This window comes from Hippocampus bargibanti, linkage group LG12, assembly GCF_051943395.1.
Source record: "Hippocampus bargibanti isolate YZ-2025 linkage group LG12, ASM5194339v1, whole genome shotgun sequence".
NCBI classification, from domain to species: Eukaryota; Metazoa; Chordata; class Actinopteri; order Syngnathiformes; family Syngnathidae; genus Hippocampus; species Hippocampus bargibanti.
The window spans coordinates 21,252,321-21,313,268 of NC_142745.1; the positions used below are offsets into that span (position 1 = coordinate 21,252,321).

The 60,948-nt window shown below is 44.7% G+C and overlaps 4 protein-coding genes across 6 annotated transcripts in view; all 4 read left to right on the top strand.

Annotated features, from left to right (window-relative positions):
- uqcrc1 (ubiquinol-cytochrome c reductase core protein 1) overlaps positions 1-10,971 on the top strand; it is a 13,847-nt gene extending 2,876 nt beyond the window's left edge. The window contains exons 4-13 of the mRNA XM_089010112.1: positions 471-600; positions 3,691-3,889; positions 3,999-4,078; positions 4,980-5,095; positions 5,375-5,518; positions 7,693-7,853; positions 7,936-8,021; positions 8,099-8,187; positions 10,394-10,469; positions 10,580-10,971. Of these exons, the coding sequence (XP_088866238.1) occupies positions 471-600; positions 3,691-3,889; positions 3,999-4,078; positions 4,980-5,095; positions 5,375-5,518; positions 7,693-7,853; positions 7,936-8,021; positions 8,099-8,187; positions 10,394-10,469; positions 10,580-10,644 (1,146 nt within the window). The 3' untranslated portion in view covers positions 10,645-10,971. The remainder of the gene's footprint in view (positions 1-470; positions 601-3,690; positions 3,890-3,998; positions 4,079-4,979; positions 5,096-5,374; positions 5,519-7,692; positions 7,854-7,935; positions 8,022-8,098; positions 8,188-10,393; positions 10,470-10,579) is intronic.
- A 15,876-nt stretch (positions 10,972-26,847) lies between these two features.
- cidec (cell death inducing DFFA like effector c) lies at positions 26,848-31,984 on the top strand. 2 transcript variants are annotated; one of them, XM_089010310.1, is made up of 6 exons: positions 26,848-26,916; positions 29,483-29,565; positions 29,643-29,796; positions 30,587-30,736; positions 31,428-31,618; positions 31,705-31,984. In XM_089010310.1, the coding sequence occupies exons 2-6, from the start codon at positions 29,510-29,512 to the stop codon at positions 31,880-31,882; spliced, it is 729 nt and encodes a 242-aa protein (XP_088866436.1). In that variant the 5' UTR covers positions 26,848-26,916; positions 29,483-29,509; the 3' UTR covers positions 31,883-31,984. The 2 variants fall into 2 exon arrangements, with proteins under 2 accessions (XP_088866436.1, XP_088866434.1); XM_089010308.1 differs by lacking the exon at positions 26,848-26,916 and adding an exon at positions 28,359-28,749.
- A 2,593-nt stretch (positions 31,985-34,577) lies between these two features.
- LOC148890868 (protein transport protein Sec61 subunit alpha-like 1) lies at positions 34,578-46,131 on the top strand. The gene is made up of 12 exons (XM_089009960.1): positions 34,578-35,041; positions 35,765-35,832; positions 35,915-35,980; positions 39,500-39,578; positions 39,684-39,815; positions 39,905-40,014; positions 41,330-41,483; positions 41,548-41,708; positions 42,638-42,835; positions 45,469-45,660; positions 45,751-45,827; positions 45,890-46,131. Exons 1-12 carry the CDS (start codon positions 35,035-35,037, stop codon positions 46,074-46,076), a joined length of 1,431 nt encoding a protein of 476 aa, XP_088866086.1. The 5' UTR covers positions 34,578-35,034; the 3' UTR covers positions 46,077-46,131.
- Positions 46,132-52,315: 6,184 nt separating this feature from the next.
- LOC148890869 (mitochondrial intermembrane space import and assembly protein 40-B-like) lies at positions 52,316-54,814 on the top strand. Of its 2 annotated transcripts, XM_089010087.1 has the most exons (4): positions 52,316-52,860; positions 53,121-53,219; positions 53,997-54,174; positions 54,251-54,814. In XM_089010087.1, exons 1-4 carry the CDS (start codon positions 52,839-52,841, stop codon positions 54,306-54,308), a joined length of 357 nt encoding a protein of 118 aa, XP_088866213.1. In that variant the 5' UTR covers positions 52,316-52,838; the 3' UTR covers positions 54,309-54,814. The 2 variants fall into 2 exon arrangements, with proteins under 2 accessions (XP_088866213.1, XP_088866212.1); XM_089010086.1 differs by having other exon boundaries at positions 52,326-52,860; positions 53,997-54,814.
- The last annotated feature ends 6,134 nt before the right edge of the window (positions 54,815-60,948 follow it).

The following is a 60,948-nucleotide window of genomic DNA, read 5'->3' on the forward strand; positions in this document are numbered from 1 at the left end:
GGCGTGGGAAGCCGTGCGTATTTGGGTCAGCAGAAAGCGTGTGCGCTGACACAGTAATAAAGATCGATAATACGAAATATAAAATGATTAAAATGACACTAAGTTATAAGATTTATTATTGAACTGCCAACATTTTGGTATATAATTGTATTCAATAGAAAACGTTGCTTAAAAACAACAAATTGACATCGTATACTATCCTGTCGTATAAGAGATGCCACCGTGTCAACATTTGTTATGATCACGTGACGCCATTTTGAATGCTTTTCGATTTACGACCATTCGACTTACGACTGTTTTGTCGGAACGGAACCCCGTCGTAACTCGGATGTTACCTGTACTTATTTTCTTCACTGTAGATACACCTTGGGGTTACGCTGCCATTGCAGAAACGGAACACCGTCACCCTGCAGCGAGTGAAAAATTGACTGTGTCTAGAAGAGCAGACCCCTTTTGTCCTTAATTTCTAGGGAACCAAGAAGCACCCCCAGTCGGCCTTGGAGCAACGGGTGGACTCTCTGGGTGCTCACTTGAGTGCTTACACATCCCGGGAACACACCGCCTACTACATGAAGACCTTGGCCAAAGACCTACCTCAAGGTATCACAACTTTCTAGCTTTCTTGCATGCGTACAACGCAAGCCGTTATACCTCTCACAGTTGCTCCTTGAAGTTTTACTGTCAGTTTGGATTGTTCCCCCCAGCACGGAATCTAAAGCCTTTCTTCAATATGTAGCCATTGTCTTTGAGGAACACGTCACATAACTTTTCTGGTGTGAAATGTAAATTTCTCCACTGCGAGACTAATAAAGGTACATCCAATCCAAACCCTGCAGATATCTAACCAGATTCGAGTCGTCCTCAAAGGCATGGCAGGCAAATGGCTTTTGTCATTAATGTCTCTGGTGCGGCAGGCGGCAACTTTGCTCACCGGCTTTATAATAATAGTAATTGGATTGGATATTGGATTGGATATGCCTTTATTAGTCTCACAGTGGTCACACATAATAATAATAATTATAATAATAATAATAATAATAATAATAATAATAATAATAATAATAATAATAATAATGATTAATAATACAGTGATACCTTGGCTTACAAACTCAATTGGTTCCCAGACAGCGTGTCTAAGGCGAAAAGTGTGTAGCCCAAAAATTAATTTCCCATAGGAAACCATTGAAATGAGAATAATCCGTTCCCAGGTCCTGTTAAAACATAATTTTCTACTTTCTAATTTTCTAAGACTTAAAACTACACAAAATATACCTTATTTTATGTATAATGAATGTTCTATGGTCTTATAATTATAAGAAATACTGTACTATATAAAAATGTTATTTACCTTTTATGGTCGTTGATGGCTTGATGGAATAAGGAGTTTTGGTTTCATCAGCATTAAACACTTGATGAGGAACGTAACCTTCTTCTTTCACCATCTTGAGGAATGATCCCTTGTCGGTGCTTTCTCTATGTTAATGGTATCAAGTTCATCATCAATTGTGTTCTGTTTATCTGGCTTGATAGCTTTTTGCATCAATTGTACAGATGGCTTGTGCGGGTTGTTTGTGGAGCCTGATTGATGGGATATTTTAACCTTCCAGTCTACACTCTGCCTTTGAACTATCAAAATTGAAACTCACTGTTGTCTGCCTGTCTCTTTAATGTTTAAAACATCCCCCCCCCCTGCACTGCAATACACTTAATTTCCAAGCGCCTTTCAGAACACCCCAGGACACTTTACAATCAAAAAACAATACACAAAACAATAGAACCATCAATAAAATGACAAATAATAAAATATCTAATTGAACTACAATATGAATGCAATGCAAAGGGAGGATGAGGATCTGAGGGACAGAGAGAGAACGGAGATTTGAAGCAGATCAGACAGATGGGGATGGGCAAGGTTATGGATGGCTTTGAATGTAAACAGAAGTACAGTAAAGTCTCGTTATATCGATATCCAAGGGAGTCCGAAAAAATATCGATATAACCGGGACTATCGATATATCCGACCCTGTTTGCATGTAATTTTCTCCATGCGTGCATAGAAATAGTATCGATATAACCGGGACTATCGATATATCCGATATCGATATAACGAGACTTTACTGTATTTTGAATTCAATCCGATTCTCAGCAGATTTACAGAGAAGGCATTTGCTTCACAGCCTGGCGATGAATAATTTTTGTAATTTTTAATTTTTGTATAATTTTGAAGCGCGAACTGCTGCAAGTAGTCGGACGGTGATTATTTTTTTCCTTGAAATAGCAGTCTGCTTTCTTCACGCTTCCCATCTCAGTCTCCGCAATTCAAAATATTGCGATAGGCCGGACTCCCGTGTTTTGCTATAGTCTAATTGCGCGCGCTTTGCGTCACAAAGTAAAAAATTGATCAAAGTCAAAGTCAGCTTTATTGTCAAATATACTAATATGTATGACATACAGCACAGATGAAATTACTGTCCTCTCTGACACAGCGTGCAAGGCACTTATAATGACTTAAAGGGCAACCGCCACCTCCGGGGAAGTTGCGTCCATAATTTGTAAAATCACTTCAAATGACTTCTACTGAGCGCATTTTACAAAGATTCCACCGCATACAGCTGTATTTTACGTTTTAAGACTCGCGCTGAATATTCAGGACGTCTTATTTTTGAGTTGATGACGATGCCCTAAGTGACATCACGGAGGGAACGCTCGTGACCGAGAAAGCAAAACACAATGCATTTTTGGTACTTTTTTTCGTCTGAAAACACCGTACTGATCGCAAAATTAGAAGGAAAACTACATAAATAACGCGATGGTGAATTGTTGTGTGTCGCACCAAGACTACCAATTGCGATAACACCATAAAGAAGGTGTTAAGTTGACACAAATTTCCAGCAGATAAATCAGCCCATTTCCAAAGTAGCTTGTGCGCCATCTTGTGAATTTTCTTATACGCTACATTGGAGTCCAGACGGCTTGAATTGATACGGAAGGACTTCTTTCATAGATTGCAAACATTTATGATTTCCTTTTCGGAACTATTTGAATCATATTCATAACTGGATGAGTAACATATTAGCATATTCTCCAAATCTGAACTCTCTGAAGCCTTTGTTTTGATTCTTGAGCAGGGGAGTTTGTGACGGTGTATCCTCACGTGACGTCACGAACAAGGTGGCTTTCAGAATCTCGCCATTTCCGTAGCTCATTTTGTTGCAGTTTTGGGATACTTTAAGTCATTTTTTTGGTGTTTTGCATGTAACTAAAATTATCAGCTTGTGTGTTGTGGGTATTTTAGATGCCGTAATACGTCTTTCTGATATCGATTAGAAAACAAAAAATGGTGTCGGTTGTCTTTTAACAAACATAATAAACACAAAAACGCCAATTTGCCGGGAGAGAGGGGAGCCGCTGCGTGTTCACGCGGCGCCATCTTGGGAAAAAAAAAAAAACAAATATGACAACACAAAGACACAGAGAGTCATTCATTCTTCAGGACTGTACCCTCTGTGTGTTGACATGAAGCAGTTCTAGACGAAAGAGGACAGGATCAAAGCATCCTTTTCAGCAGTGGATCAGGGACGTCATGGTGGAATGTGCACGTCTACTACAAGCTAAATGTTGAAAGCAAAACGATCAAAGTGATCGCTCTGAGAAGGAATCAGGCTCACCTTTGTGCTTGTGCGTCCGCAGCTGTCGACCTGCTGTCGGAGGTGGTGCAGAACTGCGCGCTGAGCGAGGCGGAGATTGAGCAGCAGCGAGCTCTCGTCCTACGTGAACTGGAGGAAGTCGAAAGCAACCTCCAAGAAGTTTGCCTGGACCTGCTACACGCCACCGCTTTCCAGGGTACTGCGCTGGGCCACAGCGTACTCGGACCCTCCGACACCGCCAGGTAAAAGCCAAATGGGGACGGCAGCTTGTTTGATTTTTTTGTTTTTTTTGCTGCAGCCATCGCCAAATCGCACAAAGTGTCTCAAAAGTGTCGTTTGAAATTGTCTCAGAAACATCAACCGCCGAGACCTGGTGGAATACATCAACAGCCATTACAAGGCTCCCCGCATGGTTCTGGCCGCAGCTGGAGGTGGGCCCTCTTCCCAACACCGTTAGGCTATCTATTTGCTATCTATTAGCTATCTGGCTCACTATTTAGCTGGATATTTATTAGCTATATGGCTTTCTATCTAGTTAGCTAACTATCTAGCTGGCTATCTATTAGCTATCTGTAAGCTAGCTAGCTAGCTTTCTATCTATTTGAGTTACTTCCGGGTTGAGTGAACGCTGGCGCATGTGGGTGCCACTGCTCACCCGCACAAAAACTGATCCTGTGACTGTAAAGTGACCTTGAGAGTTTTGAAAGGCGCTTAGAAATGAAATGGATTATTATTGAATAGACAGACCATCAAATGTTTCTGGCAGATCAAGGAAATGTATTATTATTAATTAAACAATTAATTAATATAATAATTTTCCTGGGATTTTCCTAATTTTCAACATTTTGGTAAATAATTTTTCAGGGATTTTTCTAATTTTCAATATTTTGGCAAAAAAAATTTCAGGTATTTTTCTAATTTTCTAAATTTTGGATGTGAATTATTTCACTCCTGTAAACTGTGTCATTGGGTAAGACAAATAAAGGTTTTCTTGTGATGATCATGTTACTTCCGGGTTGAGTGAACGCTGGTGCGTGTGGCTGCCGCTGCTCACCTGCAGAAAAAATATCCTGTCTGTAAAGTGTCCTTGTGGGTTTTGAAAGGCGCTTATAAATGAAATGTATTATTATTATTATTATTATTATTATTATTATTATTAATACTACTATTATTACTACTATTACTACTTGTATTACCATTATTATTATTATTATTACTACTTATTATTATTATTATTATTATTATTATTATTATTATTATTATTATTATTATTATTATTATTAAAAAATCCGGACAGACAGACACCTTTCACGTGATGTGCTCAATATGCAGGTGTGAGCCACCAGGAGCTGCTGTCTTTGGCCCACTCCCACTTAAGCGGCTTGTCCTTCGAGTACGAGGGAGACGCTGTTCCCGTCTTGTCGCCCTGCAGGTTTACCGGAAGTGAGGTGAGCTGCCGCAATCGTTTGGCCCGGATACGCCAGGCCTTTCGGACCTCGGCTTAGTTTTGCAGAGGTCAGTCAGAAAGCTGGCAAAAATGGACACGAAAGGGGCCTGTCGAGGATTTGAAGGTCCCCCAACTGGCGACCCGTTGAGGGTCTGGGCTGCCTTCCCCTCCCGAGGCAGCAGGGAGGGGAAGGCACACTGTTCAGGATGAGCGCTGTCGTAAATGGACGCCGAACTCAACAAAATCCGCTTGACGCGGCCCCTGCAATGCTTCTCCTTAGATCCGCATGCGTGACGATGCCATGCCCCTGGCGCACGTTGCCATCGCCGTGGAGGGGGCTGCTGCCACCAGCCCGGACACGGTGCCTCTCATGGTGGCCAACGCCATCATCGGAAGCTATGACCTCACCTGCGGCGGCGGCAAGGTCAGACGCCGGTGTACTGCCCCCCCCCCCCCCTCTGAAACGTGGTTGATGAAGCCCCTCCTCCCCCGCGTGTGCTGAGTGGCCGTGATGGAAGGGTAAAGCATGGCCTGTTCTAAAAGCCCGCCGTGCTGAAATTGGATTGGATTGGACGTACCTTTATTCGTCTTGCAGTGGAGATATTTACATTTCGCAGTTGAGCCATAATCACTTTGCATTTGTTTCGGTGTGTTCCAAAGTCGTGGTCAGAATCAGAATCAGAAAACCTATATTCGTCACTTAATGGGGAAATTTGCAGTCGAGGATATTTCGGACTTTTCCTTGATCTGCCAGAAACATTTGATGGTCTGTCTATTCAATAATAATCCATTTCATTTCTAAGCGCCTTTCAAAACTCTCAAGGTCACTTTACAGTTACAGGATCCGTTTTTCTGTGGGTGAGCAGCGGCAGCCATACGCGCCAGCTTTCAATCAACGTGGAAGTAACTCAAATAGATAGAAAGCTAGATAGATAGCCAACATATAGCTAATAACTAGCTACCTAGATAGCTATCCACCCATAATATATATATATATATATATATATACACACACACACACACACACACAGTAAAGTCTCGTTATATCGCTATCGGATATATCGATAGTCCTGGTTATATCGATACTATTTCTATGCACGCACGGAGAAAATTACATGCAAACAGGGTCGGATATATCGATAGTCCCGGTTATATCGATATTTTTTCGGACTCCCTTGAATATCGATATAACGAGACTTTACTGTATATAAATAAAAATACATAATTAGAAAAATAAATGAATAAAAACTAAACAGATGAACAACCAGGCAATGAATACCAAATAAATAAATTAAATAAATCAATCAATCCAATGTATTGGCTATCTATTAGCTAGCTAGCTTTCTATCTATTTACTTCTGGGTTGAGTGAATGCTGGCGCATGTGGCTGCCGCTGCTCACCCACAAAAAAATTCCTGTGACTGAAAAGTGACCTTGAGAGTTTTGAAAGGCGCTTATAAGTGAAATGTATTATGGTTATTACAGTGATACCTTAGCTTACGAACTTAATTGGTTCCCAGACAGAGTGTGTCAGGCAAAAAATGTGTATCCCAAAAATTACTTTCCAATAGGAAACCATTAAGATTAGAATAATACGTTCCCAGTTCCCCATAAAACATAATTTTCTACTTTCTAATTTTCTAAGCCTTAAAACTACACAAAATATACCTTTTTTATGTATAATAAATGTACTATGGTATTATAATTAAAGAAATAAACTGTACTGTATAATAGTCGTGTTATTTACCTTTGTGATTGTCGTTGATGGCTTGATGGAATGGAGTGGCCGGTTTCATCAGCATTAAACACTTGATGAGGAACGTAGCCTTCTTCTTTCACCATCTTGAGGAATGATCCCTTCAAGGTGCTTGCTTTGCGATAATGTTATCTTGTTCCTCATCAATTGTGTTCTGTTTAGCTGGGTTGGTCGCTTTTTGCATCAATTGTACAGATGGCTTGTGCCATTTTAACCTTCTAGTCTACACTCTGCTTTTGAAGTATCGAAGTTGAAACAAGTCCAAATTTCACTGTTTTCTATCCATTTTCTCACAATTTCACTTTTTTTTTCACTTTGTTTTTTTCTTACAAGCTCTGTCGTCTCCCTTTCGTGTGTGTGTGTGTGTGTGTGTGTGTGTGTTTTCTCTGTCGTCTGCCTGTCTCTTAAATGTTTATTCCCCCCCCCCACTGCTGCGTTCTTGCCCAATCACGTGGCTTTAACCGAAGTTGCCATTTTGTTTTTTTGGAGAATGGCCTCACTCTCTCTGTCACAACCCCACCCCGTCAACGCTGCGGTCTTGACCATTCACGTGGCTTTAACCGAAGACTGGGGGCGGGGAATAGAGGTCAAAAACAGTCGGCTGCCATTTTGTTGTTAGAAGAACAGGCTCGTTCACGAAAGACACATCACTCATTGAGGCAGCTCCGTGTGTATCCCGAAAAATAGTTCGTATGTCAAGGTAACATTTTCATAATTGTAACGTTCGTAAACCGAAAAGTTCGTAAGCCAAGGAGTTCGTAAACCGAGGTATCACTGTATTATTATTGTTTCTATTGGGGCAAGGAAACCCCTGACCGCGTCCGCTCCTCCTTCACCCCCAGAACATGAGCAGCCGCCTGGCCCGCCTGGCGGTGGAGGAGTCCCTGTGTCACAGCTTCCAGCCCTTCCACTCATCCTACAGCGACACGGGCCTGCTGGGCATTTACTTTGTGACCGACCGGCACCACATTGACGACATGATGCACTGGTGCCAGAACGCCTGGTGAGAAGTGTGACCGGTAGCCCGGTTAGCCTCCACGGCGCGCTTCCTTTTGACCCACGGGAACGTGTTTTGCCAAACCCAGGATGAACCTGTGCACCACTGTCACCGAGAGCGACGTCGCCAGAGGCAAGAATGCTCTGAAGGCCATCATGGTGGGACAGCTGGACGGTAGGGAATCGGCACGCCGCCGCCTCACCCCAACGAACCTGTCGCAATCACGTTGCCTGCGTTTGGTTTTGCGCTAGGAACGACGCCCATTTGTGACGACATCGGCAGGCACGTTCTCAACTACGGCCGGCGCATCCCGCTGGCCGAGTGGGACGCTCGCATCGACGTGAGTCTCTGACGCCTTTGCCGGCAAACGCCTGCCCGCTTGTAATAAAAGGAATACATTACATTTTAAGCGCCTTTCAAAGCTCTCAAGGACACTTTACAGTCACAGACAAGCATAGGTACTATAATAAATAAAATACAATCACAAATAGAATGCAATAAATAAAATACAATTATAAATAGAAACAAGAGAGCGAGCTACACAGAAAATGCAATTTTAAATAGGTGGGGTTTGAGATGGGACTTAAGGTGGGAAGAGAAGTTTGGCGGCAGAGCAGCTGAAGGCTCTGTCCCCCATCGTGCTGAGACGGGCGGGGGAGGGGGGGCACACAGAGGTGGAGGGAGGATGAATATTTGAGGGAACGAGAGGGAATAGAAATTTGAAGGTCAGACAGGTATGGGGGGGGCAAGGTTATGGATAGGTTTAAAGGGCAACCGACGTCTCCGGACAAGTTGTGTCCATTATTTGTAAAATGGCTTCAAATGACTTCTACTGGGCGTATTTTAATAAGATCCCACCGCATATAGCTATATTTTACGTTTTAAGACTCGCGCTGAACATTCAGGAAGTCTTGTTTTTGACTTGGTGACGAGTCCTCACGTTACGTCATGAAAGGACTCCCCCCTGACCGACAAAAACACACATTGTAGCAGTCCTTCATCACGTCAATGTATTTTTCTGTACTGTTTATCTGAAAACCTTGATGTTACATCCAAAAGCCGCCAGCAGAGGGAGTCCAAGCTCCATGGAAAGAATTTATCAGCCTGTGGAAACGGGCTGATTCATTCCTCACAGCTCGGTGGCCATTTTCTTGCCTCTTTTTGGGTGAGACATTCCCCCCCGCCCATTTGCCTCAAAATGACACGGAATAAATTCTTTAATCGATTGCAAACATGTATGCTTTCCTCTTCAGAACTATTTGAATCATATTCATAACTGGATGTGTAACAAGAAAGCATATTATCCGAATCTGAAGCCATTGTTTTTATTCTCCAGCAATGCAAGACGTCTTGGCGTGATGTCACGAACTGGGGGCGGGACTTTCTGAAAATGCTCAGTTTTTTGCAGATTTTTGACACTTTAAGTCATTTTTATTGGTGTTTTGCATTTGAATAAAAATATCATACTGCGTGTTTTGGGTATTTTAGATGCTATAAAACGTTTTTCTGATGTCAGTTAAGAAACAAAAAAGTGACGTCGGTTGCCATTGAAAGGACAACCGACACCAATTTTTTGTTTCCTAACTGACATCAGAAAAACGTTTTATAGCATCTAATAGACCCAAGACACGCAGTATGATATTTTTAGTCACATGCAAAACACCAATAAAAATGACTTAAAGTGTCCCAAAACTGCCCCAAAATGAGTTTGGAACTGGGCAGATTCAGAAAGTCCTGCCCCCTTTTTCATGATGCCATTATTGGTAACACACTGCCTTGCTCCAGAATCAAAACAATGGTTTCAGAGAGTTCAGATTCGGAGAAGATGCTTTCTTGTTACTCATCCAGTTCTGAATATGATTCAAATAGTTCTGAAGAGGAAAGCATAAATGTTTGCAATCGATTAAAGAAGTCCTTATCAATTCGAGCCATCTGGACTCTAATGTAGCGCCCAGAAAATCCACAATATGGCGCACAAGCTCTGTTGGAAATGGGCTGATTTGTCCTCTGGGAATTTGTGTAAACTTCCACCTTCTTTTTGCGTGTTATTGCAATTGGCAACACACAACGATTCACCACACATTATTTATGTAGTTTTCCTTCTAATTTCGCGATCAACACTGTGTTTTCATACGAAAAAAAGTACCCAATATGCATTGTGTGTGTCGCTTTCTCGGTCACGGGCGTTCCCTCCGTGACGTCACATAGAGCATCGTCATCAACTCGAAAAGAAGACTTCCTGTATATTCAGCGCGGGTCTTAAAACGTAAAATATAGCTATATGCGGCGGAATCTTTGTAAAAAAAATTCTCAGTAGAAGTCATTTGAAGTGATTTTACAAATTATGGACGCAACTTGAGGTGTTGGTTGTCCTTTAAATGTGTGAAGAAGAATTTTAAAGTTGATTCTATATTTGACCGGGAGCCAGCCAGCCACTGGGCAGATTCAGAAAGTCCTGCCCCCTTTTTCATGATGCCATTATTGGTAACACACTGCCTTGCTCCAGAATCAAAACAATGGAGGACCATCATATTCCGTCTTTTCAGGCGGTGACCCCCAAGGTGGTGCGCGACGTCTGCTCCAAGTACATCTACGACAAGTGTCCCGCTGTGGCGGCTGTGGGTGAGTCCGCCTTCCTTCCTACCTTCCTTCCTCCTTCCCTCCCTCTCCTCCCTTCCCTTTTTCTCAAGAGATGAAGGTGTGTTAACATTTTGCCCACGCGGCCCCTTCAGGCCCGATCGAGCAGCTGCCCGACTACAACCGAATGCGCAGCGGCATGTACTGGCTGAGGTTTTGAAGACAACCCCTCAACCCCACCCCCGTCCTCGATCTCGCCGGATGCTCGTCCGCCCACACCTCAGCGATCACCCGCCTCCATCATGCCTATTGGGGCAGCAGCTAACTAGTTAGAGCAGCGCTGACGACTTGTTAGCCTTGTTTCATCTGTGTGCGACCTCAGCCAATGTGAGGGTGGACGGACTTGAAGTCATCCACTGAAATCGGGACTGGCTGCACCCAAAATCCACCACGGCTGGAGGAAGACTCTTAATTATCCATTGTCTTGTATTGTACATAACGGAAGCCCTCACTCTAATGAAAATAAATGTGTCCAACAAGGAGCCTTTAGCTTTGGTCGTCATATCTGGTGTGATCAGCTTCCGCCCAACAAGAACGAGCGGAATGGGAAAGCGTTTCGTTTCCATGCAAAGAGTGAATCTGATGCCAAACCTCCGCGTCTAACTAAACTTGCGCTTTGAATCATGACCTCATTGTCTTCATGCTACAGTGATACCTCGGTTTACGAACCCCTTGGCTTACGAACTTTTCGGTTTACGAAGGTTAAATTTATGAAAATTTTACCTTGGCATACGAACTATTTTTCGAGATACATGCCACAATGAGTAATGTTCGCGAACGAGCCCGTTCTAACAAGAAAATGGCAGCCGGCTTGTTTTGGTCCTCTATTCCCCGCCCCCAGTTGTCGGTTAAAGCCACGTGATTGGTCAAGAACGCAGCAGTGAGGGGGTGGGGATTACAGACAGAGAGAGAAGGATAGAGTGAAGCCATTCTCCAAAAAAGAAAATGCAGCCGACATTTTTTGTTCTCTATTCCCCGCCCCCAGTCTTTGGTTAAAGCCACGTGATTGGTCAAGAATGTAGCAGTGAGGGGAGGTGGTTTAAACATTAAAGAGACAGGCAGACGACATTTGGACTCGTTTCAACTTTGATAGTTCAAAGGCAGAGTGTAGACTGCAAGGTTAAAATTCCCATCAATCAGGCTCCACAAATGCACAAGCCATCTGTACAATTGATGCAAAAAGCGATCAACCCAGCTAAACAGAACACAATTGATGAGGAACAAGATAAAATTATCGCAAAGAAAGCACCTTCAAGGGATCATTCCTCAAGATGGTGAAAGAAGAAGGCTACGTTCCTCATCAAGTGTTTAATGCGGATGAAACCGGCCACTCCATTCCATCAAGCCATCAATGACCATCACAAAGGTAAATAACATGACTTTATTATACTCTATAGTTTATTTAATTATAATACCATAGCACATTTATTATACATAAAATAAGCTATATTTTGTGTGGTTTTAAGGCTTACAAAATTATAAAGTAGAAATGTATGTGTTATGGGGACCTAGGAACAGGTTATTCTCATTTTAATGGTTTCCTATGGGAAATTAATTTTTGGGATACACACTTTTCGCCTTACACACTGGGAACCAATTAATTCCGTAAGCCAAGGTATCACTGCATATCGGTGACGGCCGTGGGACTCGTGTGTTGGGAGGGTGCAACATCTGCGTGACGCGGGTTTGTTTATCTGCATCCACGATGACTCCTCTTGCCGCAAGACCCCCAAGGGCTCAGCTGCCGTCTTCGTCTTTGCATTTGCTCACTCCAAATCATTAGCGAGATGAGTAGCGCTTGGGTGATGAGATGCTCCGGAGGTACTATGGTAGATGAGGTAGTTCTTGGCCTGATGTCCTCTGCGCTGCCATATCCTTTTTCCTTCTCGCTGCTTCGCCATTGCGGGATGTGACACAAAAGGGGACACGGTGAAACGCGACCAAAGGAGATCAATAACAAAGCCCGTCGCTCGGTCCTAGATGCAGGGATAAGAATTTCTGACTTTTTTCAGACCAAATGACCAGATAAAACTAAATATTTATACCTAATATATATATCTAAATATTATCATTCTCGCTTTTTCGCTGTTCATTAACTGTTTCGGCTTGTGTTGACGGAAAGCGCCATTTTGATTGGATGATCTTGACTGAGGTCCCAGTGAAGTCAAAACAGGTAAATGCCCCTTTTGAATAAGCGGGCGAGTTTAAAAAATCAGATTGATTCACTTTTGTGGAGAGAACAGGTTCTAATTTGATGAATTTATTTTGCAATGAAACAATACCATCCATGAAACAGTCGAATGTCAGTGGCACTATGACAAGCCTCATGCTAACGTTAGCATCAATATACTACTGTGAGAGGCAGCAGAATGCAAACGTGCAAGCTGATGAGCAGTGTGCAGGCCAGCGAGCAGCCAGCGAGCAGTAACCTTGCGTGTGTACCCGACAAGTTGACTTTTATTCCAAGTTTGGCTGGATTTTTAACAATCATGAGGAACAGAAAACCATTCATGTGAACGGTGAGTATTATCACAAAGTTATTTTAAATAATACATTCATTTTGTTGAAATTATATATACAGTGAGACCTCAACTTACGAACGCCTTATAATACGAACTTTTCATCATACGAACGTCAAATTTATGAATATTAAGCCTCATAATAAGAACTATTTTCATTTTACGCACTTCGGTGGAAGTGTGTATACATAAATACATAATCTTCTGTGGAAGAACACGAAAGCACACGACCTTCGGCTCTGGCGGAGTGATCTTCGGCAACCGAACAGCGCTCCGGCCGACGCTACTTTGCACACCCCCTCTCATTGAATGCACACGTCCATTGCCTCCTTGCAGCTTTTTGCTTATACTTTTACGATTATGGCACCGAAAAAAAACCACCACAGGCTCGTGTTCAGCCCAAGAAGAAACACAATAAAATCACTGTCGCTGAGAAGAAGGAGATAATTGAAAAACACTAACGACGTGTGCGTTTGTGTGATTTAGCGACAGAGCGCGGCTATGCTAAGTCCACCATCGCTACCATCCTTTGCAACAAAGAAGCTATCAAAGGTGCGTCTGTTGCAAAAGGTGTTTCCATGCTCTTAAAGCGACGGTCTCGGGTAATCGAAGAAATTGAAAAACGTCAGCTATCCGGCGACAGCGCAAGTAAAGCTATTTTAAGCGAGAAAGCACGGCTAATTCACGCCGATATCGCCATGCACCAACCTGGAAGTTCGGCGCTTATTCAGGATTTTAAAGCCCGTAACGGATGGTTCGAGAACATCTGAGGGCGAGGAGGAGAAGGCAATGTTGGCAAAGTGGAATGATGTGCAGGCTTTTACCGAACAGTTCCATCCAGAAAAGACTGGCTATGACAATCATCAACATGATGGACGATAATGTGATGCCTCAGCTTCGTAAGACCTTACAAGTCAGAAAGCAACAGGTGTCAATTAAGAGGTTTTTAATCAGCAAAAAGGATGAGGAGTCTCCAAAGAAGCAAAGAGAAGCCACACCAGAGGTTAAGTTACGAACAGTCCTTATGGAAGGTGACTCTCCTTCCATAAGCCATCAAAGACCATCAAAAAGGTGAATAAAACTTTATTTTACAGCAAAGTTTATTTCTTTAATTACAGTCCTCATGTAATGTGCCTCTCTTTCCAAACAGCAAGTCCCTTTGACCTTCGACCTCCAACGCCATTCCATCAAGTCATCAATGACCATCACAAATGTAAATAAAGTGACTTTATGATACAATGCAGTGTATTTCTTTAATTACAATACCATAGCACATTTATTATGCATAGGATAAGGTAGGTTAAGTGTAGTTTTAAGGCTTATTTAGTTGAAAGGTATATTTTATGGAAACCCGGGAACGGATTATTCCCATTTTAATGGTTTCCTATGGGATTTTTTTTTCGAGATACACACTTTTCACCTTACACACTCTGTCTGGGAACTAATTAAGTTCGTAAGTTGAGGTCTCACTGTATATATATATATATATATATATATATATATCAGTGACGTGCGGTGAGGTTCATGGCTGGTAAGGCACTGACGTCATCATAGTCAGATTTACAAACATATGAACTCTATAGAGTAGTTTATTCACCATTTGATTGGCAACAGTTAACGTATTTTGTTTAAAATTTCATGTCAGCATTCTTTATATATACAAACTGTAGCATAGAAAAAAATAATTAAAAAAACGTTTTTATCGTGTTACCTTTACTTGTAAATGAAGTCCATGTGCCGCTCCTTCTGAAGAAAGGCATCGATAACTTCTTTGTAGAAGCCTTCCTTATCTTTCTTCAGTTTTAAAAGTCTCTCTGTCTCAACGGAGATCACTGCCAGTGAAGAAAGTCGTCCTTGAAAAGTCCTGTTCCGACGGTATGTTTTCAGTGCTGAGAATGACAATCTCGTCTACTTCAACAGCAACAAATGGGGCTGCACCGATCTCCTTTTTAATGTCATTTCTAATGACATCACCAACTGCTTCAATTAAAACGTTCTGTATTCTGTTTCACAGGCCACAAAATACAGTGGATGTCCCAAAATGACTCGCAAGCCTGTCATCTTTCTCAGCGAAAGCATGTAGTAGTTCAACATAGTTGCCACGATTAGCAGAGCCTTTACTTTCATCATTTCCACGAAATGCCCGCTGTTGTTTGGCAAGGAAGCAGGTGGCATTGATGAGATCTTTTAAAATCTCCCGGTTCTCCTTTACCTTAGCATTGTGGATGCTGATGTTGAGTCTTCACTCATTTTTGATGAGGCTCCGTTGTAAATTTGTCAGGTCGCAATATCCCATTTGAGTCCAGACATTGTCACAAGTTGAGAACAGAAGGCAGGAAAAGCAGAGAAGGCGGTTTCTTGCTGGACATCCACACAGCCAGCCTTTTCATGTGTACCAGTCCGCCTGAAAAGAACGAGTATTGTATGCCGTTGTCTGAAGCAAACCTTTTAGCTCCTGTGATGGTCTTCCTTTAATTATTACCTCCTGCTTCGATTGAAAGTCCAGTTTAGAAAATTCTTTCAATTTAGAGATGTAATCCTCCATTCTGAAAGTGAGGCCAAGCAACACGGAAAAATGACTGCAGGGTTGCACTTGCTAACTGTTCACTGTAGCTTGCTGTCCCTAATTCTATTATTCTGCAGACGTGGAGTCGGAAGTATCTCTGGAATCACAAGCGCCCCCTGTCATGAGGCCGGAGAACTGTTTTCCTCACCTACGCACAGCGTTTTGATAAAAATAAAAGAAACACTGTAGTACAGTGTTTATAATGTACAGCAGGGGTGTCAAAGTCATTTTTTGCCGCGAGCCACATTGTAGTTATGGTTTCCTCTCGAGGGCCGTCATGAATTTGGGGAACCTAAGGTCTTGCTGTGAAGATGCCGGGTTCACGGGCGGCTGGGAAATCTGGATCTTTCCATTTGGAGAGTTGATTGGGCTGAGGAGGAGGGAAAAAATCCTCCTGGCTGGCTCGCCAATAAAGAGTTTGATGTTTCTCTTTATTTGTAAGTAGGTTCGTTGTCAGATCTCCCAGGCAGGTGACGCGCAGAGCTTGATCGTGGCGGGGAGTTGAGCAAGTTGTGCCGCGATGTCCGTCCGACGCCCGGCGTGAGCCGGGCGTGAGTCTGAGATGATTCTGCCCCGTGCGTGGTTCGCCCAATCTCTCTGTCCCGCGACAGCTCCTTTTATACAATTTGCAAGCGTGTGCTATGCGTCAGGGTGATACGCACATCAAGGAGATCAAGGAATTGAAAGACATGAAAGTGTTGAAAAGCGCACTTCAAAATCATACACGCGTGTGACGCAACAAACCCATTAGAATGTTTAAATCCTTTCAAATATTACATATAGAGCACACAGCAAATTAATGAATAACTCGTTTTCAAATCTGAAGTCAAGAATAATGACTTTTATTGTGGTTGACATCCAAAAATATGAAATTTTGGCTCAGATTTTAGCAATCATCATGGAATTTAACAAGTTTTATTTGCTTTCGCGGGCCGAAAAAAATGAGGTGGCGGCCGGATTTGGCCCGCGGGCCTTGACTTTGACACCTGTGATGTACAGTGACTCTACATTATATACACCAGCTAAACTGTAGAAATTTAGTTCATATACTAAACGTGTTTGAACGCTTTAATAGCGATGTGCAGAAGGACAGCAATGCGGTCTCACTGCAGAGCAAGCCAGCACAGTAAGCATAGTGATTGCGCAATCCATGCTGAGGTTCAGCTGGTGCCTCACCGCTCGTCTCTACTTAGTATTTGAATGGTAAATGTGAAAATTCAGCGATTTAAAAAAAAAATCCTAAAACGGTGACGTTAAATGGACAAGAACTTTAAAGGACAAATCACGAAATACATATAACGGTTTAATTTATTTTTTCATTTGATATTTCCATGACAGCTTTACTGCACGTCACTGATATATATATATATATATATATATATATATATATATATATATATATATATATATATATATATATATATATATATATATATATATATATATATATATATATATATATATATTTAAAAAAAAATCCTCGTCTCACCCACCATGGGTGGTGTCTGTCCACCATTTCAGCTCGGGTCCTCTACCAGAGGCCAGGAAGCTTGAGGGTTCTGCGCAGTATCCGTGCTGTTCCCAGCACTGCGCTTTTCTGGACCGAGATATCTGATGTTGTTCCCAGGATCTGTTGCAACCACTCGTCGAGTTTGGGGGTCACTGCCCCGAGTGCTCCGACCACCACAGGCACGACTGTCACCTTTACCTTCCAGGCTCTCTCCAGCTCCTCTCTGAGCCCTTGGTATTTCTCGATTTTCTCATGTTCCTTCTTTCTGATGTTTCCATCACTCGGGACCGCTACATCCACGACAACGGCTTTCCTTTCCCCTTTATCTATGACCACGATATCTGGTTGGTTGGCCATTACCATCTTGTCGGTCTGTATCTGGAAGTCCCACAGCATCTTTGCTCGGTCATTCTCCACCACCTTGGGAGGTGTTTCCCATTTTGACCTTGGGGTTTCCAGTCCATACTTCGCACAGATGTTTCGGTAGACTATGCCAGCCACCTGGTTATGGCGCTCCATGTAGGCTTTCCCTGCCAGCATCTTACACCCTGCAGTTATGTGTTGGATTGTCTCAGGTGCCTCTTTGCACAACCTACACCGTGGGTCTTGTCTGGTGTGGTATATCCCTGCCTCTATGGCTCTGGTGTTCAGGGCCTGCTCTTGTGAAGCCAAGATGAGTGCCTCTGTGCTGACCTTTAGGCCAGCCCTCTCTAGCCACTGATAGGACTTCTTGAGATGAGCCACTCTGCTATGGTTTCGGTGGTACATCCCGTGTAGGGGCTTTTCCTCCCATGATTGTCCCTCATCCTCTGTTCGCCATTGTCTGAGACATTCTCTGAGTACATCATCCGTTGGAGCCTTCTCTTTGATATATTCATGGAGCTTGGATGTTTCATCCTGGACAGTGGCTCTCACGCTCACTAGTCCCCGACCTCCTTCCTTACGGCTTGTGTACAGTGTCAGGGTGCTGGACTTGGGATGGAACCCTCCGTGCATGGTGAGGAGTTTTCGGGTCTTAACATCCGTGGTCTGAATCTCTTCCTTTGGCCACCTTATTATTCCTGCAGGGTATCTGATCACTGGCAGGGCATAGCTGTTTATTGCCCGGGTCTTGTTCTTGCCATTGAGCTGGCTTCTGAGGACTTGCCTCACTCGCTGGAGGTATTTGGTCGTAGCCGCTTTCCTTGTTGCTAGTTCGAGGTTGCCATTGGCCTGTGGTATACCGAGGTACTTGTAGCTGTTTTCAATGTCTGCTATTGTTCCTTCAGGGAGTGAGACCCCTTCAGTGTGGACTACCGTGCCCCTCTTAGTCACCATCCGACTACATTTCTCCGGCCCGAATGACATTCCGATGTCACTGCTGTAGATCCTGGTTGTGTGGATCAGGGAGTCTATGTCCCTTTCGCTTTTAGCATACAGCTTTATGTCATCCATGTAGAGGAGGTGACTGATCATAGCTCCATTTCTGAGGCACCTTGATATATGCCACATTTGATGGACACTTGCGTTAGTGGTTTGCCATTGGCTTCAAGTGTGGTTTTCCACATCCTCATCGAGTTTGCAACGAAGGGTCCTGTTGACCTCATACAACTCCAAGCATTCAGTGATCCATGTGTGTGGCATCGAGTCATATGCTTTCTTGTAATCAATCCAGGCTGTGCACAGGTTGGTATGTCGGGACCTGCAGTCTTGAGCGACTGTTCTGTCAACCAGCAGCTGATGTTTGGCACTTCTAGTATCTCTACTAATGCCTTTCTGTGCTTTGCTCATGTATTGATCCATGTGTCCACTTATCTTAGCCGCAATGATGCCTGACATGAGCTTCCATGTTGTGGAGAGACAGGTTATTGGCCGATAGTTGGAAGGAACTGCACCCTTTGAGGAATCCTTCATGATCAGTATTGTTCGCCCTTCGGTTAGCCATCCTGGGTGAGTCCCATCCATCAGCCATTGGTTCATTTGTGCTGCGAGGTGCTCGTGGAGAGCTGTGAGTTTCTTTAGCCAGTAGGTGTGGACCATATCCGGGCCTGGTGCCGTCCAGTTTTTCATACCTGAGACTCTTCCTTGTATATCTGCCGCTGTGATGGTAACTGGGTTCTGTTCAGGGAGGTTGCTGTATTCCTCTTTCAGAGTCACCAGCCATTGAGCACTGCTGTTATGTGCGACCTCCTTTTCCCATATGCCTTTCCAGTATCTTTCAGTTTCCAGCCTTGGAGGGTCTGCTCTGCTGTTAGAACCCTGCCACTGAGCGTACACTTTCGCAGGTTGTGTTGCGAACAGCCTGTTTATTCTTCTGGCCTCATTCTCTTTCGTGTACCTCTTTAGGCGACTGGACAAGGCCTGGAGCCTTTGTTTGGCAGCTTTGAGTGCTTCAGGTATGGTAATCTGCATGTACCTCTTGGGGATTGGCCTTTTATTCACACCTCTCTGGATCTCCGTCAATTGACTCACATCTTTCCGAGCCGCCTTGATCATGGCCTCCAACCGTCTTTTCCATGGTGGGTAATGAATCTCGTGGCTCTCATGGTTGCTCTTGTAGCCGAGCATCTCGAGGATCATTGATGCTGAGGTGTATATCAGCTCATTGGTTTCCGTGATCGTTCCGGTCGGGGTCGTTCTCAGTGCTGCATTCACAGTTTCCATGAGACTTTCAGGTGGTACTTCACATAGCCGTTGTAATCGGTTTCTTAGTTGCCCAGTTTTCATTCTTGCCATGATCTTATCTCTCAGGTCAGTTGCTGCCTCGCTCAGCATTTCATTCATTGGGGCTGGCTTCCCAATCTCATCATTCATTGGGGCTTGCCTCCCAATCTCTGGTTGAACCTCTTCCTCTGATGTGGCTGTCTTTGCCTCGGAATTTGTGTTGTACCTCATCAATCTGAAGTTGTGATAGCAATTGCCGTTTGTGGATATTGGAACACTGAGCTACTAGTTGTTTCGTGGTCAACTGTGACTGTGGGTTTCGAAGTAACCATTCAGCCCCCATTCTCTGCATGTAACCCCTCTGACTAGGGTTGCTTGAGTAGTAACATTCCAACAGAGCCATGTTATCGCATCTCGTCCATCTCCGCTTTGTTCCAGTAGCCCATTTTTCATCAAGGTGCTCTGGTTCCCCAGCACCCGCAGACCTTGTTTGGCCGGGCGACGTCTGAGCCGGCATGTCATTCCATTTATTGTCTCTCATCATTGTATGAGGTAGGCATTAGCGTGAAGGGTCTTGCCCCATGATGTTTTTGTACTCATTTTTCTCTGCCCCAAGTGGGATTCGAACCCTCGTCTCCCATATGCCAAACCGATGCCTTATCAACTGAGCTATCCATATATATATATATATATATATATATATATATATATATATATATATATATATATATATATATATATATATATATATACACACACACACACACACACACACACAGTGATACCCTTTCCAGGCCCACATAAAACAATGTTCTACTTTCTCATTTTCTAAACCTTAAAATGACAAAATACAAAATATACCTTATTTTATGTATAATAAATGTGCTATGATGCTATAATTAAAGAAATAAACTATACTGTATAATAAAGTTGTTTTATTTACCTCTGTGATGGTCGTTGATTGCTTGATGGAATGGAGTGGCCGGTTTCATCAGCATTAAACACTTGAGGAATGTAGCCTTCTTTCACCATCTTGAGGAATGATCCCTTGTACGTGCTTTCTCTGCGATAATTTTACCTAGTTCCTCATCAATTGTGTTCTGTTTAGCTAGGTTGATAGCTTTTTGCGACAAGTGTACAGATGGCTTGTGCAGGTTATTTGTGAAGCCTGATTGATGGGATATTTTAACCTTGCAGTCTACACTCTGCCTTTCAACTATCAAAGTGTAAACGAGTCCAAATGTCACTGTTTGCTGGCCTCCCCCCATGAGTTGTCTGTCGCTCTCATTGCATATTGGACCAAGACACGAGAAATGTGAAGGTGAATCTGCACGGACCCCCCCAAGGGTCATTGAAGGCCTCGCACTCAAAAGATGGTCCTCGCTCGTTTCTGCGGCTGGTCTTTTTTATCGTCATCCCGTTCCCGATATAGCTCTTCTGCGTGACAAATCTTGCTCGCGTAAGTGCGGCGATTGACTTAAAACCACATGCGCACGGCAACCGAGTTTTCGTACAGTCGCACTTTGCTTTGGTTCCCAGTCAGAGTGTGTAAGGCGAAAAAGAAAAATGTATTTCCCCCAAATTAATTTCCCCTAGGAAACCATTAAAATGAAAATCTTTTCCAGGCCCATATAAAACATGTCATTCCAGCACCCTGACATGTTGGGTGAATCAGTGTGATTGTGTTATTTTTAAATGGGAGAAAGCGATCGTGATGACGGTGGAGGAAATAAGATTTCAAGAAGGAGGAGGGGGGGGGGGGGGGGTCATCCAACAGAGAGCAAACAGCGGTGCCACTTGAACGTCCCGCTGCGTGACACGCCGGTCGCTCTTATCATTCTCGAGGTGACAGAGGACCGTTTAAAAAAATATATATACATCCATTTTGTTTCTTTATTTTGGTTGGGACGCGGCTCGGTTAATCAACTAGCCAGATTGTTTCCAGCGCTGGAAATTGAGGTGCTTTCTTCAGTTCCTCCAAGCGATCATGAAGACGGCGGCGCGACTATGCCTGTGCCTTTGCCTGTGCTTGCGCCCTGCCCAACCCCTAGCTGGCGGTTTCCCGGCGGCGAGGAGCGGTGCCACTCTTGCCGTCTCGGAGGAGGAGGAAACCAGGAGAAGTGCGCCCGCCGTGGACCTGGGGAAGCCCAATCGGTGGCCGCCCACCATGGTCCGCCCGCTTGTGCGGCAGGTGCCCAAGAGAGCCCGTCCGGCATCCCGCTTCGCCCTGTCTCTTGATGTGCCCACCAGTGTCCTCAGCGTACTCATCGACCTGGCCAAGAACCAGGACCTGAAGACCAAAGCTGCGGCCAACGCGCAACTGATGGCGCGCATCGGTAAGAGGAACGAGAATTCTGGCAGCGGGCGGGTGGCGAGACAAGGCGTCAGATGGAGAGTAAACATCTAACGGTGCTGCGTCACAGACAGTGTGAGTAGCTCGAGCAGAACTTGAGCGGCTCTAATTTCCTCCTCTGATCGCAGTGAATACGCATGACATTTCTACACGCCTGTCATCAAATCCATCCTGTCTTCTTCCATCACTTTTTGGTTCGGGGTCGCCACAGAAATGGACAAAATTCGACTTCAATGGACAGTTAGGACGGCGGAACAAATAATTGCCACCGCCCTACCCACTCTCGAATCCAAACAAGGGCGCGGAAAATCCTACTGGACCCTCCGCACCCTGCCCACCATCTTTTCCACCTACTCCCCTCAGGCAGGCGCTACTGATCCGTGAGCACCAAATCCAGCAGACATTTAAAGGACAACCGACGTTGTACCAAAACTACTATTTGATACTAGTTGTCACGAAAAAGGGGGCGGGACCTTCTGAAACACGTCATCTCCGAGTTCATTTTGAAGTAGTTTTGGGACACTTTAACTCATTTTTCTTGGTGTTTTGCATTTGACTAAAAATATAAGCCTGTGTGTTTTGGGTATTTTAGATGCTATAAATTGTTTTTTCTGATGTCAGTTCGGAAACTAAAAAAATGGTGTTGGTTGTCCTTTAAACAGCTTCTTCCCCCAAGGCATTAACTCTTTAAACAGGAACCAAAATAGAATTGTATCGTGCCTCTTCGCAATTTTTTGATGATTATACTAGTGCAGCGTGTTCTACCGGAAACAAATTCCTTGTGTGTTCTACATACTTGGCAATAAAGATGATTCTGATTCTGATTCTGATGACTTGTCGATGAGGAACAAGCCACGTTGCCGGATTGTCCGGATCTTCCATCTCTCTGCGAATCCTTGTATTTTTGCATGTCGTAAAATCAAAAAAATTCCTGTGGAATTAAAGGTTCCATTTACTTTGCTCGAGTCGTCTTCATTCCGTCTGCGCCGACGAGCCGTCAAATACAAATCACGAGCGCACACGTGGGAGATTGACCCCAGGAAAGAAAAAGAGCCTAGCTTGCGCATCATAACCTTGGTTTGCTTCACTTCCAGCATTTTGACACTTGTGGGCTACTCATAATAATAATAATAATAATAATAATAATAATAATAATAATAATAATAATAATAATAATAATAATAATCCATTTCATTTCTAAGCACATTTCAAAACTCTCAAGGTCACTTTACAGTCACAGGATAAGTTTTTCTGTGGGTGAGCAGCGGCAGCCACACGCGCCAGTGTTCGCTCAACCCGGAAGTAACTCAAATAGATCGAAAGCTAGCTAGCTAGCCAATCGATAGCCAACAGATACCCAGCTAGCCAGCCAGCTAGCTAATAGATAGCTACATAGATAGCTAGCTAGCCAGATGCCTCAGCTTACAACTTAATTGGTTCCGAGAAAGTGTGTGTAAGGCGAAAAGTTCGTCTTCCAAACATTTATTTCCCACAAGAAACCATTAAAATGAGAATAATCAGTTCCCAGGTCCCCATAATATTAAAGGACAACTGACACCCCCAGACAAGTTGCGTCCATAATTTGTAAAATCACTTCAAATGACTTCTACTGAGCACATTTTACACAGATTCCACCGTGTATAGCTATATTTTACGTTTTAAGACTCGCGCTGAATATTTAGGAAGTCTTCTTTTCGAGTTGGATTGGATTGGATGTACAGTGGGGCCTCGGTTTACGAACACCTTGCCTTACGAAATTTTTGGTTTATGAATGTTATATTTCTGAAAATTAAACCTTGAATTAAGCACTACTTTTCGCAATACACACCCCCCTCCACGGCTGGTGGAGTAATCTTTGGCGGAAGAACACCAAAGCCTACCTTTCCACACCCCCTTTCTATGAGTGTACACGTCGATCGTCTTCAACGATACTTTTGTGTTATGGGACCACCACAGGCTCGTGTTCAGCCGAAGAAGACACAAAACAAAATTACAGTCGAGGAGAAGAACGAGATCATTGAGAAACACGAACGATGTGTGCGTTTGTGGCGTCACAGGTGCGCACCGCGGCTTTCATGTGAACCTCAGCCTGACACATTTCCCACACTGTGTGTCACTTCCCTGAGAGTAACTTTCTACTACCATTCTACAAATAAAGAGCCCGGTACCGATATGCTAAGTCCACCATTGCTACACAAAGGCGTTATTGACTCAATGCTTTTACGAGACTAATGACACGGAACTTATCACGTGTGAGTTGACAGCTGGGGCGGGGTCGCCACTCCTGACCTCCGCCAGCTACTGTCAATCCCCTGATCACTGATACTGGGACATTTCAACGAGTCGTTGTCACCTCACCAATGACATGATTACGCCTCGCCAGTGTCTTGGACTTGCCAGCACAAGAGTTTGCTTCGCCTGAGGTGATTGTTGAGTTTGTTGCTTTCCGGGATCGCGAGTTTTTTTTACCCCCGCGTGCCATTTTTTTTAATTTTATTTTTTTGCTTAGCTTGATAGGCTGGACAGATCGCCCCCGCCCACCTTCTTTTGTCGCGTCATTCCGGGTACATGGAATCATCGGACTCGCGCCTTTTGTTGTAATAAAATCTCTGCCAGCACCTACGTCTTTGCCGCCTGCTTGGGGTCCAACCCCTTTTATTAACGTTCCGACGAGTCAGCTGTCCCTGTCACGCTCGGAACGTGACAGTATTATTGTGTTCAGCTGATAGAAAAGCCTTGGCATTATGTTACCCGTCGATCCTTGAAAGCAGCATGGAAGAATTTGTGATGTGCAGGCTTTTATCGAACAGTTCCATCCAGAAAGGACTGTGTCTATGAGAATCATCATTCATGATGAATGATAATGTGATGCCTCAGTTTCGTAAGACCTTACAAGTCAGAAAGCAACAGGTGTCAATTAAGAGCAATCAACGACCATCACAAATGTAAATAAAGTGACTTTATTATATAGTGCAGTGTGTTTCTTTATTTACAATACAATAGCACATTTATCATAAATAGAATAAGGTATGTTGTGCGTAGTTTTCAGGCTTATTTAGTTAAATTATATTTTATGGAGACCTGGGAACGGATTATTCTCATTTTAATGGTTTCCTATGAGAAATTAATTTTTGGGATACGCACTTTTCACCTTACACACTCTGTCTGGGAACCAATTAAGTTCGTAAACCAAGGCCCCACCGTACCTTTATTTGTCTCGCAGTGGATACATTTACATTTCACTGCAGCAGTTCTGAAAGAAAGAGGAAAGTTGATGACGATGCCCTAAATTACGTCACGGAGGGAATGCCCCTGACCGAGAACGTGACACACAATGCATTTTGGGTACTTTTTTTTCTCTGAAAACACCGTGTAGATGGTGTAATACAGAAAGAAGGTGTAAGTTTAAACAAATTCCCAGCGGACAAATCAGCCCATTTCCAACGGAGCTTGTGCGCCATCTTGTGCGCTACATTGGAGTCCCGACGGCTAAAATTGATATGGAAGGACTTCTTTAATCAATTGCAAACATTTATGCTTTCCTCTTCAGTACTACAGTAAAGTCTCGTTATATGGATATTCTCGGGAGTCGGAAAAAATATCGATATTACCGGACTATCGATATATCTGATCCTGCCGCATGTAAATTTTCTCCTTGCGTTCATAGAAATAGTATCATAATAAGCAGTACTATCGATATAACCGATATCGATATAACGAGACTTTACTGTATTTGAATCATATTCATAATTGGATGAGTAACAAGAAAGCATCTTTTCCGAATCTGAACTCTCTGAAGCCATTGTTTCGATTCTGGAGCAAGGCAGTGTGTGACCAATTGTGACATCCCGAACAAGGTGGCGGGACTTTCTGAATGCCCAGTTCCAAGCTCATTTTGTGGCAGTTTTGGGACAGTTGTAAGTCATTTTTATTGGTGTTTTGCATTTGACTAAAAATATCAGGCTGCGTGTTTTGGGTATTTTAGATGCTATAAAACGTTTTTCTGATGTCAGTTAGGAGAAAAAAAATGGTGTCGGTTGTCCTTTAAGTCTTGGCGCATTACCCACTCCCCTCGAGGACATGATCATGTTGGGCTCCTCCGCTGAGCATGAAATGTGATTTGCCAGAAGGAAATTAACTGTTCATCTGAGTCATCTGGAGGTTGAGCTGCCTTCTTACATTTATTTATTTATTTAAATGACCTCCCTTACTGCAAACAAAAATACACAAAAAAAAAAACGCACCCTGCACTCATTCATCACCCGAAATCATGTGTGTCAAACTCATTTTTCGTTTTGGTTTTACTTGGGGCGGCTGTTATGACTTAATTTTGTGAAACCTAAAAGTTCAATCACAGACACAACAATGATGCACAACGAGATTTGAAGTGATGATAAATCACTTGATATCATGATAAATTAAATGTGACAATTAGACATTTTAGGAAGTATCGTGTTGGATAACATGCTTGATTTGCTTTTGGGGGCCGCATGAAGTAATGAGGAGGACCATTTTACGACTTCCGCTTAATACCGGAAGTTAGAGGACACCCCAAATTCTGCAATAATAATATTAATAATAATAATAATAATAATAATAATAATAATAATAATAATAATAAATTAATTAATACATTTCATTTATAAGCGCCTTTTAAAACTCTCAAGGACACTTTACAGTCACATTATTATTTTTGTCTACGGGTGAGCAGCGTTACCCACACGCGCCAGCGTTTACTCAACCCGGAAATAAAATAAAGTAATCACCTAGAAACGCGTGCCAGGTGTGTTAAAGGGAGACTTACGTGCCCGTCGGCGACTGGGCGAGCAAACAACCTTCACGTAAGTCGGACTTTTTTTTTTCCTTTCTCAATGCACACATTAACTGTATGTTCGAGGTATCTCTTAACCCACGTTTTTCAAATCGTACATACTTAATGTTAGGTTAGAATACTACAAGCTAATATTAGCGTTCACAGCATTTAATCTTTTAACAATTTTGCACGGAATTAAATTTACCTTATTGCGTTTTAGCCTAACAATTGGCGCCTTCATTGTGAGAGGGATGACCAAAAAGTCGGCAAGTTACTCACAGATAATTTATTCCTAACACTTTGATCTCATACAGATCGTTACATAAAGTTGAAGACTGTCATTTTATCACTCACACTGTTCAGTGCCAACTCTTGTGCTTTTTATTCTTTTGCTTTTATTTCAAGAGCCTACCCAAATGGTAAAATGAGGAGGGGGCGGGGGCTGGGGCAGAAACGTCACCAAGAAATAAAATATCAACATATTTTTAATATATGTATCGTACCAAAGTTAATGTGAACTTTGTCTTTAAAATTGGCTTCTCAGTTGCTGTTTTTGAGATGATACTGAATATGTTCCTTTTTTCTGGCGGGAAGAGGCCAGGATGGTTACCACAGCGAAAACAATTTCACACTTTTCTTTTTAGCACTGGAGACACAAAAGTGTCTCTAATTCAACCAGGTATTCACTTTTTTATGTATTATTAATAATAATACATGTCATTTATAAGCGCCTTTCAAAACTCTCTAGGTCACTTTACAGTCACAGAATAAGCTTTTCTGTGGGTGAGCAGCGGCAGCCACACGCGTTTTTATTCAAATGAATAAAAAGCTAGCTAATGGCTCACAGACAGCTAGCTAGCAAACAGATAGCTAATAGCTAGATTATCAGCCAGTTAGCTAATAGATAGCTATCTTGCTAGCTGGATATATAGCTAATAGATCGCCAGCTAGCTGGATCGATAGCCAATAGTTTTGCGTGGCATTTGTCGCTCTGCCCCCTAGCGGCCAGCGCCCGTACTGTCCGCTCCGCCTGGCTGCTTCCAACAAGCCCCCCCTTATCCTTTGGGGGGGGGCTGAGCAACTGGAGAAACGAGATGTCCGACTGGATATTAATTACCACGGTGCTTGGTTCCATTGGTTTTCTCTTTGTAAAAGAGGCTTGTCTTGACTCTTGTGAAATGTGCTTTCAAAATGCCACCTTGAATGCACCATATTTTTTTTTTATTTTTTTATTTTTTTATTTTTTTTTTGGGGGGGGGGGGGTTAACCAATATTTGCGGTTTTGTGTCAGGAATGTTAGCACAGAAGTTCTCAAACCAACCCCAGTACATAATTTTTATGAACTTGTATCCACTCTGGCTTGGTGCGAGGCCAGGACATTCAAGGGGGGTGTTTTTTTTTTTTTTTTTTTCTCAGTTTTACGCAATGACACTGATGCCGTTTAACTTAACTGTGCAAGGTTCATTTGCCAGCTGTCGCCACCGTGATTCACAGTCGCCTGTCTGGAGGAGGGAGCGTGTGCGTTTTTTGCAGAGGCTTAACTTGGCATATGAAGATTCCGGCGACCATTACAAGGATTATTTTGTAGAGGAGTAATTGGGAAGAGCCGCTGCAGCTTTTTTTCGCCCCTAAGAGTTACCTTGATACTTTTTACATGTTTCCATTTTGAATGAGCAGTGTGCATTTCTTTTCTTTTTTTTCAACACGAGACAACTTTGAAGCATTGTGTGAGCTCTCAGTCGTACAGGAGTGGTCCATCGATGAGAAAGTTTCTTCAGCCGTCATCTGTACTTCTGTGAAGGTGTCGGACGTTTCGATTCTTATCCAAGAAGCTTTGTCAGCGAACTAAAATCTTTTGCTGGTAATTTTGCCTTATATATGTCCCTACTGTCCTGACGTGGCGGTGCCAGACTCTGCTGTGATTGGTCCCTGCTCTCAGATTGGGGGGAGCAGAGGATGACTCCCTGCGGCTACACTGATTACTTCTATTGTCCTGCCAGAGTATGGGTCTACGACTGACCTGATTGCCGCGTTTGATCTGGTATCACCTCATCAGCATAACTAAGCCTATGTTGCCGAAGAAGTCGCTTGCTTGTAGGAACGATCCAAATTGAACATCACCCCACCATGGCGATTTAGTGAAGGGTTTTGCAGTTTTATGAAAATAGCTTCTTTTACTCCCCTTTCAAACCATCTATTTTCTTTCGCTAAGATTTTAACCTCATTGTTGTCAAATGAGTGTTAGCTAGCTTTTAGGTGCATATGTACTGCAGATTGAGGCCCACTAGTATTATCCCTGCGGCGTTGATAGTCTTTTTTGAGAATTTGTTTAGTCTCCCCAATGTTTCCCTCTTTACAATTTCCATTTTTACAATGTATTGAATAAACTACATTACAGTAAAGTCTCGTTATATCGATATTCTCGGGAGTTGAAAAAAATATCGATATAACCGGACTATCGATATATCCGATCCTGCGGCATGTAAGTTTTCTTCTTGCGTTCATAGAAATAGTATCGTAATAAGCAGTACTATCGATATAACGAGACTTTACTGTACTTTGTTTTTCATTTGAAGCATTGTGTTCATTCCCAGCTTTGTCCTGTGGGTTGTGGAGTTCCAATGATGGATTATGCGCGCAAGTCTCTTGACTTTCTGAGCCTGTCGTCCTTCTCCAAGTAAGATGAGAAAGAAATGAGGAAAAAGCACCTGGCGTCACCACCTTCTCCTCCCATCCTGTGTACTCCTCCATCAGGCGTGTGACTGCTAGCATGTCAGCCAGCGCATTTGTGACCCAGCAGCTTCTGTCAAGGCGAACGTCTCGGCCAAAACCGTTCCGCGTGACGAATGCTGACCGCAGTTTAAAGAAGGGGGTCATGGCGGATGCGTTGGAAGACCTGATCAACAAGGTGCGTGCAGAGGGATCCGAGGAAAAAAGGCCCACCGCTCTGGGAATCCCTTGATCCCATTAGTTATCCATTTGCTATCTATCGCCTATCTCGCCTGCTAGCAATCACCCCCCACCCCACCACTTCTGATGGGGTCTACTTTAATAGCACTGTTCATAAGACTGGGGAATATTTAGCTGCCAACGGCAAACTTTTGTGTCCCTCCTGGTGCCATAGACAGACGGCACACGACCGCATCTTAGTCACAGGATAAATTTTTCTGCGGGTGAGCAGCGGCAGCCACACGCGCCAGCGTTCACTAAACCCGGAAGTAACTCAAATATCTAGAAAGCCGGCCAATCGATGGCCGGCAGATACCTAGCTGGATGGCCGGCCAGCTATATACTTGATAGATGGCTAGCTGATGGATAGCAAATAGCGAGCAAATGATGATAATAATAATAATAATACATTTCATTTATGGCGCCTGAGTAGGCTGACTATCTGACTGGCTAGCTATCTACCGAGCTATCCACTGTCTGGCTAGGTATCTGTTCGCTATCGATTGGCTCGCTATCTAACTAGCATTCTGTCCATTTGAGTTACTTTCGGGTTGAGTGAACGCTGGCGCGTGTGGGTGCCGCTGCTCACCAGCAGAAAAAAACGTATCCTGTGACTGTAAAGTGACCTTGAGAGTTTTGAAAGCCGCTTAGAAATGAAATGGATTATTATTATTATTATTATTATTATTGATTCATTGGCGCTTCAGCCGCGGTTCCCGAGTGAATGGGTCAGTTTGTTCGCCATACAGGTAAGCGACTCATTAAACGTGGTGTGCGCCAGCGGCCTGGTCCTGGAGGAAGATGGCACAGGTGTGGACACGGAGGAGTTCTTCACGACGCTGCCTGAAAACACTGTCCTCATGGTGCTGGAGAAAGGACAGAAGTGGACCCCGCCCCAGGTATGTGTGGCCGCCTGCCCTGGAAAGTGGCCATTGTTTGAAATGACGCCTGCCCGGAGGCCCGGGGCCTACAACTTTTACGTCGGGCGCACAACTTTCAAAACGTCTCGGCCTGGGTGGCCGACAACTTCTTCAAGGAAAAAAAAAAATGTTTTTTTTTTTTCAAATCAAACGTTTGTTTTATTCAATAAAGCAAAAGCTACAAGCTATGTGGACTCCTCTTTCTAAGCGCCTCGTCAATTTGCATACTCGGCACGGCAGCCAATCGGAAGCCTGTTTCGTGCTTCGGACTATACCGTGACTGTAAAGTGTACTTGAGAGTTTTGAAAGGTGCTTAAAAAGAGGAGTCCATGTGACTTGTAGCAGACAACGCAACGCAATGCAAACATTGCATTGTGCACCATGACGACAAACGACAACTGGAGCAAAATCTTCAGCAAGGAATAGTTACCATGAATTGAGCAAGGGAGCATTTGTGGTAGGTACTTCCTTAATTTTAAAAAATCCTTAATACTTTGCAACAATGTTTTTTTTTTGCGATTAGTCGTCTTATTGTGTTTCAAGTTGAAAAATGGGGCAGGCAACTTTTCAGAGTTGTCTGCCCTGGTGTCCGCTAACTTTTTGTCGTGAGTTTCAGACACTGTCTTGACCTACTCTTTTTTTTTTTTTTTTTTTTTTTCTTTTTCTCAAGAGCGGCTCCTCCGGAGGTGAACTCAGCCATCTCAGGCCGCAGCGCCGGATGGATGTGGCCAAGCTGACCTTTGACCTGTACAAGAACCACCCCAGTGATTTCATTGGCCACTTGAATATCAAGGCGACGCTGTACGGCATTTACTCGCTGTCATACGAAGTGCGCTGCTCTGAGGCCAAAAAGATGTTGAAGTGAGTGCCTGAGGTCCTGCTGCACGGCGCGTTTGTCACATGGGTGTGTCCTCCTCATGCCAGGCGTGTTTGTGTGGTGCTTCCAGGGAGGCTCTGCGATGGACCGTTTTCTCCATGCAGGCCACAGGCCATATCCTGCTGAGCTCCTCCTGGTACGTGGAGCAGCTCCTGGAGGAAGAGAGCCCTGAGGAGGGCCTGCCGCTGCATCGGGAGAGCCCAATGCGTCGACTGCAGAGCTTTCTGTTGCGTCGGGCAACCTACTGATGACGCAATCAAACCACATGCTCTTCCTGCATGTCAACTGTAATGTGCTGGAGATAAACAAATAAAGCCAAGTACTTTTAGTCCCCCCTGCCCACTTTTCGTCACGTCTCAAGATTCTGAATGGCAAAGTGTAGCTTCTCGTGTTTTGGTTGGATCGCTGGAGTGCTATACTTTTAAGTGTGTATATATATATATATATATATATATATATATATATATATACACTTTCACAAGTTATTAAACTGGTTGAGGGACGACTATGATTCTTTCCTTTAGAAGACTCTAAAAATTGACAATTCAACATGTTGGAATTAACAGTGTCTAAAATAACGTCTGCCCGGATGCCCTGCGCGCATGTAATTTTCTCCTTGCGGTCATAGAAATAGTATCGTAATAAGCGGTACTATCGATATAACCGATATCGATATAACGAGACTTTACTATATATATATATATCTCATCTCATTTTCCGTACCGCTTATTCCTCATTAGGGTCACGGGGTTGCTGGAGCCTATCTCAGCTCTCCTCGGGCACGAGGCGGGGGACACCCTGAATTGGTTGCCAGCCAATCGCAGGGCACACAAAGACATACAACAGTCACTCTCACACTCACACCTAGGGACAATTTGGAGTGGTCAATCTGCCTGCCATGCATGTTTTTGGAGTGTAGGAGGAAACCGGAGGACCCGGAGAAAACCCACGCGGGTCCGGGGAGAACATGCAAACTCCACACAGGGAGGCCGGACCGGGACGCGAACCTCTGCACTGTGCAGCCGGTGTGCTAACCACTCGACTACCGGGCCGCCCTATATATATATATATATATATATATATATGTGACGGGCGTCACAACAGTGACTGTCTTCATCTCCACGATGCTGCCGTATTAATGAAGACGAGACGCGTGGATGTGTCTTTTTATTTCTTTTATTTCTGCAACACAGTATGGCAGAAGGGATGGGTGAAGTCGCATGGGTTTCGTCTTGTGATTAACCTGAATCTCCTCGAGATTGTTCTCAAATGCAAAACATTGTAGATAACAAAACAGAATTAACAACATGTGATCGTATAGTGGTTATTTACAGAAAAAAAGAATACAACACAATTTCGCTGTTATTTACAAGATGTCCCTGAACGCATCATAGGCGGAGACTCGGCAGAACACGCGGTGCGCTTGTAATGGCTGGCGCACAGTTCAACCCGCCACGGACACTCACGGGCAAATGAAACACGACACAAGAAACTAAATATTGTTCAATAAAAACGAAATGAAACAATTATTACCTGCAACACAGTATGGCAGAAGGGATGGGTGAAGTCGCATGGGTTTCGTCTTGTGATTAACTGCGCAATAGAAAAGCACATGTGCTCCAAAGTTCGACTCGACAAAACGTGAAGTAAATAATGACACAAAAAGTAATCTGGACTCGAAATGAATAAGGGAACTAATTAGATAACACTAGACAGTACAAAAGGGGAAACAAAATAAGATATTGTCATGAAAATGCGCGTTAATCAAGACCAACAGTAAATTGCTACTCATTCTGAATCTCCTCGAGATTGTTCTGGAAACTATGGGCGGGACATAGTGCCACACTGTGCGCCATTGCGTCACTTCCTTCATAATTTAATAATCTAAGCGCACAACTCCGTTACATATATATATGGCCTAAACTACCAGTAAGACTTTAGTTTGCTGACGAAGTTTCTTGGATAAGCGAAACGTCCGACACCTTCAAAGAAGCACAGATGACGGCTGAAGAAACCATTTCATCGACGTAATGCACACTGTTGACAATCGCAGTCGCGGCTCACTGAACTTTCATTTTGCTAGTGGAAGCTCGGTTGACCGCAGTAGAGATTATCCATCCATCCATCCATTTCCCGTACATTACGATCTCGGGGGCGCTGGAGCCTATCGCAGCCGTTTTCGGGCACTTGGTAAAAGAGATTAGTGACAGTTAAAAGAATGGCTGCGTGGTAGTGATGTGTCGTTCGCGAACGAGCCGGTTCTTAGAGCCGAACCTCTCAAGTGGATGAAGAGAGCGGTACCTAACAAGGAGCCCGAAATGGGAGCCGACTTTTTTGTCCTCTATTCCCCACCCCCAGTCTTCGGTTAAAGCCGCACGTGATTGGTCGATATCGGTGGTAGAGGAGGGAGGGGATAATTACAGACACATGCAGCAGTCACGAGAAGGGGGAGAGGGGAAGTTATTGTAGACAGGTGGACAAATGTTATCACATTATGCTGTTATTGTTATTCAATTATTATATTTTTTACTAGTTGGTATGATAGCATTATGATGAAAATCAAATTAGTGACAGCTGATCATCAGACCAGAGTAACCACAGGGAAAGTGACGATTAGTGGATGCTCTCTGTGCACATATAAATCAAGCCACATAAATAAAAATATTTGAGATAGTGTATTTTTTCCATGAATAATTCGTTTTTCACATTATTTTACATGATTTTTGGTAGTTAATTTAAGCAAAACAAACAAACAAACAAACAAACAAACTAACTAACTAACTGATGAGCCATTTGAGAGCCATAAGAGCCGGATCTTTTTTGTGAGCCAAACCAAAAGAACCGGCTCTCTGAAAAGAGCCGGAATTCCCATCACTACTGCGTGGGCCACCTGCTTTATGAGCTACGGGGGTGCTTCCGACCTTGCTAGTATAAAGCGGGTCGGAAATGGAGACGCTGAAAACGCCTGACATTCCCACGGTGACTTGAGCGATATTTTCCCCAACGCGGAAGTAGATAGCAAGAGCGTTTATCAGGAAGTGTCTTCTTCGCGTACCAGCCGGCGTCGTGTGTTTAGAGCGCACACTAGTGTAAGCGCGCCCTCTTTGGGCGTAGCGACATCCTCGTCGCAAATCCGATTTCTATTTCACAAAATGCAACGAATGGCTGGTTTATACATTTAATTGGCAGTGGATGCAATTCGACAGTCTGACTACTGAGATACGAGCGCCACCCCCTCTTCAACACACACGTCGCAAAGCAGTGACGTGTGTTTAGCGGCTGGTGTGGTGACGTGTCTCTCGATCGCTCTTTTCTCTACGAGCTGCTCGATGGAGTCGCACTGACTCAAGGCATCACGACAACTGGTAACATTCACTCGCGGAGTCGACACAAGGATACCATGGGAAGTACGTGCTGATTATTGCAATTCCCCCACCATACCACCAAATGTTGATGGCCATTCCTGCGGTTGCTCTTTTGAAAACGTGAAGCGAATGGACGGCGTGCTAATTGGCTAACCGTCGAGCTAGCGTACGCCAGAGAAAATTGTCAAGTTTTTATCCAGATCTACGTCGAGATGTTGAATAACTAAAATGACGTGTCACGATCCAGAGCCATTCCGAACATCTAAGCCATTATCTGACCACACACTTTGCTGCTGGAAAGTAATTTGCGCGTCCCGTTTGAGTGGATGCCAACTAGCCACATGCTAAAGTCGTGAAACATTCAGGTTGTTTATAATAGATCGCTCTCTCGCTTTTTTTCCTTTGCAAACCCATTTGTCAACGGTGCGCCCGAAAGGCATGAAATGAGAAAAAAATCAAAAGCTGTCAAAGTCTGTCTCGATGGGAGTTGGCACTAGGTGACCTCGTAAGATGTCCAGGTCTCGCAAGCGAAGTGGCGTTGGTGTATTTTTTCAATCACCGATTATTCTGTTAGCGATATAAAATAAAAGGGAAGCAACGCAATCCCTATACCATCTGGACGCTGACCAGACCTTACATTTGGTTCGTGTGGCAGCCGCTTGCCGAGTGATGACGTAGAATTACGACAGGTCGCGCTGTATCGAAAATGCGCGAAAGCGGACTTTGCCGTGATTGTTCTATACCTACAGTATCGCTCTTTTGCAGTTAAATTTTTGGAGGTCATCAAACCGTTCTGTGCGGTCTTACCTGAAATTCAGAAACCAGAAAGAAAGGTAAGCCACTCGCTCGTTTGTTCCTTGCATACCATCAGTATCATGCGCCGTTCATTTTAATTCTCTTTAACATGTATCTCAGATTCAATTTCGAGAAAAAGTACTATGGACAGCCATCACACTCTTCATCTTCCTGGTGTGCTGCCAGGTTAGTTTTCTCGACCTTCCTCGGGTCTGTCAATGTGGGTTTTGTCTTGTTTGTGGCAGATAACCCTTTATTTCGGAGCACTCACTAAATTTGCATTTTACAGCAGCACAATTGAAAGGGGTGGGGAGGAGGGTGGATAAAACAGTATTCTATGCACAATATCAGATTAAATGGTGTCAATGGTAAATATCCTGGGTGACAGCCAACCATCTGCCCCACTGCATGCAATGGTGTATGTGTGTGTGCGCGCTTTTGTGTGTGTAGATGTTTGAGGGGCAGAATCAGTTGTTGAGAGGAGCATGTAACAAAGTATAGTCTTTACGGTTTTCAGTCAGTTGGATAACATCAGAGCAGAAAGGACAAACACACAAGCTGGTTAATTAGTTGTGATGAACTTGCAGGCCCAACAACAGCTTGAAAGTGAGTGTCTGCGTATGTGCATGTACACATGCATGTAAGTTATTTTTCTTTCCTCTTATTGTTTTTATTGTTGTTGTTGTCAACATGTTTTAAAAAGGTCAAACTTGTACTAAAATCAATTAAAACTAAACCAAAATAAATGGTTAAAAACGTTTCATTAAAGCTAACAAATTCGCTCTAAACATTGAATAAATAATTACCTAAATGTTGTTTTATTCATTGTATAATTGCTAAATTTGCGTACAGTATTCTGTTCAAATGCATTCAAATGGTGAGTATAATTTTTTGCTTTTTTGAATGTTGCTGTGCCTATTACCATTTTGTGTTTGGGAGCCTTTTACTGAGCGAGTTTCTTGTTCTGTAGCCACAAAGGGACATGTGTCTTCTTGTGACGGTCCCAAGCCCGGATAAATACAGAGGGTTGCATGGCCAAAACAAACATGCGGATCAAACCTCTAAAGATGGAGGACACTGATTTGCTGTGCCGACCCCTTGAAGAGAAAAGCCGAAAGGAAAAGAAGAAGACTCACTAACTGTGGTTACCCTTAATGGTCTTTTAACTAATGTCCAAACAAAAGAATAGGGAATAAAACCAAAGATTCTGAAGATACTAAAAGGAGGTGAATAACAGTACCTTACTTTGCAGGGCTTTATTAAAAACTATGAGTCAGTTGGCAACACAAAATTCCTACTTAATTCAAACCAATAAATGCTTCAAAAATTACTGCATCCAAAAGATAGGCTGCCAAATGAAAAACAAAGTAATGTAGTTTATTCAATACATTGTAAAAATGAAAATTGTAAAGAGCAATACATTGGGGAGACTAAACAAATTATCAAAAAAAAAGACTATCAACATCGCAGGGATAATACTAGTGGGCCTCATTCTGCAGTACATATGCACCTAAAACAGACATCGGCAAACTACGGCCCGCGGGCCACATACGGCCCATTAGGCTTTTTAATCCGGCCCGCCGAACTTGCCCAAAGTATAGTAAAAACAGTGCCTGAAACTCATGACAAAAAGTTAGCAGACAACAGGGCAGGTAAGTGAAAAGTTGCCTGCCCCATTTTTCACAACTTAAAAAACGATGAAACAACAAATCACATTAAAAACATTGTCACAAAGTAAAGTTTTTTTAAAATCAAGAATGTACCTACTACAAATACTACCGTCCTTAGTTTACGGTAAATGTGCATGGCTGTAGATTTTGCTGCAGTAGTCGATTGTCATTGTGGTGTACAATGCAACGTTTGCATTGCTTCCTACGAGCCACTAAGCCCCTTAGTGGCTCACAAGTAGGTATTATTGAGCTTGAATATTTCGTTGTGTAATACGTTTTGAATGTTGAAAGTGATTCCATTTTTCAATAAATATTGATTTCTTTAACTTTGCCCCTTCAATGAAAACTTATTAAAAACAGACGCAATCTTGATAAATCACAGTGCATATGTTATTTTAATCTATTTCCATTTCCTCCTCCAAGTATCTGCGAAATAGTATGTAAACGCCATATTCCTTGAGACGAATTTATTAACTAATCAGGGATATTTTTCACATTTGAAAGACAGTTAATAAATTGGGTTGTAGTGTTCTTACTGTGCTATGAGGTTGTACACACTACATTTGAAGGACAACTGGCACCATTTTTTTTGTTTCCGACTGACATCAGAAAAACGTTTTATAGCATCTAAAATACCCAAATCAGGCAGGCTGATATTTTTAGTTAAATGAAAAACACCAATAAAAATGACTTCAAAATGAATCCGGAAATGGCCAGTTTCAGAAGGTCCCACCCCCTTGTTCGTGACGTCACGCCAAGACGTCTTGCCTTGCTCGAGAATCAAAACAATGGCTTCAGATTCGGAGAAGATGCTTTCTCTTTACTCATCCAGTTATGAATATGATTCAAATAGTTCTGAAGAGGAAAGCATAAATGTTTTCAATTGATTCAAGGAGTCCTCCCATATCAATTCGAGCCGTCAATGACAGCAATGTAGCACCCAGAAAATGCAGAAGATTGCGCCCAAGCTCCGTTGGAAATGGGTTGATTTGTCAGCTGGGAATTTGTGTCAGCGAATATCAAATAGTTGTCTTGGTGCAACACACAACGATTTACCATGGCGTTATTTATGTTTTCCTTCTAATTTCGCCACCAACACAGATCAACACGAAGTTTTCAGACCAAACAAAGTACCCAAAATGCATTGTGTGTCGCTTTCTCGGTCAGGGGCGGTCCAAACGTGACGTCACATGGGGATCGTCATCAACTCGAAAACAAGACTTCATGAATATTCAGCGCAAGTCTTAAAACTTAAACTATAGCTATATGCGGTGGAATCTTTGTAAAATATGCTCAGTCGAAGTCATTTGAAGTGATATTATAAATTATGGACATAACTTGTCCGGTGGCGTCGGTTGTCCTTTAATGCTTTAGGTTTAGTATTTCCGGCCCAAGCACTCCCTCCAAATGCTCCTGGCCCGGCCCCTCTGTCAAATTTTAGAACCCAATGCGGCCCGCGAGTCAAAAAGTTTGCCCACCCCTGACCTAAAAGCTAGCAACCACTGATTTGACGACAATTAGATTAAAATCTTAGCGAAACAAAATAGATGGTTTGAGAGGGGAGTAAAAGAAGCTATTTTCATAAAAAAGAAAAACCCTTCACTAAATCGCCATGGTGGGGTGAGGTTAAATTTGGATCGTTCCTACAAACGACTTCTTAGGTAAACTAGGCTTAGTTATGCTGATGAGGGGATACCAGATCAAATGGGGCAATCAGGCCAGTCGTAGACCCCATACTCAGGCAGGTCAATAGAAGTAATCAGTCAGGACAATAGAAGTAATCAGTGTAGCCGCAGGGAGTATTCCTCTGTTTCCCCCAACCTGAGAGCAGGGCCCAATCATAGCGGAGACTGGCACCGCCACGTCTGGACAGTAGGGATATATATATATAGGGCCAAAACTACCAGCAAAAGATTTTAGTTCGCTGACGAAGCCTCTTGGATACGAAGTGAAACGTCCAACACTTTCAAAGAAGTACAGATGACGGCTGAAGAAACCTTCTAATTGATAACCCTTAATTCTTTCTCACACTTAGATTCCCCTCTTTGGCATCATGTCCTCGGATTCGGCAGATCCCTTCTACTGGATGCGAGTCATTCTGGCTTCCAACAGAGGTGCTTGGACAAAATCTGTGTTTGGATTTTTTTCCAAGTCTGTCTGTGTCAGGGATGACTACGTGGCCTGCGGCCTTCGAGTGCTGACTTTGTTTGCGTCTTCAGGTACGCTGATGGAGCTGGGTATCTCGCCCATCGTCACCTCGGGCCTCATCATGCAGCTCCTTGCTGGTGCCAAGATCATTGAGGTGGGAGACACCCCCAAGGACCGCGCTCTCTTCAATGGTGCCCAGAAATGTACGTGTAACCCAGAGCTAGTGTCTGATGCCGGTTCATTCGTCGTGGGCAACGCTATTGTAAATTTCTACTCCTCCGCACTGTCGCAGTGTTTGGCATGATCATCACCATCGGGCAGGCAATCGTGTACGTCATGACTGGCATGTATGGGGACCCTTCGGAGATGGGTGCTGGAATCTGTTTACTCATCATCATCCAGGTGAAAAGGGTCACGATTGCTCGAACCTGCTCACTCTAGAATGATTTTGAAGAGGCGCCATTAGTTTACAGCCCTCACCTATCGTTTGGTCCCGGCGGATAAATTAAGAGAAAAATACTTGTCCGGAGACATCGGTTGTCCTTTAAGAGAAAAACAATCAAGGTTTGACAATGCGTACGGTGATGCTAATCCAGCCACACAGATGTTGCATTTAAATGTAAAAGTTGAGTACATCAGCAAATGTTTCTCGTTCTTGGGTGCCGATCAGTGCGAAGTGTCCATTTTGGAGAGAAAAAATGTAATTCATAGACGTTAAGTTATTCTTGCTTGTCACTCCCCTGTTGTGTTAGTTCCAAATAAACAAACAAAGGTTGGACCGACAAACCATGAACCAGTGATACCTTGGCTTATTAACTTAATTGGTTCGCAGACAGTGTGTTAGTTGAAAAGTGAGTTTCCCAAAAATGTATTTCCCATAGGAAACCATTAAAATGAGAATAATCCGTTCCCAAGTCCCCATAAAACATAATTTTCTACTTTCTAATTTTCTAAGCCTTGAAACTACACAAAATATACCTTATTTTATGTATAGTAAATGTGCTATGGTATTATAATTAAAGAAATAAACTGTACTGTATAATAAAGTCGTTGATGGCTTGATGGAATGGAGTGACCGGTTTCATCAGCATTAAACACTTGATGAGGAACGTAACCTTCTTTCACCATCTTCAGGAATGATCCCTTGTAGGTGCTTCCTCTGTGATAATTTTATCTAGTTCCTCATCAATTGTGTTCTGTTTAGCTGGGTTGATAGCCTTTTGCATCAAGTGTACAGATGGCTTGTGCGGGTTATTTGTGGAGCCTGATTGATGGGAATTTTAACCTTGCAGTCTACACTCTGCCTTCGAACTATCAAAGTTGAAACAAGTCCAAATTTCGCTGTTTTCTATCCATTTTATCAGTCTCTCTCTGTTGTCTGCCTGTCTCTTTAATGTCCCCCCCCCCCTCACTGCTGCGTTCTTGACCAATCACGTGGCTTTAACCGAAGACTGGGGGCGGGGAATAGAGGACAAAAAACAGTCGGCTGCCAGAACGCGCTCGTTCGCGAACAACATCACTCATTTTGGCAGATCCGTGTGTATCCCAAAAAAATAGTTCCTATGCCAAGGTAAAATTTTCATAAATGTAACGTTCGTAAACTGTAAACTGTTCGTCAGCCAAGGGGTTCATAAACTGAGGTATCACTGTATTGTGGTGTAAGGAGTCTGAAGACAGAGTTGGTCGGCGTTTGCTGAAGGTGTCTCGATTTGTTCAGCTCTTTGTTGCAGGTCTGATAGTCCTGCTGCTGGACGAGCTGCTCCAGAAAGGCTACGGCCTGGGCTCGGGCATCTCTCTCTTCATTGCTACCAACATTTGCGAGACCATTGTCTGGAAGGCTTTTAGCCCCACCACCGTCAACACCGGACGAGGTCTGGCCGCCAATCGGGCACTCCCTGAACGAAGGTTGAAATAGCCGTCCTCCGCTTTGCGCAGGGACTGAGTTTGAGGGCGCCATCATCGCACTCTTTCATCTGCTGGCCACTCGCACGGACAAGGTGCGGGCCCTGCGAGAAGCCTTCTACCGGCAAAACCTGCCCAACCTCATGAACCTCATCGCCACCGTATTTGTCTTTGCCGTGGTCATCTACTTCCAGGTAAGTGTCGCATGCATTGTCGCCTTCCGGAGGCCAAAACAACACGGCAGGTTGAGTGAACGAACGCTGGTGCATGTGGCAGCCGCTGCTCACCCACAGGAAAAACTGATCCTGTGACTGTAAAGTGACCTTGAGTTTTCAAAGGCGCTTAGTAATGACATGTATTATTATTACTATTATTTATTAGCTATGTAGCTGGCTCGCTAGCTATCTCGCAAGCTAGCCATTAGCTATCTATTAGCTGGCTAGTTAGCTTTCTATGATTGGGTTGAGTGAACGCTGGCGCACGTGGCTGCCGCTGCTCACCCACAGAAACTTATCCTGTGACTGTAAAGCGACCTTGACAGTTTTGAAAGGCGCTTAGAAATGACATGTATTATTATTATTATTATTATTATTATTATTATTATTATTATTATTATTATTATTATGATCATCTATTAGTGAGAAGGTTTCTTCAGCCGTCATCTGTACAAAAGTGACACTTTTGTACAGATGACGGCTGAAGAAACCTTCTCATCGATGGACCACTCCTGTACGACTGAGAGCTTACACAGACGGATCATCTATTAGCTATGTAGCTGGCTCGCAAGTTATCTATTAGATATCTGGCTGGCTAGCAAGCAAGCTATTAGCGATCTATTAGCTGGCTAGTTAGCTTTCTATGAGTGGATTGATTGAGTGAACGCTGGCACGTGTGGCTGCTGCTGCTCACCCACAGAAAAGCTGTGACTGTAAAGTGACCTTGAGAGTTTTGAAAGGCTTTTAGAAATGACATGTATTATGATGCTGATTATTATTATTATTAAAACCAAAAAAGAGCAACAGGGTAATTTGGCAAAGACAGAAAAGCAAGAAATGGAGAGATTTGCACTGGTTGGGCAGGCACAAAATGGACTGATGTTGCGCGTCTGCCGAAACTTCATCAGGGCTTCAGGGTGGACCTCCCCATCAAGTCGGCCCGCTACCGCGGCCAATACAACACCTACCCCATCAAGCTGTTCTACACCTCCAACATTCCCATCATCCTGCAGTCGGCCTTGGTCTCCAACCTCTACGTCATCTCCCAAATGCTGTCAACGCGCTTCAGCGGCAACTTTCTGGTCAACCTCCTGGGAACGTGGTCTGTAAGTTTTAGTTATGTGTCGGTCGTTTTCTTAGTACCGGATCTCTGAAGTGAACGAAGAAAGCCGGTTCCTAACAAGGAGTCGGAAATGGGAACCAACTTTTTTTGTCCTCTATTCCCCGCCCCCAGGCTTCGGTTAAAGCCACACGTGATTGGTCGATATCCGTGGTAGAGGAGGAAGGGGAGAATTACAGACGCACGCAGCAGTGAGGAGAAGGAGGGAGGGGGGACGTAAGGGTAGACAGATGGACAAATGTTATCACATTATGCTGTTATTATTCAATTATTATGTTTTTTACTAGTTGATATGGTAGCATTATTAATATGAAAAGTTAGTCATAGCTGATCATCAGACCAGAGTAACCACAGGGAAAGTAAACGTTAGTGGGTGCTCTCTCTGCACATATAAATCATGCCATATAAATAAAAATATTTGATATACAGTGGTACCTCGGTTCTCGACCATAATTCGTTCCAGGACCCTGTCCGAAAATCCATTTTTTTTCGAGCACTGAAACCACCTCTTTGCTCCTGTCACTTGCGAGTTGACAGTGGGGGCGGGGGGCTGCCTCTCCCGGCCGTTCTCCACCCGCTGTCATTCTCTAATCACGGACACGGGGCATTTATACGGTTCGCGATCACCTCGCCAATGCCGGATGATTGACTCAACTCGCCACCGCACCTGAACTCTTCCTTCGATGCCCGAGTGTATCCGGTCCGAGGTATTTTCCCCACGTCCCGTAAATTTATGTCATCTTCCGGGATTGCGTAATTTTGCACCCTTGTGTGCCATTTGCTTTTTGGCGTAGTAAGCGGGTCGGATCACCCCCTGCCTTCTTATTCGCTGTGCTTTCTTTGATTTGTGAATAAACATCCTGCTTGGGTAGTACGTGTCTGTTTTGGGATCCCAAACATTCCACTACGTTCCGACGAGTCATCTGCCGTCACTCTCGCTCGGAAGGTGACAGCTTCGGATGACTCTGCTACAGGATGTTCTTTTCTCTTAAAATATCTATCCAATGACACTTGCTCTCACGCACACAGTCACATCACGAGATTTCACAGCCTCCTTAGTCTTTAATATCGTACTGATCGTAGATTTCGCCATGCTGTATTCCCTCGCCAGATCAGACACTCGCACACCTCCTTCATACTTTGTGATTATTTCTTTCTTAAATGCAATAGTTGTACGCACTACTTTTCTTTTGTCACTTTAAGCAGCACTTATTTTCTTTGGAGGCATGATTAGGGGCTAAAACTCTTCGTACACCTATATTAAACGCTAGAGCAAAACGCAGCACGTCCGCTAGCGACAACAGTTGGCCCGTGCGCCGCTCAGCTCCCCACCCTCGCGTACGCACTCACGCGTCGTATTGGCGTTCGAACACCGATTGATGTTATAGCGCCGAAGCAAGAATATCTGGAATATTTTGTTCGAACACCGATTTGTTCGAACACTGAGGCGTTCGAGAACTGAGGTACCACTGTAGTGTATTTCTTTACATGTGTAATTCGTTTTTCACATAATTTTACATAATTTTTGGTAGTTAGTTAATTTGAAGGACAACCGACACCATTTTTGTTTCCTAACTGACATCAGAAAAACGTTTTATAGCATCTAAAATACCCAAAACACGCAGGCTGATATTTTTAGTCAAATGCAAAACACCAATAAAAATGACTTAAAGTGTCCCAAAACTACTTCAAAATGACCTCGGAGATGGCGAGAAGGTCCCGACCCCCTGTTTGTGATGTCACGCCAGGACGTCTTGCCTTGCTCTAGAATCAAAACAATGGCTTCATATTCAGAGAAGATGCTTTCTTGTTACTCATCCAGTTATGAATATGATTCGAATAGTTCTGAAGAGGAAAGCATAAATGTTTGCAATCGATTAAAGAAGTCCTTCCGTATCAATTCGAGCCATCAGGACTCAAATTTAGAATGGGCTGATTTGTCTGCTGGGAATTTGTGTCAACTAGTATCAAATAGTCTTGGTGCAACACACAATGATTCACCATTGCGTTGTTTATGTGGTTTCCTTCAAATTTCGTCATCAACACAGATCTACATGAAGTTTTCAGAACAAAGTACCCAAAATGCATCGTGTGTTGCTTTCTCGGTCTGGGGTGATATCACGTCAGGAATACAAACTACATCACTCTGGATAGCACTAAATAACTGTGACAGACTGGAGAAAGGAGCAGCAGCATGTATTTTGTTTTTATTTCATCCTTTGCTGCTGTGAAATGTAAATTTCGCCACTGCAAGACTAATAAAGGAAAATCCAAATCCAACTCAAAAACAAGACTTCCTGAATTGAATATTCAACGCGAGTCTTAAAATGTAAAATATAGCTATATGCGCTGGAATCTTAAAATACACCCAGTAGAAGTCATTTGTCCAGAGGCGTTGGTTGTCCTATAAGCAAAAAAAAAAAAACCAAAACAAAAAAAAACTAACAAACTGAGGAGCCATTTGGGAGCCGTAAGAGTGAGCCCAGCCAAAATAACCAGCTCTCTGAAAAGAGCCGGAAATCCCGTCACTAGTAAGTTGGGGTCAGGGGGTGGAATCCCGAAGCACCCGCGCTCGACCCCACCTCACATTGCCATCCGCCTCTTGTCCTCCTTACGCAGGACACGTCGACCGGTGGGCCAGCCCGAGCCTACCCGGTGGGCGGGCTGTGCTACTACCTGTCGCCTCCGGAGTCCTTTGGTTCCGTTCTGGATGACCCGGTCCACGCCGTCATCTACATCGTCTTCATGCTGGGCTCCTGCGCTTTCTTCTCCAAGACCTGGATCGAAGTCTCGGGATCCTCCGCGAAAGACGTGCGTCTCATGTGCGGGTGTGCCGGGGGGAGTCTCCCCTTCGCCGGGGGCTTGCTTTCACGTTTTCTCATTTTTGTGGCTGTGCGTCAGGTGGCGAAGCAGCTAAAAGAGCAGCAGATGGTGATGAGGGGACACCGGGAGACTTCGATGGTGCACGAGCTGAACAGGTGAGGTTCAGGAAACATCTCTGCATCATCACTCGCCAGTCAATGGTGCTTCCCGTTTGCAGATACATCCCCACCGCTGCTGCCTTTGGGGGCCTTTGTATCGGAGGCCTCTCTGTCATGGCCGACTTCCTGGGCGCCATCGGTTCAGGCACGGGAATTCTCCTGGCTGTCACTATCATCTACCAGTACTTTGAGATCTTTGTGAAAGAGCAGAGTGAAGTGGGGAGCATGGGGGCGCTTCTCTTCTAGAAAATGCCATGTTTGACCAGTTGACCATGTTGCAACACCTCCGTACCGCATCACTCTGGTGGGTTCCGTCTTTTTTTTTGGGGGGGGAGCAGCTCGCACTTATCAGTTCATGTTGGATTGCGGATGAATTATTTCATACCTTTTTGTCTGTCTAGCAAGAGACCCCATTGAGTTTTCTCATGGCGGTCAACTTGGTATTTGTCGCCAGGACATTTTTCCATCTTATCAATCACGGTGCGCTCGACTAACCCATCAACTGTTCTCATCAGCGGAAGATTCCCTCAATGTGTGCGCACATGGGGCATTTTCTTCCACTAAGAAGATTATGACAAATGAAGAATTCCAGACATTTGGATGTCTTAAGGAAAGCCATGTTATCATTGGATGGGGATTTGTTTGCGAGATGTGACGAGTATGAACAAAATTTTCTGTTATCTTGGGCAAGTTGTCCACTTTCTCGACGTTTGTATTCTCAATGATGGGCCGTTTATATTCACCCTGGTCCTCGCTTCAGTTGGTTGGATGCAAGTGCTTTTGTCCTCCACCATTTGCTGGTCAAGTTAAGTGATCGTCTGAACCGTCTTGATTTTTTTTCATTCCCGGACTGAATCACTGAACAAAACTGCACAGTGGGTCTGTTTGATATGGATGCAAAGAAAATGCTTCATTTTGGTTTTTACTTTTATGTAACAGACATAATTGTTATTAAAGTTTGTTTTCCAACAACTGGAAATCTTTTGCCTTCACTTTCTCATTGCATTCAAACTATCCTGAAAGGACAACGGACACCTGGACATGTTGCGTCCATAATTTGTGAAATCACTTCAATTGACTTCTACTGAGCTCATTTTACAAAGATTCCACCGCATGTAGCTATATTTTACGTTTTAAGACTTGTGCTGAATATTCAGGAAGTCTTGTTTTCGAGTTGATGACGATGCCCTAAGTGACATCACGGAGGGAACGCCCCTGACCGAGAAAGCGACACAATGCATTTTACTTATTATACTTATTTTTGTGTGAAAACAGTGTTGATCGCGAAATAAGAAGGACAACTACATAAATAACGCAATGGTGAATCGTGTGTCGCAGCCAATTGCGGTAACACGCTGTTTTATGAAAAATTGCCTTGTTACAGATTCGGAGAGATCGCAGCAGAGAAATGACCACAAATAACGACTGTATATATATAAAAATACGTATTTATTGATAAAACACAGCAATTTACAGCATTTCCCGATCATGAGTAATTACGCTAGACACAAACTGTCACCTCTATGCCCCCACGTAAAGACTCCCAACATCACGGTTAAGATCCAGAATAGTATACCTTACCGTTGACAGAGGGCGGAGAGCCGGCAAATACACCCTGTAGAGTAATCTGGACTGGAAAACCCAAAGCTGGACACTCGTGCACAGTTCACAGCAGACTCTAACCAATATTTAGGAAAACCCCATCTTATAGACCCACTCTTTGCTAAGACAGGTGGCCAGCCTGTCCACGCAGGAGATAAGTCATTCCTCCTCCTTTTCCTCAGCCCCGGACTAACGAGCAATTTTTGGCAGGCACACAAAGGCGTGTGAGAACAATGCTCTGATCTTACCGTGAAATGGGCATCTCTTTCCCTACATTACATCAACAACAGAACTTCAAAGTCTTAAACCAAACGATACAGAATACAAGCGATTAAAAGTCATTTAACATTAAAATAACCACGAGAATATCACAACGACTAGTTGTAAACTTAATTGTAAACATCGTGAACCCCCTGCCCCCATCCGACATTTTTGCGTGTACGTGTCTGTGTGTCAGTGTTAACTATGACATTCAAAATGATAAATTGGTAATGTAGCAGTTGAGGAATGAGAACACACGGTCGATTGGAGTACGTCTTTATTCCAACTGCTAACAAGTAGAAGAGAGACAAAACGGAAACTGCAGTGAAATATACAGTAAAGTCTCGTTATATCGATATTCAAGGGAGTCCGAAAAAATATCGATATAACCGGGACTATCGATATATCCGACCCTGTTTGCATGTAATTTTCTCCGTGCGTGCATAGAAATAGTATCGATATAACCGGGACTATCGATATATCCGATATCGATATAACGAGACTTTACTGTATGTGATATAAACCCGCCCCCTCCCGTACACCTGCTGGGTGAGATGTCTGGTCCTAGTGCCCGCCACACAGCCCCCCCCAGAACACCCAGAAGGACAGTCAAGGCGAAAATCTTGCAGGGGGCTTGACCAGCCTGCCACAACGACTATGCAGTCCGTGGTGAAGGTGAAATTGCTCGGGCAGGTGATCCGGGTGAGAACTGAGTGGGGGAACGACACTCAACCCTGGCATGCCGCGGAGAGGCTGGAGGTTTTGGAGGGCGTCCGCGACGTGGGACCTGGGCCGGCGAAACGTCCTCGCCTGCAATTATGTGAGCCGGCTTGAGTCTGTCTATTGAAATGCCCTCCCTTCTCCCACCCATATCGCGCACAAAACTCTTCCCCGTGTTCGAGCACTCTAAACGGGCCATCATACGGCGGCCGGAGGGGAGAGCAGTGGGCATCATGACGCACGGAGACGAAACGGGCTGACCTAAGAGCAGACGGAACAAATGTTTTGGGGACGCCGTGGTGAAATGGTGCTGGAGCCAGGGGCTCCCCTGGCAAAAGGGGAAAAGAAGGTGCACCCGAAGCTTCAGGCAGAAATTCACCAGGGATGCGGAGTGGCTGACCGAGTACTAACTCTGCCGGAGCGGCGTTAAGGTCTTCTTTAGGAGCTGAACGTAACCCAAGCAGGACCCACGGAAGCCGGTCAACCCAGTTACTGTCCGATAGTGCGGCCCGTAGCGCGGCTTTAAGTGACCGGTGGAAACGTTCACACATCCCGTTAGCCTGTGGGTGGTAGGCCATAGTGCGGTGTACCTGCACACCCAAGGACTGCGCCATGGCCGACCAGAGCTCGGACACAAACTGGGGGCCTCTGTCCGAAGTGATATCGGACGGCGTGCCGAAACGTGCGACCCAGGATGACAGAAATGCGCGGGCCATGTCTGTCGAGGTTGTGGAGGACAGGGGGACAGCTTCCGGCCACCTAGTGGTCCGATCGACCATAGTGAGATGTGTGCAACCCTGCGAAGGAGGGAGGGGCCAGACCAGGTCCACATGGACGTGGTCAAATCTCCTGGCCGGAATCGGAAAAGTTTCTAGGTTCGCCCGGGTGTGCCTGTGGACTTTGGTGCGCTGACATGCCACGCATGCAGCTGCCCACTTCCTGACGTCCTTTCTTAACCCAGGCCAGACAAACTTGGCCCCAAGTAGTTTGACTGACGCCCGGACGCCAGGGTGTGAAAGGGAATGAATTGAATCAAAAATTCGCCGACGCCACTCCTGTGGAACCACGGGACGAGTGCGACCCGTAGACACATCGCAGAGGAGAGCGGGACCCCCTTCACACACTGCCACCTCCTCCAGTTTCAGGGCTGTGCCTGCTGCCTTGAGTTCGTGGATGTCCGGATCCTCAGATTGGGCCGTGGCCATCTCTGAAAAATCCACCCCGAGCTGGACTGGACGAACGATCGTGCGTGACAGGCAATCGGCCACAGGGTTACATTTGCCGGCCACATGCCGAATGTCTGTTGTGAATTCGGAAATAGCCGCTAGATGCCGTTGCTGTCGGGCCGACCACGGTTCGGTCACCTTGGACATGGCGAATGTAAGGGGTTTATGATCTACGTAGGCGGTGAACCGGCGCCCCTCGAGGAGGAAACGAAAATGGCGCGTTGCAAGATAGAGTGCTAACAACTCTCTGTCGAAAACACTATACTTGCGTTCGTTATCTTGCAGCTTCCGACTGAAAAATGCAAGGGGCTGCCATTCGTTCTCCACAAGCTGCTCAACCACCGCCCCTACGGCAACATCAGACGCGTCGGTAGTTAAGGCCACCTGTGCGGTTGAGATCGGGTGGACCAGAAGAGTTGCACCCGCAAGAGCTTCCTTGGCTCGTTCAAAGGACTGCACTCGTTGCGGGGCCCACTCGACGGGTTCATTAGCCTTCTTTTTTCTCAAGGCGCCGTAGACGGGTTGTAGGAGGTCGGCTGCGTGAGGAAGAAAACGGTTGTAAAAATTTATCATGCCCAAAAACTCCTGCAAAGCTTAAACTGTGGCTGGGCGGGGGAAATTCACCACAGCCTGCACTTTGGCGGGTAAGGGGATGGCACCCTGTGGAGAAATGCGGTGCCCCAAGAAATCGATCTTGGGCAAACCAAATTGGCACTTCACAGGGTTGACGATAAGGCCATGCGCATCAAGACGCTTGAAAACCATCCTTAAGTGCGACAGGTGTTCTTCTGGTGAAGGGCTGGCCACAAGAATGTCGTCGAGGTAGACGAACACAAAATCTAGGCCTCGCAAGACTGAGTCCATCAGTCTCTGAAAGGTCTGTGCCGCCCCCTTCAGGCCAAAAGGCATACAGAGGAATTCAAAGAGGCCAAAAGGGGTTATTACTGCAGTTTTTGGCACATCTTCTGCCCGTACCGGAACCTGGTGATAACCGCGAACGAGATCAACTTTGGAAAAGATCACGGCTCCGGCCAAACGTGCGGAAAAGTCCTGGATGTGCGGAATTTGGTAACGGTCGTGTGTGGTTACATTATTAAGCCGACGAAAATCACCGCACGGCCACCAAGAACCGTCACTTTTGGGCACCATGTGTAATGGTGAGGCCCACGGGCTGTTGGAACGCCTCACGATGCCCAAACGCTCCATCGTCGCGAACTCCCCTTTCACCATTGCCAATTTTGCCGCGTCGAGGCGACGAGCGCGGGCAAAAACTGGCGGGCCAACCGTGGGAATGAAATGTTGTACCCCGTGTTTTGTATCGGCATTGGAAAAGGCGGGTGTGGTTAGCGACGGATAATCGGTCAGCAGGCGTTCATAAACGTTACCTGAAGTTAAATAATTTGTGTGCGTCAACGCTCCAAGCCCTCCAGCCTCACATGGGAAAGTGGTGAAAGAGATGGCGTCAATCAAACGACGGTTAACAATGTCCACAAGCAGTCCATGAGCGCATAAAAAATCCGTGCCGATTATCGGAACTGTAATCGAGGCCACAATAAAGTCCCACTCGAATTTTCGTTCGTGGAAACACACAGTTACCGACCTGGTGCCAAAACTGGCGGTGGGCGAGCCGTTAGCTGCGCGCAGGGGAGGCCCACATCCACCACGTCAGCAGGCTTACTTGTGCCCCGCTGTCCACCAGAAAACGTCTACCTGATGAGGAGTCTGTGATAAAAAGCAGCTCGCTTTCGTTGCCGGCACCCACGGCCGCTATTGGGTGCTGGAGCTGGCGTTTCCCGGAGCCTCGTAGGTGCAGGGTGGTGTGCAGCGTCGGGCCTTGGCGCCAAACCGCTGGTGGAAAAAACAGAGGGCTTTCTCGTGTCGCTTCCGCGTGACCACTCCGGCTACTAAGGTCGGGTCGATGTTTGCTGCCGCTCCGCCGAGGGGTTCGGCCGTCACGCCTTGCACGGCGAACCTCCGTGTCGCCAGAAGCACCCGGTCCGCTTCTTCAGCCAAACCTCGGTAGTCGCCGGTGGCTAGGCACGTCGAGTTGGCTAGCACGGCGCGCACAGAGGCCGGTAGCTGGCGAAGGAACATGTGGGGGAACAGGAATCCGTCGTCATCCGAACCTAGTAGCGACAACATTTTGTCCATCAGGTCCACTGCTGTTCCGTCGCCGAGTCCGGGAAGAGAAAGAAGCCTGTCTGCTCTCTCAGAGGCCGATAACGTGAACCGTCGGAGCAGCAGGTGTTTGAGCGCTGCGTATTTTTCGCTCGGTGGAGGTGCACGCAAGAGAGGCAGCACACGACGAGTCGTCTGTTCGTTGAGAGACGCCACGACCAGATAATATTTCGGCTCATCTGTTGTGACGCCTCGTAGGTGGAAAAGCGCTTCCACATGTTGGAACCACGAAGCCGGGTCGCTATTCCAAAACTCGGGCAGCTTCGCGGCGTAGGCGGCAGCTGCGAGGTGAGGCGCCGGTCGTGGCGGCATGGCCGTGGGAGATATCTCTTCGTCTGCTGCCATGAAAATTTCGAACGTCGGGGTCACCAGTGTAGCAGTTGAGGAATGAGAACACACGGTCGATTGGAGTATGTCTTTATTCCAACTGCTAACAAGTAGAAGAGAGACAAAACGGAAACTGCAGTGAAATATATGTGATATAAACCCGCCCCCTCCCGTACACCTGCTGGGTGAGATTTAAGTCTTTTCTTTTCGGCTTTTCCCTTCAAGGGGTCGCCACAGCGAATCAGTGTCCTCCATCTTCAGAGGTTTTATTCGCGTGTTTGTTTTGGCCAAGCTTTTACGTCAGATGCCCTTCCTGACACAACCCTTTGTATTTATCCGGGCTTGGGACCAGCACAAGAAGACACTGCCTTGTGTCCCCTTGTGGCTACAGAACAAGCAACTCTATGAACTTAATAAAGATGAAGATGCTCAGTAAAAGGCTCCCAAACACAAAATGGTCATTGGCACAGCAACATTCAAAAAAGCAAAACTATACTCACCATTTGATGACAATGCTCTGATCTTACAGTACAAAATATGTAGTGCTGGGCCAGTGGCGTCATCAACCCGCGCCGCGTGAAAATTTTGAACCCTGATGTAGTGAAAGGCGATCAATCTAGAGCCGGCAGTCGGTTGAAATCTCCCCCTTTGTTTCGCCTTTCCTATCGGCGGACGGACGCCAAGAATAGCAGACATGTCTTACTGCAGGCAAGAAGGTAAAATCTCCGTTTTTACCTTCGCCGGAGTGCGCGCGTGTGTGCTATGTCGCCGTGCTCCTGTCCGGCTAAGGCTAAGCTGACGTTCCACCGATACCATCCCGACTCGCTCAGCGATTTACTCATTGACTGGGTTCATCCTGGATTTGGGGCGCAGTATCTGGGTGCCGTTTGTACACCCTTTTCTGTTCTGGCACACTTGGCGTTATCGAGACCAATTGGTCGTGACGGAATGTCCCATCGTTGGGCGTTGTTTCCAGGTAAAGATCGCGTTATCTTTGTGACCAAGGAGGACAATGAGGCGCCGAGTAACGCCAAGCTGATTGCAGACGATCCACACGATCCGTATGAGGAGCAAGGTTGGTCCAGTAGTGTCATTCGCGAACGAGCCGGATCCCAGAAGTGAACGAAGAGCCGGTTCCAAACAAGGAGCCGAAAATGGGAGCTGACTTTTTTGTCCTCTATTCCCCTCCCCCAGTCTTCGGTTAAAGCCGCACGTGATTGGTCGATATTTGTAGAGGAGGGAGGGGAGAATTACAGACACACGCAGTAGTGAGGATAAGGGGGATGGGTTAGGGTAGACAGATGGACAAATGTTATCACGTTATGCTGTTATTATTCTTCAATTATATTTTTTACTAGTTGGGATGATAGTCTTATTAATATGAAAAGCAAATTAGTGACAGCTGATCATCAGACCAGAGTAACCAAAGGGAAAGTGCAAGTTAGTGGATGCTCTCTGTGCACATATAAATCAAGCCATATATAATATTTGATATAGTGTAATTTTTACTTCAGTAATTCGTTTTTCACATACTTTTACATGATTGTTGGTAGTTAGTTAATTTAAGCAACAAAAAAACAAAAAACGAACTGGGGAGCCATTAGAGCCGGATCTTTTTGGTGAGCCGAGCCAAAAGAACCGGCTCTCTGAAAAGAGCCGGAATTCCTATCACTAGTGTGTGTGTGTGTGTGTGTGTGTGTGTGTGTGTGTGTGTGTGTGTGTGTGTGTGTGTGTGTGCGTGTGTGTGTGTGTGTGTGTGTGTGTGTGTGTGTGTGTGTGTGTGTGTGTGTGTGTGTGTGTGTGTGTGGGTGTGTGTCTGTGCGTGTGTGCGTGTTTGCGCGCGCGTCTGTAGGGCTCATCCTGCCCAACGGTGACATCAACTGGAACTGCCCGTACCTCGGTGGCATGGCCAGCGGACCTTGTGGCACCCAGTTTAAGGAGGCCTTCTCGTGCTTTAACGCCAGTCAGAAGGAGGTGAAGGGCTCCGAGTGCATCCAGCACTTCCGTAACATGCAGGAGTGCATGCAGAGGTACCCAGAGTTCTATCCTCGGGAGGAAGATGGAGAAAACTGTGAGCGGCCGGAGGCTAACTCTGCCTCCGACTAGGGCGATGACCCGCCCTCGACGCCTCAGGAAGATGGCGGTCCAGCGAGCTCACCAGTAGCCAGTTGGTCGAACAGCTAAAATCGAAGGTCATATCCACTGGCTCTTCAGTCTCTGCGCGCAACCCCCACACGGCACTTTTTGTTGCGTTGATTTCCCTGCCTGTACTCTGGTGGCGTTCGTGGGTAGTAGTGATGGGTCCAGCGACACCGAGGCGTCGATGCGTGCGCCGAGCTTCCACGGCAAACCCCGTGTCGGTGCGCGTACCACTTTAAGAAAGTCACGTGACCACTACCGGAACCACTGTTGAAGCACTCAGAGGTGCAGCGCGAGATGTCAGCAGGACACGTTGCACGAACGAAAGACCCGCTCTTACACTGGAAGTTCATGGAGGCAACGTTCCCTCACCTATTTATATTGGCCACACAGGTGTTGTGCACACCGACCTCCTCAATGCCTTGTGAGAGGATCTTCTCAAAGGCAGGGAAAATTGCATCAAAAAAAGAAATAAACTGAATAACAAAACTCTGAAGAAACTTTTTTTAAAATAAAAATCTTTCATTACAATGAGTCTATTGTCATTCACAACACTTTTACTTAGGCATTTAGACAGATGTTCACTTGTTCAGACAGATGTTCTCATTGCATTCAAACTATCCTGAAAGGACAACCGACGCCTCCGGACAAGTTGTGTCCATAATTTGTAAAATCACTTCAAATTACTTCTACTGAGTGTATTTTACAAAGATGCCACCACATATAGCTATATTTTACGTTTTAAGACTCGCACTGAATATTCAGGAAGTCTTGTTTTCGAGTTGATGACGATCCCATATGTGAGGTTACATTTGGAACACCCCTGACTGGGAAAGCGACACACAATGCATTTTGCGGTACTTTGTTTCGTCTGAAAACTTTGTGAAAACTTCTGATCTGTGTTGATGGCGAAATTAGAAGAAAAACACATAAATAACACGCTGGTGAATCGTTGTGTGTTGCACCAAGACTACCATTTTATACTCGCTGACACAAATTCCCAGCAGACAAATCAGCCCATTTTCAACGGAGCTTGGGCGCCATCTTGTGCATTTTCTGGGACACTACATTGCTGTCATTGTCGGCTCGAATTGATGTGGGAGGACTCCTTTAATCGATTGCAAACATTTATGCTTTCCTCTTCAGAACTATTTGAATCATATTCATAACTGGATGAGTAATAAGAAAGCATCTTCTCCGAATCTGAACTCCGTGAGCCTATTGTTTTGAGCAAGGTAAGACGACTTGCGTGACATCACCATATCAGCCTGCGTGTTTTGGGTATGTCCCTTTGTGGCTACAGAACAAGCAACTCGCTCAGTAAAAGGCTCCCAAACACAAAATGGTCATCAGCACAGCAACAATCAAAAAAGCAAAACTATACTCACCATTTATTGACAATGCTCTGATCTTACCATGAAATGGCCATGTCTTTCCCTATATTACATCACAAACAGGACTTCAAAGTCTACGTTATAGCTCATTGATGGCATGTAATTTTATCATTGGGTTCATGGGTTGCGTATCTAGCATGCTTTTTGTACAGTAGTGAAGTGAAAAATAAATTTATGCATAAAATAAAAACGTCTTTACACTTTTTTAATGACTATTTCCTTTCAAAAATGCAACCAATGCAAACTCCTGACGTTCTATTCACACGAAACCACAAACGCAAACATGTACAAACATATGAAAAACCGTGATTTTTGCAAGCGATAAAGATATCTGAATGAAACACAATTAAATACATGGATGGAAAACAAAAACTGCAACGTTTACATTACTTACGTTTATTAAGTATTAAAATTCTCCACTGCGAGACTAATAAAGGCAAATCCAATCCAATCCAATCCAATTCTGCTGCACGTCAAACTCTTTCGCAATGAAGGATTTGCTTGTTGGAATGTCCTCCACAGCCACGATTGCCTTGTACGTTGTTCGGATATCACAAATCATTTTTTATAATCTTTAATGTCAACGGGTGATGCTGGGGGTGGCCGGAATGACGGGCAGGTGAGCGTTAATATTCACATTGGCCGAGTTAACATAACGAAAGTTCGTTGTATCAACTGCGTCTCGAATGTCAATAATTTTTTAATGAAATTACGTATATGTAAAAATAATGTGAATGCAAATGCCTAATCAATGGAATTGAATAAAATTGGTTTGACAGATCAGGTCAGAAGACCCTGCCAAATGTTTCCTGCAAGTACACCAGGTGTCAGTATTCAGCAACGCAGTGTCAACATAGTGTCAATACAGTGTGTTACTGTGTCGAAACGATACAGGATGCCCCACTGGTGGGTACGTCTGTGTAAGCTCTCAGTCGTACAGGAGTGGTCCATCGATGAGAAGGTTTCTTCAGCCGTCATCTGTACAAAAGTGAAGGTTTCGGACTGGTGGGTAGCAATGTTCTCTCGAATTTTTCATGTCTGAGCAGACACACAAGCTGAGTGCCCAGCCGTGTGTGAGACGTAGCTGGGCCAGACCAATTTTGCTGACTGGGCAGTTACAGGGGGGGATGGGGTTCCTGCATCTTCCGCGTCCGACTTTAACGGACACTGCTTGGATAAAACGGCAGTCGTGAAAGATTGCGGACTCGTTTTTGTATTTCTCCCAGTTTCCCTTCGTTTTCCCATGTCCTCCGGGCTCTTTGCGAGTGTTTCAAGCGCCCTCCTCGGCGCGGCGCGCTTCCAGGTGTCAGTCGGCACGTGACCGCGTCTCCATGACCACCGTCGCGGCGTGCAAGTTGACGCGCGGGTACCCGCAAACAGATTTCTCACGCCGAGCGAGTGTTGTCTGAGGAGACGCTTAGTTTCGGGGACGGCGACGCGCTCGAAGGACGTCCGCTTTTATTTCTCAGCGGAGACTTGCAACCGGCTTGTTTGGCAAGTTCACCGGCGACTGCGGGTATGCTTGCAATGTCACGTCTGCATTTTACCTGTCCACTCCGAGCCTCTTGGTACCTCGAATGTGATCGGGGCCGCAGCCGCGAGGTACCGACCCGAGGGGAATTCCGGCTCTTTTTAGAGAGTTGGTTATTTTGGCTCGTCTCACTAAAATAATCCAGCTCTTATGGCTCCTCTGTTTGTTTTAAATTTACTAACTACCAAAAATAATTTAAAATTACGGAAAAAACGAATTACTCATGTAAAAAATAACCTATATCAAATATTTTTATTTATATGGCTTGATTTATATGTGCACAGAGAGCATCCACTAACTTTCCCTTTCCCCGAGGTTACTCTGGTCTGATGATCAGCTGTCACTAATTTGCTTTTCATATTAATAATGCTATCATGCCAACTAGTAAAAAATATAATAATTGAATAATAATAACAACAGCATAATGTGATAACATTTGTCCACCTGTTTACCCTAACGCCCCCCCCCCCCCCGTCTCCTCACTGCTGAGTGTGTCTGTAATTCTCCCCTCCCTCCTCTAAAACGGATATCGACCAATCACGTACGGCTTTCACTGAAGACGGGGGGGGGGAGGACAAAAAAGTCGGCTCCCATTAACGGCTCCTTGTGAGGAACCTCTCTTCGTTCACTTCAGAGATCAGACTCTAAAAACCGGCTTGTTCGCGAACGACACATCACGAGTAGAGATTGTTCGACGATGTTGAACTCGTCCACTTTGAGCAGGTGGAGCGGCGCGACAGGAAAGCACGCGACCAGAACCCCGTTTGTTCTCGCCTAACAACTCAACTTGGTCAACGGTCTCCTCCGACGCGAACGTTCCCTTTTGGGGTTTGAATGACGCGCGGGGGACACGAACGACGATGAAGCGCGTTTCCAAGCCTCGACGTCATCGGCGATCGAGAAGACCCCGTAAAGATCAAAGGCAAACAGCCAATCCCACCTCACCTTTTTGGAGGTGCTCTAAAATAACACCCAAGACACGCCTCGTCACACAAAGTCGGCCGTTGGCAGCGCCGCGCGGTTGTAACGAAGTGCGAGTTGGTTTGCGGAAGCCGTTGGCAGCGGTTGTTTCGAACGTGGGGCCCACGACTTAAAGGATAACCGACATAATTTTATGTTTCCAAACTGACATCAGAAAAAACGTTTTATAGCATCTAAAATACCCAAAACACGCAGGCTGATATTTTTAGTAAAATGCAAAACACCAATAAAAATGACTTAAAGGACAACCGACGTCTCTGGACAAGTTGTGTCCATAATTTGTAAAATGGCTTCAAATGACTTTAATAAGATTCCACCGTATATAGCTATATTTTACGTTTTAAGACTTGCGCTGAATATTCAGCAAGTCTTGTTTTTGAGTTGGTGACGCGTCCGTACGTGACTTCACTAAAGTAACGCCCCTGACCGAAAAAAGACGCATTGTAGGTCCTTCCATCACGTCAATGTATTTTGCTGTACTTGTTTGGTCCGGGGACCTTGTGTTGCACCCAAAAGCCGCCACAAGAGGGCATCCAAGCTCCATATAAGGAATTTATCAGCCAGTAGAAACGGAGGTGGCCACATGAGGTCGCCATTTTGTGCCTCTTTTTCGTTGAGACAACTCCCCTCAATGTTGTCTCATAATGGCACGGAATAAATCTTTTAATCGATTGCAAACATGTATGCTTTCCTCTTCAGAACTATTTGAATCATATTCATAACTGGATGTGTAACAAGAAAGCATATTCTCCGAATCTGAAGCCTTTGTTTTTATTCTGCAGCAATGCAAGACGACTTTCTGACTTTCTGACTTTTTGGTGTTTTGCATTTGAATAAAAATATCATATCTGCGTGTTTTGGGTATTTTAAATGCTATAAAACGTTTTTCTGATGTATTAGGTATTAGTCGGTTGTCCTTTAAAGTGTCCCAAAACTGCCACGAAATGATCTCCGAACTAGGGATTTTCAGAAAGTCCCGCCCCCAGTTCGTGACGTCACGCCACAACGTTTTGCTTTGCTCCAGAATCAAAACAATGGCTTCAGAGAGTTCAGATTCGGAGAAGATGCTTTCTTGTTACTCATCCAGTTATGAATATCATTCAAATACTGTAGTTCTGAAGAGGAAAATTTAATGTTTGCAATCGATTACAGAAGTCCTTCCGTCTCAATTTGAGCCGTCTGGACTCCAATATAGCGTCCCTGAAAATGCACGAGATCAGATAACCTTTCAGAAAACCTTTATTCGTCCCACAATGGGGAAATTTGCAAAGATGGCGCACAAGCGCCATTGGAAATGGGCTGATTTGTCTGCTGGGAATTTGTGTCCACTTCTTTATGGTGTTACCGCAATTGGTCTTGGTGCAACACACAACGTTATTCACCATCGCATTATTTGTATTTTCCTTCTAATTTCGCCATCAACATTGATTGACACAAAGTTTTCATACCAAACAAAGTAACCAAAATGCATTGTGTGTCGCTTTCTCGGTCAGGGGCGTTCCTGACGTGACATCACGTCAGGAATTGTCACCAACTTGAAAACAAGACTTCCTGAATATTCAGCGCAAGTCTTAAAACGTAAAATATAGCTATATGCGGTGGAATCTTTGTAAAATGCGCTCAGTAGAAGTCACCTCATCTCATCTCATCTCATCTCATTTTCCGTACCGCTTATTCCTCATTAGGGTCGCGGGGGTTGCTGGAGCCTATCTCAGCTGTCTTCGGGCACGAGGCGGGGGACACCCTGAATTGGTTGCCAGCCAATCGCAGGGCACACAAAGACATACAACAGTCACTCTCACACTCACACCTATGGACAATTTGGAGTGGTCAATCTGCCTGCCATGCATGTTTTTGGAATGTGGGAGGAAACCGGAGGACCCGGAGAAAACCCATGCGGGTCCGGGGAGAACATGCAAACTCCACACAGGGAGGCCGGACCGGGATGCGAACCAGCGACCTCTGCACTGTGAAGTCGGTGTGCTAACCACTCGACTACCGGGCCGCCCCAGTAGAAGTCATTTGAAGTGATTTTACAAATTATGGACACAACTTGTCCGGAGGTGTTGTTTGTCCATTAAACGGCCATGTCATTCGAGGGCGGAACTGTTGGCAAACGAAGCCAAGGCTCCCCCTTATTTATCTCCTCAACAGCTGAAACGGAGAAGCTAATATCATAACTTTCAACACGGTGGCAAAGGCCACTCACCACAAGTTGGCCATTACTGGCTTTTGAGTGACATTTTGAGATGAATTGTAAATGTTCTTCAACATGTGCCTGCAAACTTCAGTTGACGTCTGAACATCACATCACGACCACGCACTGGCCTTTGTTTCCAGCGTTTTTCTGCGGGTGAGCAGCGGCAGCCACACGCGCCAGCGTTCACACAACCTGGAAGTAACAAAAAAAAATAATAATAATAAATAATAACAAATAATATGACAACACAAAGGCACAGAGAGTCATTCATTCTTCAGCACTTTCTGTACCCTCTTTGTGACATGAAGCAGTTCTAGATCAAAGAGGAGAGGATCAAAGCGTCCTTTTCATTAGTGGATCAAGGACGTCATGGTGGAATGTGCACGTCTACTACTACAAGCTAAATGTTGAAAGCAAACACGCAGCTGTAGCATCCATTGACGAAAAGAGATAGTCTCACATCTCCTGTCCCACATTAATCCGCTTCAATTCCCACATACGCATCGGCGCTCTGCGCGGACGCTCCTAAATATCAAGTTACATTTTTCAATGTGGTACC

Excerpts from the sequence above, each read along its gene's own strand:
- cidec (XM_089010310.1), top strand. The coding sequence starts at position 29,510 with ATGATGGATTATGCGCGCAAGTCTCTTGACTTTCTGAGCCTGTCGTCC. Across the intron at positions 29,797-30,586 it reads TGGAAGACCTGATCAACAAG|GTAAGCGACTCATTAAACGT; the intron begins GTGCGTGCAGAG and ends TTCGCCATACAG. Across the intron at positions 30,737-31,427 it reads AGAAGTGGACCCCGCCCCAG|AGCGGCTCCTCCGGAGGTGA; the intron begins GTATGTGTGGCC and ends CTTTTTCTCAAG.
- LOC148890869 (XM_089010086.1), top strand. The coding sequence starts at position 52,839 with ATGTCTTACTGCAGGCAAGAAG. Across the intron at positions 52,861-53,120 it reads GTCTTACTGCAGGCAAGAAG|GTAAAGATCGCGTTATCTTT; the intron begins GTAAAATCTCCG and ends CGTTGTTTCCAG. Across the intron at positions 53,220-53,996 it reads CGATCCGTATGAGGAGCAAG|GGCTCATCCTGCCCAACGGT; the intron begins GTTGGTCCAGTA and ends GCGCGTCTGTAG.
- LOC148890868 (XM_089009960.1), top strand. Across the intron at positions 40,015-41,329 it reads GTTTACTCATCATCATCCAG|CTCTTTGTTGCAGGTCTGAT; the intron begins GTGAAAAGGGTC and ends CGATTTGTTCAG. Across the intron at positions 45,828-45,889 it reads ATGGTGCACGAGCTGAACAG|ATACATCCCCACCGCTGCTG; the intron begins GTGAGGTTCAGG and ends TCCCGTTTGCAG.